This window comes from Mus musculus, chromosome 10, assembly GCF_000001635.26.
Source record: "Mus musculus strain C57BL/6J chromosome 10, GRCm38.p6 C57BL/6J".
NCBI lineage: Eukaryota > Metazoa > Chordata > Mammalia > Rodentia > Muridae > Mus > Mus musculus.
The window spans coordinates 81,888,811-81,960,899 of record NC_000076.6 but is presented as its reverse complement, the minus strand read 5'-3'; the positions used below and the strand labels follow the sequence as shown (position 1 = coordinate 81,960,899).

The following is a 72,089-nucleotide window of genomic DNA, read 5'->3' as shown; positions in this document are numbered from 1 at the left end:
GAAAAAGAAAGGAGATCCAGATTTAAATTCAGTGAGGAGTCTGACCCCTGAGGCTAGACAAGCCTTATCCATTGTAGAAAAGGAGCTGAGTAGAGCGCAATTAATGAGATGTAAGGAGGGAATGCCCATCAACCTTTTGATACTGCAAACAGAAATGCAGCCCACTGGTTTAGTTTGGCAGGAAGGACCTTTGCTCTGGATTCATCCAAGAATATCCATGGGTAAGACCGTGGAACATTATCCAACTGCAGTAGCAAATTTGGCATTGGTAGGAGTTCAACAATGTTTGCAGCATTTTGGATGTCAACCGAGTATACTGGTTACTCCCTATGATAGTCATCAGCAAAAGGTTTTGGTAGCCACAGTGGATGAATGGGCCATTCTGTTTTGCAGCTTTAATGGCATAATAGATAATCATTATCCAAAACATCCATTGGTTACCTTTTTTAAAGCTCATGCTGTTGTGTTTCCTAAGATAGTGCAGGAAAGGCCCATTTCAGGAGCGGTGAATGTGTTTACAGATGGGTCCAAAACTGGATGTGGAGCCTATCTTATTGAATCTCAACAACCGGTTCTTAGGCAATATCAACCTGGAGCACCCCAATTGGTGGAGTTACAAATTGTATTAGAAGTATTTAAAAATTGTCCTTTTTCCTTCAATTTAATTTCTGATTCTCAGTATGTGGTTAATATGGTTAAAGGATTAGAAGTTGCAGGACAAATTCGATCGCATAGTCCTATATTTGAATTGGCCGCTACATTGCAGCAGCTTATTTGGCAGCGCTCCACTCCAGTGTATATTAATCATATTCGCGCCCATACAGGGCTCCCAGGACCTTTGAGCAGAGGGAATGATGTTGTGGATGCCTGCACGCGAATGCAATTTGTGTTTCTATCCACCACCTTAGAATTGGCCAAAGCCTTTCATGATAAGTTTCATGTTAATTCTAGTACCTTGCAGAAAAGGTTTCATATCTCTAGGGCTGAAGCACGAGACATAGTTGTCTCCTGTGGGCATTGTGTTGTGTTCCAACATCCTCCTTCTTTTGGAGTGAATCTTCGGGGCCTATTGCCCCTTCAGGTGTGGCAAATGGACGTTACTCATGTTCCTGAGTTTGGAAAGCTTAAATATGTTCATGTCTCAGTGGATACCTGCTCAGGTATCGTACATGCCACACCTATGTCAGGGGAAAAAGCAATTTATGCTATCCAGCATTGTCTTGATGCCTGGGCTGCCTGGGGTAAACCCCAACAGCTTAAAACAGATAATGGACCTGCTTATACTGCAAAGACCTTTATGTCCTTTTGTCAACAAATGGAAGTGCAAGTGAAGCATGGCTTGCCCTATAATCCTCAAGGGCAGGGAATTATTGAAAGAACCCATAGAACCATCAAAGAGATGTTATACAAACAAAAGGGGGGAATAGGCTATAGCCGTACCCCTAAGATGAGACTTTCTTTAGTTCTTTATACTTTAAATTTTGTAAATTTGAATAAAGATGGCCATGCAGCAGCAGATAGACATGTTCAAGGAGTACCTGGCCTACAAGGATATGCCAGGTGGAAAGATGTGCTTACAGGCACATGGAAAGGACCAGATCCGGTGTTGACGTGGGCGAGAGGGTCTGTTTGTGTGTTCCCACAGGACCAGACGGAACCTCTTTGGGTGCCGGAGAGATTGGTGAGACGCTGCAAGAATGAGGCTCCTGATCCAGTTGCCCCTGTGGATGTGGTGGATGATCCCACAAGCACAAAGGATGGAGCCGAGATGAGAGATCCTTTCGGTATTCCAGAAGCCGATACCAGCTCGGCATGACGTTCAAATTTTTCTATGCCTTTTTGATCCCTGAATTCCCCTTAAAGAGATAGCCCCTCTGGCTATCTATCCCTTGCTTCAGGGAAGATGAGCGGGGATGAGAGCCCTGGGATGTATGCTTGTTATAGTGTGTGTGTGTTGTGTGTTTGGCACATGTGTTAGGTGCAGCGTGTGCAGGCCCGCACTTTCGCCATGGTAGCATAGGCTTTTGCTGCAGTGGAGGCGGGACAATCTCCTCAGATTCGGTTTGCCGCTCTAAAAGAAATTATGCTGCGTTATGCCATGGGTTGCGAGGCTAAGCACTGCACAGAGGATAGCGTGCTGTTGGCATCCTGTGGAAGGCACGTCTGATTGCATGAAGGTTCAGTGTCCTAGTTCCCTTCCCCCAGGAAAAACGACACGGGAGCTGGCCAAGACCTCTCTGGGTGATGAGCCTAAGGGATGGTTTTGTGTAGGGCCCCTATGCTTGCACACTGGGGATCAGACCTCTACCTTCACCCATGAGGCTTGCTTGCAGCAATTAAGATCTGGCCATAGATTAATCAACATCCTGGCCTTTTGATGCACATGCCGCAAGCAAAACACATTCTCCCCAGGAGTGGCTTGGCATAATAGAGAGGTAGTCAGTGATAAGACTCCCTGGGCATGTCACCAACCTAAGACAGGGATCAAACCAATGCTGTTTGTCACCCAAGGACAGGTAAGGGGCATGGCTGCGGGGGGCTATCTATAGACATTCTCTCTGCCAGAAAAGAAAAAAGGGGGAGATGTTAGGAGCAGGTGTGGCGGCAGTCCTAAAGGCGCCAGGGACTGTAGCTAAGTCGTATGACTTGCACCTGACTTCCTCATATAAGCCACAAACATCTTGAGAGCTGCGCAGGTGCACCAGGATACCGGTGAATCCAGTTTGATGGAGATATGCCCCTGCTGCCCTGATTAGCTGAAGCTGCGTGCCTGGTGAGGCGGCATGGCCTGCTGTGCGTGGATGAGAGTATAAAAGGAGTGAGAGGCCCAGGGTTCGGGGGAGATATAAACAAGAAGAATCAGGACTGAATAAACTGCTGTTAGAAGGACTGGTGGTCGTGTCGTTCTTGCTGGTCGAGAGCGGACGTGACAGTATATGATGCCCTCTTCTGGAGTATCTGAAGACAGCTACAGTGTACTTAGATATAAATCTTAAAAAAAAAAATACCCCCTTGGAGGCTGGAGAAATGGCTTTGTGGTTAAGAGCACTGACTGCTCTTCCAGGGGTCCTGAGTTCAAATCCCAGCAACCACATGGTTGCTCACAACCATCTGTAAGATCTGATGCTCTCTTCTGGTGCATCTGAAGACAGCTACAGTGCACTTACATATAATAAGTAAATAAATCTTTTTTAAAAAAAATAAGAATACCCCCTTGGGAACCTAGAGGAGATAGGGACTTGACAGAAAGACAAAGAGACTCAACTAACTCAGACCCTTGGGAGCTCCCAGAAATTGAACCACCAACCAAACAGCATTCATGGGCTTGAACTAGCCCCCCCCACACACACACACATGTAGCAGATATGTATGTTGGTGTTCATGTTCCTCTAACATCTGGAGTGAGGACTCTCATACTTGGCTGCCTGCCTATGGATCTGGTTGTGTGGCCTCAGTAGGAAAGAATGTACCCAGTCCTTAAGAGACTTGATGTACCAGGATGGGTTAATACCTGGTGGGAGGGTAAGAGTAAGAAACAAAGGATGTGGGCAGGTTTTAAACAGATGTTACAGTTCCATTGTAATGGGAGCATAACAGGAAGTGAAGATAAAATTAAAGCAGTGTCTATTGCTGCAAATAATCCTACATGTGCAGAATCTGAAATGATTTATAAGGGTTTATTAATTAGCAATAATAGAGGAATCAAATCAGCTAGATCCAATTGTTGGGCTGAGGAAAATGAAGTATTAATAGATTGATGGATAAAAAGTATCTGGAAGCTGAATCCCTCCTATACCATTTGATTAGCCATCCATGACTTTAATATCTGCCTGTGGAATGGGAGAAGTTTGGACAGCTTTTGTAATAACAAATTCAGTTCACATGAGGGAATCCCACATCTTGCCAACTGGACAGTGATTCCCTGTCTTTTTGTGGTAATCTACAAACAAAATTTGAAATTCCAGTCTGTTTAACACTCTTAAAAACTCATTGTTAGTTAGGGGTAACATACCACAGCAAGTATCACACCCATGTAATTGTTGCCTTCAGGTCATCCCATGATTTACTCATTGAGCAAGGAGGCTGAGGAGAGCAGTTCCTGTATTCTGACCCTTACATTGAAAATAAATCCATTTCAAAGCTTACCATTTGGTATTATAAAACCTGTAGGAAGCCAGGCAGTGGTGGCGCATGCCTTTAATCCTAGCACTTGGGAGGCAGAGGCAGGCAGATTTCTGAGTTCGAGGCCAGCCTGGTCTACAGAGTGAGTTCCAGGACAGCCAGGACAACATAACCCTGCCCGGGGGGGGGGGGGGGCTGTAGGAGACAATTTAGTGGGGAAAATAGATATTTTTTTTTGTTTTTAAAGATTTATTTTATGTATCTGAGTACACTGTAGCTGTATAGATGGTTGTGAGGCATCATGTAGTTGCTGCAAATTGAACTCAGGACCTCTGCTCACTCACTCACAGCCTTGCTCACACCGGCTCAAAGATTTATTTATTATTATATGTACGTACACTGTAGCTGTCTTCAGACACACCAAAAGAGGGCATCAGATCTCATTACAGATGGTTGTGAGCCACCATGTGGTTGCTGAGATTTGAACTCAGGACCTCCGGAAGAGGAGTCAGCACTCTTTTTAATAGCTGTGGCTCTTCCCTTGCCTCTTGAAATAATCTGAGAGCACTTTTCAATGTCATCCATCCTTCTAGAGTTTTGGTGGTTTTTGGTTTTTTTGTTTGTTTTAGTACAGAATAGAGTTTATTTAGGGGCATGGTAAGGGGAGTTAAGAGGGTAGCAGAAGCAGAGAGAGGCAGAGAGAAGGAGAGAGCAGAGATGTAGAGGCCAGCCATGGCCACGTGGAGAGAGGGGGAAGGGAATAGGAGAGAGGGGGCGCAAGGGAGAAGAGAGGCAAGAGAGCAAGAGCCCTTCCAGAGTTTTAAATAGACTGGTTAGTGTATAATTAGGTGTTGAATATTTTGATTTTGCTGAAATTTACTTGAAATACAAATTGTAGTTCATGATGCAGGAAAGAAGTTGATGAACAAATTCCTCTTTGCTGTGTGCCTAGCTTACCTTGGCTGTAAAGTAAGCTCTCCTAAGTCCTCATCAGGAAACGGTAGGAATTTGAGATTAGATTGGTTCTGTTCCTTACCCCATGCGTCAGGGTGGTTTTCAGGCAGGGGAAGATCCTTATCTAAAAGAAACTACAGCAACGGAGCTGAGGGGGCTGCCAGTTGCTGAGGCTGTGTTCACATTTTGCTTCAACAGGGAAATTTGCCTTTTACCAATTTTAAAGTGTGACTATCTAGTTTTGATTTATTCAGGAATTCACTATCTCTTACCCACGATGTTCATCTTCCTTTTGAATATTCTTTCAAACTGCCCCATACTTCTTTATCCAAACTCCTTATAGAAAACAGGAATTATAACCACAAAGAACTTAACAAGAACTTTAATAGGTGTGATCTTAATATTTATGGTTCTTCCTTTCAAAATGCACAAGCTCAACATAAGGCAAAGCCGTTGCTGGTTTCTTCCCATCGTTCTCACTCACGGCCTGAGAGGGCTCCCACTCTGATTTCATTGCTGATTTACACGTCCTTTCAACTTCTGTCACTGTTCCACAAGTAGGGGTTCCTGAGAGAGAGCCAATATAAGTGCTGGACTGATGTCTCATACAATAGCCAATGTTATACAGAGCCTGAGTCAATTTATACTCTGAGGGTTAAGAAATGCTACCTGAGTACAGCTCTCAGGAACTCAAGCCGTATACAATGACAAGAACAAGCACAAGTGTCACACACACACGCTTTCCAATGGAAGCATATATAGCATAGTTTAAACTTTAAGTTGAACAACAGCAACCAATGAGTATTCTCACTCGCTACTGTCTGCTATACCTGAGAGGTTCCAAAGACAAGTCTGTGATTTGAAGAAACTGAGGTCACAAGACTCTTCCTCCTGTTTTTCAGGAGTGTTCTCACAAGCACTCAAGACTTCTCACACAACTCGATTCCAGGACTCTATCACAACAATACACATGAACTAAATTATTTTTATTTAGAAAAAATAACATACACACGTGAAGAAAGCATGTTTTACAATATGTAGTCCCATGTATGTGTGTGGCGGTGAATGTGAGTGTGTCTTTCCTTTGTGTCTAAGGAAGCCAGAAGAGTGCATCAGACCTTCTGCACCTGGAATTGCAGTAGTTCTGAATCATCTGATGTGGGTGCCAGAAAACAGCTGGATACCCAACATGATCAGTACTATTGAGACACATTCTGGACCCTAAATATGCCATTATAAAGCAGAAATGAACAGGCCCCATTAGGCCTCTGCCTTCAATCACTTTCTGGTGCTGAAAAGTCCCTAGTACATGGTCATTTGAAGAATTGAATGCATTATCTATCTCTTTGCAAATGGGCTTTACAAATTGCTGCTCACTGGTATTTTTATCACAGTTCTTTTGATAAGAATGAGGACGACAAACTTGGTTGACTAGAGGTGAGTCTAGATGTAGCAGGTGTTTGCTACTTGGTGGGTTCTTTCTTTCACCCTCCTCCACCTCCCTTCTTTTACTCCTTCAAATATCTAATACTAAATAGGTGAGAAAAAAAGTATAGAGGAAAAAAGGCAGTGATGCTATCAATAAACTACATCCTGCTGATTCAGAATGTCAAGTTCCTTGAGGCAACTTTGATTTTCCTCATCAGGAGATCTAATTTCTTGTTTCTTTGTGCATGACTATGTAACAAACCATGGCCAATAGCATCCCACCACCAACCAGTAACCCACACCACCTGTCAGGGCCTTAGCATTAACATGCCCTCTGAACCGTCCTCAGAATTACAAGTGTCACACAATTGCACAAAGAATCTGCCTCTCGCAAAAATAACACCTCTGCTAGACCATAAGGCAAATTATAGTTACCTGCTGTGAATCAGCCCCATATCTTCAAACCTGGGATTAAACAAACAAACAAAATCCTATATTTCAGTTTATTAAAGATACCAATATTATAATATTCTCGCTACATCCAGATTATTAGAAAAAGATCCATAATGAGAAATATGGTTGTTTGGTTTAGGGGTGGGGAAAATGTTATTGATGTTTTGTTTGTTTTGGACTTTATGAGACAGGATATCTCTACCCAACTATGTCATCTTGTGATCCAAGCTGGCCTCAAACACAGAAATACGTCTGCGTGCCTCCCAAGGCTGATTACAGGCTTACAACTCAACACCGAGCAGAGTTGTTTTTTAAATGACCTATCATTGAATAAGGAATGAAAGGATATCGTAATATTTAAATAAGAACCCTTATTCTTTTGATGAACACTTCTTGGAATACAACGTATCAATGTGAGTGGTAAATCATTTCTTAGGTTCTCAATATTTTGCTTATTTTCTTTCCTTCATAATTTCATCTTTAATAATTTTTACCTGTGTAAAATGACCTTTTTAGGCTGGAGAGATGGCTCAGTGGTTAAGAGAACTGATTGTTCTTCCAGAGAGCAATTCCCAGTAACCATATGGTAGCTCACAACCATCTGTAATGGGATCTGATGCCCTCTTCTGGTGCCTCTGAAGATAGCAACAGTGTACACATATACATAAATAAATTTTAAAAAATACACCTGTGCTATGATGAGCATGTGCCAATCAGAAGACAACTTATAGGTGTTTAATTTCCTTCCTCCTCTGAGTTTGAGAGATCAAACCCAGACAGTCAAGTTACACAGCTGTGCCTTCAAGTAGTGAGTGAACTCAATGGTCCTTATTGAAGGTTCAAAACTATTTATGTATGTGCTGTTGTCTGGGTGTACACATGTCACAGCCCAAGTATTTAATAATCAGAAAAAACTTGCATGAGTACCATGGGTCTCCCAGAATAATCTCAGGTCATCATGTTTAACAGCAACTACCTTTACTCACTGGGAAACTTCTCTGACATTCGTGTTTCTAGGATGTGCTGGGAAGTAGTTACTCCTCAGAAAAAAAACATAGCCAACAAAAATAGATGGCAGTATATCATTTTCATTTGCAAATAGGTTTTATTATTCAAATATCGTGTGTTCCTCTATCCTTGAATGACAATTTGTATACAATTTGAAAACAAGACAATAATTTAATGATGAAACGGTTCTATTAATTGTACATGAGCACCAGTTAGATGTTTAGTGACAAAAAGAAAATATGCTTGGTGTGCAAGGGTTTACTGCACTTATTAGATTCATAGTGTTTCTCTCCAGTAGGGCTTCTTTCATGCCTTTGAAGAAGACTATAAGATGCAGAGGCATTATCCCACTGATTACATTCATAGGGTTTCTCTCCAGTATAAGTTCTTTAATGAGCTGATGTGCCAAAACTTCCTGCATCAATTACATTCGTAAGGATTCTCTCCAATATGACATTTTTTGTGATTATGAAGACTAGTATGATATGCAAAGGCTTTACCACATTCATTACATTCATACAGTTTCTCTCCAGTATGACTTCTTTCATGTCTATAAAGATTACTGCGATATGCAAAGGCTTTACCACAATGAGTACATTTATATGGTTTCTCTCCAGTATGAGTTTTTTTGTGTTTTTGAAGATATCTGAAAATTGCAAAGGATTTACCACATTGACTACAATCATAGAGTTTCTCAAGAGTGTGATGTTTTTCATGATTTCGAAGATAACGACGACTTACAAAGGCTTTACCACATTGATTACATACATACGGTTTCTCTCCAGTGTGAATTCTTTCATGAATTTGAAGATCACACTTTAATTCAAAAGCTTTATCACATTGGTTACAGCCATATGGTTTCTCTCCAGTATGATGTTTTTCATGATTTTGAAGACTAGTACGACTTGCAAAGGCTTTACCACACTGATTACATTCATAGGGTTTCTCTCCAGTGTGACTTCTTTCATGTATTTGAAGACTACTGCGACGTGCAAAAGCTTTACAGCACTGATTACATACATAAGGTTTCTCTCCAGTGTGAGTTCTTTCATGTATTTCAAGACTACTACGACGTGCAAAGGCTTTACCACATTGATTACATCCATAGAGTTTTTCTCCAGTATGATGTTTTTCATGATTTCGAAGACTACTACGACTTGCATAGACATTGCCACACTGATTACACTCATAGGGTTTCTCTCCAGTGTGTGTTTTCTCATGTGCTTCAAGATTGCTGCGATATGCAAAGGCTTTACCACACTGATTACATACATAGGGTTTCTCACCAGTATGAATTATTTCATGTATTTGAAGATGACTGCGAGTTGAAAAGGCCTTACCACATTCATTGCAATCATAGGGTTTCTCTCCGGTATGAGTTCTTTTGTGTATATCAAGATTACTGTGACGTGCAAATGCTTTACCACATTCACTGCAATCAAAGGGTTTCTCTCCAGTATGAGTTCTTTGGTGAATTTGAAGAGCACTGCGACTTGGAAAGGCTTTACCACAGTGATTACATTCATAGGGTTTTTCTCTAGTATGGTTTTTTTCATGTTTTTGAAGACTACGGAAATTTGCAAAGGCTTTACTGCACTGATTGCATTCATAGGGTTTCTCTTCAGAACAGATTCTTTCATATGTTTGAAGAAAACTCTTCTGTGCAAAGGTACATTGCTTCTTTCCATATCCCTTATGCTCACAAGGCTTGTATCCATAGATGTTATACCTATTAAAAGAGAAGTAACAAAAGGTTTCACACTACATACACATAGGTGAACTTTTTGTTCCACATAGATATGTGCTATAGGAATTAGGTTTCTCCACGACAACAACCTTCTTGCATCCCATAAACTGTTCTCACTAAACACTGGCAAGTCACTAGAAGTATATGAGTAAGACTGGCTTTACTATGGACTACTTGCTTATAAAGTCTTGGATGTACACTGATCCCCTAATCAATGTGCATGCTTTTTATGATACTTGAATTGGATGAAACTAAATGGACTGACAGTTCTATAACACAGTTCTCACAGGACTAAGACTAAAAGAGTGTCCTGTGTTAAGATATTGTTTCTTTGTCTTGTTCCTTAGAGGAACACCTTGCAAGCACAGGTCAGCTACCTGAAATTAAAAGACATGGTCTTATGAGAATTTAATATACTTAAATCTGTGCTCATTTACATTGTTGCTTTTTTAAAACTTCAGAGTACATTAAAATTTCTTCAGTAATGCATTTGTTATCAGCTAACATGTGACATTTACCTTCCACGTCCTCTAGAACTGGGACAGTGCTCTTCAATGTTGTCATCTTGCAATTTGTAGCCTAGAATATAGTACCAGAAAATTTATGATATATTATTGGATAGTATGCAGTTTTAAGTTAGTATCTTTGGTAAACCCGAGAATCATGTTTCATTAGTCACTACATTCTTCCTCTGTCACAAGAGAAATCACAGAAGTACACCAATAACCAAGAAACATTGTCCCCTTGTTTAGAAAGTGAAGGAAAACTCATATTCTTACCTATAGCAGTGAGGTTCCTGCATGTCTCCAGCATCACATCTTTGTAGAGACTCTTCTGGGAAGGATCCAGCAAAGCCCACTCTTCATGAGTGAATTTCACATACACATCCTCATAGGTCACCGCATCCTAAAATAGCCCATACATATACATAATAAAAATAGACTGACTGTACTGTAAATGTACATTTCATTGAAAATATATAATTCTAGGTGCTCCACACATTTATTCCATATCACAGACATTCAAATGAAGACTCCAAGTGTTTTTAGAAGGAAACAGAAAAGGAGGATCACATCTCTCATTTCTGGGCCCACTGAATTCCACACAGCATTGCAAGAGAGATGACTACTAACAGACAATACAGAGAGACACTCAAACAGATCAGTGCTACTGAGTATACAGTAGCATAATTGTATCAAAATCCCTAACTTCAAAATAGGATGGACATGATGAACGTCATAATGCACACCTTTAATCCCAGATTTCAGGAGGCAGAGACATGTGGATCTCTGTGATTTCCAGACCTACATAGGCTGCTAGCTTATGTAGTGATTTCCATGACAGGTAGGGGTAGTACACAGTCAGACCCTCTCTCAAAGAAACAAATTAAGGATAGAAAGCACTCAAGAGCTTACTTGAAATTCCTCCAAAGAGTTAAATATTCACTCTATTTCAATACTAGTTTATTAGAAAACTGGAGTGCCTCAGTTTACCAACAAAGGAATACATTTTAATATGTTACTGACTGACAGATCAAAGAGTTCTCAAAAATATTAGCAAGTAAATGTCTATCCAAAATCAAAACCAAAAAGCATAGAGAAAAGAGATGGTTCAGCAATCAGGAGCACATGTTTTTGCAGAGGGTCTAGATCAAATCCTAACACTCATTTGGAAGTTCTCAGCCATTCATAACTCCAGATCAAGAGAATCCAATGCTCTCCTCTCATGTCAGGGAACACCAGATGCATAAACATATTATGGATATGTTACACATCCATAAATATCTATATACATGGGTATATATATATATATACACATATATATGCAAAAGACTCATGCACATTTATTAAAAATAAAAAATATACACAATGGTAGTAAGAATGTTGAACTGCAATGCGATAAGTCTGAAGCCTCAGTATTAATGTCATGAATGGATGCCATTCCAGTGGAAAACAATACCCTTTGCCAAGGTTCCAAAGTCAAGCTGTGAGCAAAGCTCGGCACAGGAGGAACGGAGTAGGAGGAATTAGGAAAACCTAATTCCATCAGCCGAAAATATAAAAATAAAAAATATAAGGCCAGAAAAATCAGCTTATTAAGGAGAAGCAATTGCTTCTCATTTGTCTTATATAATAAATAATAAAATATATTTTTAGTTCAGACTTCTACCAGACTTCCAAAGAAGAGCTAATACCAATGCTCCTCAAACTATTCCACAAAATACAAACCGAAGAAACACTGCCAAACTCATTCTAATGAGACCATAGTCACCCTGATACCTAAACCACACAAAGACTCAACAAAGAAGGAGAACTTCAGACCAATTTCTCTTATGAACATTGATGCAAAAATAATCAAATACTAGCAAACCAAATCCAGAAACACATCAAAGATATCATCCACCAAGATCAATTAGGCTTCATTTCAGGAATGCAGGATGGTTCAATACAGGAAAATCCATCAATATAATCAACAGTATAACTTGAAAGAAAAAAATCACATGATTACTGCATTAGGGTGCTGAAAAGCCTTTGATAAAATCGAACACCCCTTCATCTTAAAGGTTTTAGAGAGATCAGGAATAAAAGGCACATACTTAAATATAATCAAAGTAACATAGAGCAATCCAATAGCCAACATCAAAGTAAATGGAGAGAAGCTTAAACCATTTCTACTAAAATCAGGGACAAGACATGGCTGTTAATTCCCTCCTTATTTATTCAACATAGTAGTTGGAGTCATAGTCAGAGCAATAAGCAACTGAAGGAGACCAAGGGGATATAAATTGTAAAGGAAGAAGTCTAAGTATTTGTACTATTGGATGATAGTATACATAAGTGACCCCAAAAATTCTATATAGTTTATAAACACCTTCAGTAAAGTGGCTGGATACAAAATTAACTCAAAGAAATCAGTAGCTTTCCTTTATACAAGTAATAAATGTGTCAAGAAAGAAATTAGGGAAATAACACCCTTTACAATAGCCATGAATAATGCAAACTATCTTGGTGTAACTCTAACCAAGCCAATCAAAGATCTATATGACAAGAACTTCAAGTCCCTGAAGAAAGAAATTGAAGACTTCCCAAGATGGAAACATCTCCCATGCTGATAGATAGGTAGGATTAACAGTGAAAATGGCCATCTTACCAAAAGCAGTTTACAGATTCAATGCAATCCCAATCACAACTCCAACACAATTTTTGTAGAGTTTGAATGAGTAATTCTCAAGTTCATATGGAAAAAAACTCAGGATAGTCAAAACAATCCAGAACAATAAAAAACTTTGGGAGGACCCAAAGTTCTGACCTCAAGCTGTACTGTAGAGCAATAATTATAAAAACTGCATAGTATTGGTACAGAAACAGACACATTAATTAATGGAATTGAATATAAGATTCAGAAATATACCCACACATCTGTTGGTAACTTTATTTTTTTAAAGCTTATTTTAAGTGATGGTTCTTTTTTTCCCATTTTTTATTAGGTATTTAGCTCATTTACATTTCCAATGCTATACCAAAAGTCCCCCATACCCACCCACCCCCACTCCCCTACCCACCCACTCCCCCTTTTTGGCCCTGGCATTCCCCTGTACTGGGGCATATAAAGTTTGCGTGTCCAATGGGCCTCTCTTTCCAGTGATGGCCGACTAGGCCATCTTTTGATACATATGCAGCTAGAGTCAAGAGCTCCGGGGTACTGGTTAGTTCATAATGTTGTTCCACCTATAGGGTTGCAGATCCCTTTAGCTCCTTGGCTACTTTCTCTAGCTCCTCCATTGGGAGCCCTGTGATCCATCCATTAGCTGACTGTGAGCATCCACTTCTGTGTTTGCTAGGCCCCGGCATAGTCTCACAAGAGACAGCTACATCTGGGTCCTTTCAATAAAATCTTGATAGTGTATGCAATGGTGTCAGCGTTTGGATGCTGATTATGGGGTGGATCCCTGGATATGGCAGTCTCTACATGGTCCATCCTTTCATCTCAGCTCCAAACTTTGTCTCTGTAACTCCTTCCATGGGTGATTTGTTCCCAATTCTAAGGAGGGGCATAGTGTCCACACTTCAGTCTTCATTCTTCTTGAGTTTCATGTGTTTAGCAAATTGTATCTTATATCTTGGGTATCCTAGGTTTGGGGCTAATATCCACATATCAGTGAGTACATATTGTGTGAGTTCCTTTGTGAAAGTGTTACCTCACTCAGGATGATGCCCTCCAGGTCCATCCATTTGGCTAGGAATTTCATAAATTCATTCTTTTAAATATCTGAGTAGTACTCCATTGTGTAGATGTACCACATTTTCTGTATCCATTCCTCTGTTGAGGGGCATCTGGGTTCTTTCCAGCTTCTGGCTATTATAAATAAGGATGCTATGAACATAGTGGAGCATGTGTCCTTCTTACCAGTTGGGGCATCTTCTGGATATATGCCCAGGAGAGGTATTGCTGGATCCTCCGGTAGTACTATGTCCAATTTTCTGAGGAACCGCCAGACTGATTTCCAGAGTGGTTGTACAAGCCTGCAATCCCACCAACAATGGAGGAGTGTTCCTCTTTCTCCACATCCACGCCAGCATCTGCTGTCACCTGAATTTTTGATCTTAGCCATTCTGACTGGTGTGAGGTGGAATCTCAGGGTTGTTTTGATTTGCATTTCCCTGATGATTAAGGATGTTGAACATTTTTTCAGGTGCTTCTCTGCCATTCGGTATTCCTCAGGTGAGAATTCTTTGTTCAGTTCTGTGCCCCATTTTTTAATGGGGTTATTTGATTTTCTGAAGTCCACCTTCTTGAGTTCTTTATATATGTTGGATGTTATTCCCCTATCTGATTTAGGATAGGTAAAGATCCTTTCCCAATCTGTTGGTGGTCTTTTCGTCTTATTGACGGTGTCTTTTGCCTTGCAGAAACTTTGGAGTTTCATTAGGTCCCATTTGTCAATTCTCGATCTTACAGCACAAGCCATTGCTGTTCTGTTCAGGAATTTTTCCCCTGTGCCCATATCTTCAAGGCTTTTCCCCAATTTCTCCTCTATAAGTTTCAGTGTCTCTGGTTTTATGTGAAGTTCCTTGATCCACTTAGATTTGACTTTAGTACAAGGAGATAAGTATGGATCGATTCGCATTCTTCTACACGATAACAACCAGTTGTGCCAGCACCAATTGTTGAAAATGCTGTCTTTCTTCCACTGGATGGTTTTAGCTCCCTTGTCGAAGATCAAGTGACCATAGGTGTGTGGGTTCATTTCTGGGTCTTCAATTCTATTCCATTGGTCTACTTGCCTGTCTCTATACCAGTACCATGAAGTTTTTATCACAATTGCTCTGTAGTAAAGCTTTAGGTCAGGCATGGTGATTCCACCAGAGGTTCTTTTATCCTTGAGAAGACTTTTTGCTATCCTAGGTTTTTTGTTATTCCAGATGAATTTGCAGATTGCTCTTTCTAATTCGTTGAAGAATTGAGTTGGAATTTTGATGGGGATTGCATTGAATCTGTAGATTGCTTTTGGCAAAATAGTCATTTTTACAATGTTGATCCTGCCAATCCATGAGCATGGGAGATCTTTCCATCTTCTGAGATCTTCTTTAATTTTTTCTTCAGAGATTTGAAGTTTTTATCATACAGATCTTTCACTTCCTTAGTTAGAGTCACGCCAAGATATTTTATATTATTTGTGACTATTGAGAAGGGTGTTGTTTCCCTAATTTCTTTCTCAGCCTGTTTATTCTTTGTATAGAGAAAGGCCATTGACTTGTTTGAGTTTATTTTATATCCAGCTACTTCACCGAAGCTGTTTATCAGGTTTAGGAGTTCTCTGGTAGAATTTTTAGGGTCACTTATATATACTATCATATCATCTGCAAAAAGTGATATTTTGACTTCCTCTTTTCCAATTTGTATCCCCTTGATCTCCTTTTGTTGTCGAATTGCTCTGGCTAATACTTCAAGTACTATGTTGAAAAGGTAGGGAGAAAGTGGGCAGCCTTGTTAGTCCCTGATTTTAGTGGGATTGCTTCCAGCTTCTCTCCATTTACTTTGATGTTGGCTACTGGTTTGCTGTAGATTGCTTTTATCATGTTTAGGTATGGGCCTTGAATTCCTGATCTTTCCAAAACTTTTATCATGAATGGGTGTTGGATCTTGTCAAATGCTTTTTCTGCATCTAACGAGATGATCATGTGGTTTTTGTCTTTGAGTTTGTTTATATAATGGATTACATTGATGGATTTTCGTATATTAAACCATCCCTGCATCCCTGGAATAAAACCTACTTGGTCAGGATGGATGATTGCTTTAATGTGTTCTTGGATTTGGTTAGTGAGCATTTTATTGAGTATTTTTGCATCGATATTCATAAGAGAAATTGGTCTGAAGTTCTTTATCTTTGTTGGGTCTTTCTGTGGTTTAGGTATCAGAGTAATAGTGGCTTCATAAAATGAGTTGGGTAGAGTACCTTCTACTTCTATTTTGTGAAATAGTTTGTGCAGAACTGGAACTAGATCTTCTTTGAAGGTCTGATAGAACTCTGCACTAAACCCATCTGGTCCTGGGCTTTTTTTGGCTGGGAGACTATTAATAACTGCTTCTATTTCTTTAGGTGATATGGGACTGTTTAGATGGTCAACTTGATCCTGATTCAACTTTGGTACCTGGTATCTGTCCAGAAATTTGTCCATTTCGTCCAGGTTTTCCAGTTTTGTTGAGTATATCCTTTTGTAGAAGGATCTGATGGTGCTTTGGATTTCTTCAGGATCTGTTGTTATGTCTCCCTTTTCATTTCTGATTTTGTTAATTAGGATTTTGTCCCTGTGCCCTTTAGTGAGTCTAGCTAAGGGTTTATCTATCTTGTTGATTTTTTCAAAGAACCAACTCCTCGTTTGGTTAATTCTTTGAATAGTTCTTCTTGTTTCCACTTGGTTGATTTCACCCCTGAGTTTGATTATTTCCTGCCGTCTACTCCTCTTGGGTGAATTTGCTTCCTTTTTTTCTAGAGCTTTTAGATGTGTTGTCAAGCTGCTAGTATGTGCTCTCTCCCGTTTCTTCTTGGAGGTACTCAGAGCTATGAGTTTCCCTCTTAGAAATGCTTTCATTGTGTCCCATAGGTTTGGGTACATTGTGGCTTCATTTTCATTAAACTCTAAAAAGTCTTTAATTTCTTTCTTTATTCCTTCCTTGACCAAGGTATAATTGAGAAGAGTGTTGTTCAGTTTCCACGTGAATGTTGGCTTTCCATTATTTATGTTGTTATTGAAGATCAGTCTTAGGCCATGGTGGTCTGATAGGATACATGGGACAATTTCAATATTTTTGTATCTGTTGAGGCCTGTTTTATGACCAATTATATGGTCATTTTTGAAGAAGGTCCTGTGAGGTGCTGAGAAGAAGGTATATCCTTTTGTTTTAGGATAAAATGTTCTGTAGATATCTGTCAGGTCCATTTGTTTCATAACTTCTGTTAGTTTCATTGTGTCCCTGTTTAGTTTCTGTTTCCACGATCTGTCCATTGATGAAAGTGGTGTGTTGAAGTCTCCCAGTATTATTGTGTGAGGTGCAACGTGTGCTTTGAGCTTTACTAAAGTGTCTTTAATGAATGTGGCTGCCCTTGCATTTGGAGTGTAGATATTCAGGATTGAGAGTTCCTCTTGGAGGATTTTACCTTTGATGAGTATGAAGTGCCCCTCCTTGTCTTTTTTGATGACCTTGGGTTGGAAGTTGATTTTATTAGATATTAAAATGGCTACTCCAGCTTGTTTCTTCAGACCATTTGCTTGGAAAATTGTTTTCCAGCCTTTCACTCTGAGGTAGTGTCTGTCTTTTTCCCTGAGATGGGTTTCCTGTAAGCAGCAGAATGTTGGGTCCTGTTTGTGTAGCCAGTCTGTTAGTCTATGTCTTTTTATTGGCGAGTTGAGACTATTGATATTAAGAGATATTAAGGAAAAGTAATTGTTGCTTCCTGTTATTTTTGTTGTTAAAGTTGGCATTCTGTTCTTGTGGCTGTGTTCTTTTAGTTTTGTTGAGGGATTATCTTCTTGTTTTTTCTAGGGCGTGGTTCCCGTCCTTGTATTGGTTTTTTTCTGTTATTATCCTTTGAAGGGCTGGATTCGTGGAGAGATAATGGGTGAATTTAGTTTTGTCGTGGAATACTTTGGTTTCTCCATCTATGGTAATTGAGAGTTTGGCTGGGTATAGTAGCCTGGGTTGGAATTTGTGTTCTCTTAGTGTCTGTATAACATCTGTCCAGGCTCTTCTGGCTTTCATAGTCTCTGGTGAAAAATCTGGTGTAATTCTGATAGGCTTGCCTTTATATATTACTTGACCTTTTTCCCTTACTGCTTTTAGTATTCTATCTTTATTTAGTGCATTTGATGTTCTGATTATTATGTGTCTGGAGGAATTTCTTTTCTGGTCCAGTCTATTTGGAGTTCTGTAGGCTTCTTGTATGTTCATGGGCATCTCTTTCTTTAGATTTGGGAAGTTTTCTTCAATAATTTTGTTGAAGATGTTTGCTGGTTCTTTGAGTTGAAAATCTTCATTCTCATCCACTCCTATTATCCGTAGGTTTGGTCTTCTCATTGTGTCCTGGATTTCCTGGATATTTTGAGTTAGGATCTTTTTGCATTTTCCATTTTCTTTGATTGTTGTGCCGATGTTCTCTATGGAATCTTCTGCACCTGAGATTCTCTCTTCCATCTCTTGTATTCTGTTGCTGATGCTGGCATCTATGGTTCCAGATTTCTTTCCTAGGGTTTCTATCTCCAGCGTTGCCTCACTTTGGGTTTTCTTTATTGTGTCTACTTCCCTTTTTAGGTCTAGTATGGTTTTGTTCATTTCTATCATCTGTTTGGATGTGTTTTCCTCTTTTTCTATAAGGACTTCTACCTGTTTGGTTGTGTTTTCCTGTTTTTCTTTAAGGACTTGTAACTCTTTAGCAGTGTTCTCCTGTATTTCTTTAAGTGAGTTATTAAATTCCTCCTTTATGTCCTCTACCATCATCATGAGATATGCTTTTAAATCCAGGTCTACCTTTTCAGGTGTGTTAGGATGCCCTGGACTGGGCGAAGTGGGCGGTTGTCTCTAAGTGATGGTTCTTAAATGCTTTAACCTCTCTTTTAGGCCATCACCCACCAGAGGTAGTAGAAAAGAAAGGATATGGAGGAAGTGGACCTGTTAAGAAATGGTTCTTTGGAGCATCTCTCTTCTGTGTTGTCTGGAAATTGGCAATTTAGTTCACAGGTCAGCATCAACAGCTCTACTCACAAACACTTTATGGATATAACAGCAGTCTAGTTTGGTAGAGTCAGGTTAGTCATAGCAGAGCAGCCAGTCTTTAGCTGTCAACAGGAGGGATCAGAGCCAACAGGAACATTGGGAAAGGTTTTGAGCTGTGTCTCTTTCTCTCAGTGAAGTGAAGCTCAGCAAAGCAAAGACCAGTGAAGACACCAGACCAACAAGTGTTTAAGCTATGTAAGCAAGCCAAGCTCAGCCTCTATCACTGTCTGTTGAGTCTTTTTATACTCCCTTTAAACATCATGTGTCCTCCATGGGTCTTGTCTTGGCACATGTCTTGCCTCAGCATGTTTCTGGCTATTATGGATAAAGTTGCTAGGAACAAGCTGCTAGACAGCAAGTGTCTTTGTGGGATGGTAGAGCATCTTTTGAGTATATGCCCAGTAGTGGAATAGATGGGTCTTGAGGTAGAACTAGTCTCAGTTTTCTGCAAAACCGCCAAAGTGGTTGTACAAATTTGCATTCCCACTAGCAATGAAGGAGCATACCCTTGCTCCATATCCCCATCAGCATGTGCTATCTCTTGAGTTTTTGATCTTTACCATTCTGATGGGTGTAAGAGGGAATCTCAGAGTTTTGATTTGCATTTCCCTGATGACTAAGGACTTTGATCATTTTTAAAAGTGCTTCTTGGCTATTTGAGATTTCTCTGTTGAGAATTCTGTTTAGCTCTGTGCCCCATTTTTTAAATTGGGTTATTTGGGTTGTCAGTGTTTACCTGCTTGTATTCTTTATACATTTTGGATATTATTCTTCTGTCAGATGTAGGGTTGGTGAAGATCTTTCTCAATCTGTGGGCTGCTGTTTTGTCCAGTAGACAGTATCCTTTGTCTTACAGATGCTTTGTAGTTTCATGAGGTCTCATTTATTAATTGTTGATCTTAGAGCTTGAGCCATTGGTGTTCTGTCCATGAAATTGTCTCAATATGTTCAAGGGTATTTCCCATTTTCTCTTCTATGAGATTTAGGCAACCCCTTTCGTATTGAGGTTCTTGATCCATTTGGACTTGATTTTTTTGTTCAGGGTGAGATATATATATATATATATGTGTGTGTGTGTGTGTGTGTGTGTGTGTGTGTGTGTGTGTGTGTGTATTTGCATTCTTCCACATGCACACACCCAGTTAGTCCAGCACCATTTGTTGAAAACTATTTCCTGGAATTCAATCTTGTGAGAGCATCAACTGTTCAGCAGTGGTAAATAAAGAGATAAATTTATGGGGAACATCTCTTCCCCATAAATTAACTGTCATCTCTGATATTAAGGTTTGAAGGAACCTGGCTGATCTGGGGAAAGAGTTGCAGGAAATAACTGAATTTTAAATCCCCTTCCAAAATCCAATAGAGAAGACTTGGGATATCTTTCTTAGGAGCTTCTGAGAGTATCATGCTGATCATATACCCTGAATTTCTGAGCATCCCTTCTGGGATTTCCAGTGGCTCCTCACAATATAAAAGAAAGTAGTCACCCGGGTGTTACTCTTTGAACACCTGGGAAAGGAACATATTGAAGAACATGACAGTCCATGGAATTCTTCTTTTTTGTGATTTTAAAAAGATTAGAAGCTGGGTGTGGTGGCGCACGCCTTTAATCCCAGCACTTGGGAGGCAGATGCAGGCAGACCTCTGAGTTTGAGGCTAGCCTGGTCTACAGAGTGAGTTCCAGGACAGCCAGGGCTACACAGAGAAATCCTGTCTCGAAAAAAAAAAACAAACAAACAAAGCAAACAAACAAATGATCAGAAAAATGGCTTTTGCTGCAGGATCTATGTTGAGTAAATGCTACCATGGAATTAATGGGACCTTTACAACTAGGCCTTCCAACAGCTAGCCTCTTATAAGTGTTAGATTTTATAGACTGTTTTTATAATACTTTCTACACTATACCTTTGCATTCTAAAGATTGTAAAGGATTTCCTTTCTTGTATGTAGGGCCAGGAAAACTGTGCTACTAGGAGAGCTGATTCAGAGCAACATTTCAGGGCAACATTTAGGTTGAGATGTGTCCAAACTCTGAAAATCTTGTCCTGAGACAAGAAGTAGATTAGAAGTAGGCTAGAAGTAGGACTTCTTTCTTCTTCCTTTGATTCTGTATGTCCCAATGCATGTATCAGTGCAACCCCCATCTTGAGGTAATCACGTAGCCTGGTGTCAGGTTGAACTTCATTTCTCCTTATAAGGACATGTCCAGGAAGTACCTGGAATTCCTCTTCATGCAAATGGCACATTCCCTTCACCTTGTCACTAGCCAATGGTGTACATTCATTCCAAAGGTCCCTGTCCATTCCCCAGTATTTATACAGTCCTTAGTTGCCCCCATAAATAGAGCTATTTCATTTAAAACCATCTCTAAGGAAAGCCATTTCTCTCACACTCGACAGTGACTAAGATCCTGCCTAACCTACTTACTCTCAGCTAACTTTATTCCATCCACTCCAGTGCCTAGTGCCATGGTACTTGAATACCCCAAAAGGAAAAGTCAACGTGGAGCAGCAGCTGGCACCCAAGATGGATATTATATGACTTTCAGTTTGAACAGGAAAGATGAGAGGCCCCAAGCCCAGCATTTGGTATTAACCCAAGACCCTAAGCCTCCCCCAACCTGAAAGCTATCAGTATATTTTTTCCTTTTTTTTTTTTTTTCATTTGCACCATCAGGTTGGGTTCAGACACTTTGAAAGGACAATTGAAACCTTCTGGTCAGCCACTCCTTGGTGTCTGTAGAAGGTCCTCACACCTCTGCCTACACCCTGACAGCCTCTCCCAGAATTAGAAATGCCCCCTCTATCTTTTTTCCTTAAAAAAAAAAAAAGAAAGGAAAAACCCATTATATATTGATCAGTAAGAACTGCTAGGGTGGTCACCAGAGCTTTTAAACCTGTGGACATGCTGATGTTTTGGGACAGGGCTCAATCTGCTGATAGAAGGCTGCAGAAAAGTTCTCTCTACCAGGCATTTCCGTTTCTTTCCCACCGCAGGGAATACCTCACTGCACTAGAAAAAAAATCCCTCAGATTAGATAAATATGAAAATCTCATGAAATAAGACTCACCAAATGGTAAGCCACCTCACCTCCATTTGGGAGGAGACATCTTCCATAAATGCCACCCATGGACACAGTTGATATTGAGAGGACTAAGTTAGCCTGAGCCAGGGTGACTTCATGACAGGCTGCAATCTGGCAGTTTGGGAGACTAGGCCCAAGTTTCTGTTTCTCGGAAATGAGAACCTGAATCCAGAAATCTTTGGTCAGCCAACCATAGCTGTGGGCAGCCAATTTGAGGATAGCTTGCCACTATGGAAGTTTCCTGAGCCCTAACCAATCACAAAGACATCCATACCCCTGGGGATAGAGCCAAAGCAATCAATGGAAAGAAAGGTAAAAGCCACCCACTCCTAACCTAACAGGCTTTAAATTGGCCTTGCAGAGCCCACTCCTGTGTCTCCATTCCCAACCCCAGCATGTAGCTAATTCTTCTTCTTTTTTTTTTTTTTTTTTTTTTTTTTTTTTTTTTTTTGGTTTTTTGAGACAGGGTTTCTCTATATAGCCCTGGCTGTCCTGGAACTCACTTTGTAGACCAGGCTGGCCGGGAACTCAGAAATCCGCCTGCTTCTGTCTTCCCGAGTGCTGGGATTAAAAGGCATGCACCACCACTGCCTAGCTGCATGCAGCTAATTCTGCTGAATAAATGCTCTTTGCTTTTGTGTACTATTTGAATCTTCCTTCAGTGATTCTTGAACCCTAACAATTGGTAGTTCATCCTGAATTCTTTGGAAACCCCTATTCAAATATCTGATTGTTTTAGGGCTTGGTCTGTACCTGTGCCTGTTTTTCTGTTGTCAATCTGGAGGCTGAGAGGGACAGAGCAGCTGTGTAGTCTATCACTAGCCTGAAGTTAAGGAGGACTCTCCTGAAACCCATCTGGGAGGACTTGCTAGTTCTCACCTGATTTTTTTTTTCCATTTTTTATTAGGTATTTAGCTCATTTACATTTCCAATGCTATACCAAAAGTCCCCCATACCTACCCCCCCCACTCCCCTGCCCACCCACTCTCCCTTTTTGGCCCTGGCGTTCCCCTGTACTGGGGCATATAAAGTTTGCAAGTCCAATGGGCCTCTCTTCCCAGTGATGGCCGACTAGGCCATCTTTTGAAACATATGCAGCTAGAGTCAAGAGCTCCGGGGTACTGGTTAGTTCATAATGTTGTTCCACCTATAGGGTTGCAGATCCCTTTAGCTCCTTGGGTACTTTCTCTAGCTCCCTCACCTGATTTCTGAATCTGCTGTGAGTCTGTGGGTCTTCAAGGCCCAGGAAGGAAGACTGTCTGAGACAGCCTTCTCTTTGTGGTTTTGCGTTCCTGGGAACACCTTTGTGTGTCCGCTTGTTTTATGTGCTTGTGGATTATTGGTTCCTCCCTCTTCCCTTGAAAGACACCACCAGCTGTTACACCAGCTCCTCTAGTCTGGTTACACTTTAAGGACTTAAGATGCCTGGCAGAGAATCTAAGCTTAACTTTAGAGCCAGAAAAACTAACCATCTTTTATATGAACAAATGGCCAGCTGGTCTACTGATTCTTGTTTTTGTTTTTGTTTTATCGTTAACTTATGCACTGTGGATTGTCTGGGTCCCTTAGGCAGGACATCTAGGTCTGGGGAAAATGGTGAAAATTTCATTTGTTGGCTATTCACCCCTGACTTAGTTTGAACTAATTTCAAAGAAAAGAGTGGCTAACAGAAAAGTGGTTTAAAATAACTCAGGATTAAAGCCATCCTGGGCAACAACACATAGCATGAGTCAACCAAGGTCTCTAAAGATACTTTTAAATTGGAATAACATTTTGTTCTAGAAACTAGACTTAAAGAGATAGCATTTAAAACACAGACCCAAAGGACATGCATGGTATACGCTCACTGATAAGTGGAGAATACCCAAAAAATATAGAATACCCATAATATACCTCACAGACCCTAAGAAATAGAATGAGAAGAAAGGCCCAAGTGAGGATATTAAATCCCACTTAAAAGGGGGAACAAAATAATCATGGGAGGCAGAGGGAGAGACGGTCCTAGGTGAGAGAGTGGAAGGAGAGGGGGAAAGGGGTCAGGATCAGGTATGGGAGGGAAACAAGAGAGAAGCCCAGAGGGCCAGGAGAATAAATGGAAACACACACCTGACAGGGTGTGGGTGTGGGGGGAATCTCTAGAAAGTCCTAGAGACTTGGGATGGGGAAGGCTCTCAGGACTCAATGTGGGTGACCTTAGCTCACATGCACAACAGTGAGGATATGGAACCTGAAGAGACCACCTCCAGTGGAGGGATGGGGGACATCAACCTACCTTCAAAAATTTCGACCCAAAATTGTCTGTGTCTAAAAGAAATACAGGGAAAAAAATGGAGCGGAGACTGAATAAATGTCCGACTAGTGACCAGCCCAACTTGGGATCCATCCCATGGACAGGCACCAAATCCTGACACTGTTACCGATGCTATTGGGCTTGCAGACAGGAGCCTAGCATGGCTGTCCCCTGAGAGGCTACACCGGCAGCTGACTGAGGCAGATGCAGATACAGCCAAGCACTAGACTGAGATCCAGGACCCCTGTGGAAGAATTGAAGGAACTGAATGGGATGACAGCTCTATAGGAAGCCCAACAGTGTCAACTAACCTGGACCCCTGGTTGCTCCCAGAGATTAAGCCACCAACCAAAGAATATACACAGACTGGTCTGAGGCCCTGGCACATATGTACCAGAAGGCTGCCTTGTCTAGCTTCAGTGGGAGAGGATGTCCCTAATGTTGTAGAGACTTGATGCCCCAGGGAGTGAGTATGTCTGGGGGCACATCCTCTCAAAGGTAAAGGGGAGAGAGATTGGGGGACCAGGAGTTGGGACAACATTTGGAATTTAAAGAAATACAATAATTATTATTAATAATAAATATGACAACAAAATGTTTCTTTAACAAGGCATTAAATCTGTACCTCCATACGTTTATATACAAGAACTTTTCTTGCTGACAGCCAAACTTTGTAACATGAAAATAATGCACTTTATATTGATTTAGAAACACTGGATTATTTATACTGTTAAAAAAATTGAAAATTGTTTTTGTCTTCTAAAAACTATAGTTATGCTCTATGACTGCCTTCTTTTAAAAAGCTACTTTGATATTGCAAAATCAATGCAGGATTGATCCTGCCTTGGGACCTGTGCCCCAATGAAGTCATCAATGTCACAGGAACCTAACGGGGTGGCCATCTGGTTAATGGGCGAATCTGTCATTTTAATTGGTAGTCATCTTATTACAACTTATCCTCCTTCAAGCTCTCATTGCATTGACAGCTTCTTGCATCTTAACAACAGTCAACTACCTCTTTATGTCAAGATAATCCACTACTATGTTAGGTCATTGGTTAATTATTAGTTAAAACTACTGGGTCTCTATTTTCAAAAAGCAGACAGGTTCGCCTTGCTAACAGGCTTCAAACTAAAATATAAACAGGTTTTAGATGTGGCTTTTTTCTGTTCCGTTAGTTAAACTTGCTTTGCATTAAACTGTTCTCAGTAATAACTATTCATGTCTCTGGTAAATGATTATATGGAAATAAAAAGGTTTAATGCAAGTACTGTGTGTTCTAAGGTATAAAATGGTCTGAGGATGTAACAGCTTAGGTATGTTCTGAGGGTTTGAAAATTATCTAAGGTGTGAAATGCAAGCTGTAGAGGTGGAAGAAGGTAATTTAAGGTATCTGAAAAAACGGAGAATGCTTCAGATTTCCTTTCTTCATTTGTGCTATTTTCAAATGTTCATAATTTTAATGCTCAATGGAGTTCTAATAAGCTAATGGAATACTGGGTGTTTACAATTCAGTCACAAACTCATAATTTTACATTCCCTTTGGTTGTTGTAATGGCTATTCCTGATTGCCAACATGGCTATATCTGGAATGAACTACAATCCAGAATTGGAGGACACACCTGTGATCCAGATCTTAAGGCTGGAAGACACAGGTTTCTGACCTAGATCTTGGTATGGAGATCTTAAGGCATAGTGGTCATGAAAAGCTTAGGCCCAGGCAAGGTAGTACACACCTTTAATCCCAGGAGACTGAGGCAAGCAGATATCCGAGTTCCAGCTCACCCTCTGTGATAGTTTGTATATGCTTGGCCCAGAGAGGGGCACTATTAGGAGGTGTGGCCCTGTTGGAGTAGGTGTGTCATTGTGGGTGTGGGCTATAAGACCCTCACCCTAGCTTCCTGGAAGTCAGTCTTTCACTAGGAGCCTTCAGATGAAGATGTAGAACTCTTAGCACCTTCTGCACCATGCCTTCCTAGATGCTGCCATGTTCCCACCTTGACATATATATTCTCAATGTTATGTACATTTGCAATACTGTCTACTTCACTGTTTTCATTATGTACATTAATAGGATAGTTTAGGCTGCAATGACCTATGAGGATGTGCTTGTTAGCGTCACCAAAGAAGAGTGGTCTTTACTGTATCCTTTCCAGAAGAGTCTGCAGGCAGATACATTGGGGAATGATTTCAATATGGTAAAAACAGTGTAATGGATCTGACTGTACTCTTACTTCACCACAACCCTTTGCTCATAAAAGTAAAGGAGAAATTTAATTGTCCAATTCCTGTGCCAGGCAGGCTGCTTAAAGGTGATCTCAGACAAGCCATGTGACCTGAGTTCAACTCTTGGAATCCATAGGGTACCAACTTCTGCACACATGGAATACAGAGCCACTTCCTACCCAGGAGCATGTGGCACACATATCTACCCATCCAGAAGGAATAAATACACAAGTGATTAAAAAAATGCAATAATATTAAGCTAACTTTCCTGCCAGTACTTCACACTCCAACGTCTAAGCACCAGGATTTAATGAATTCTGAGTTCATGGTTTAGAAAGGTTGGATTCTTTCCATTTTATCTGTTTGTTTATTAAGTTTTAGGGAGGATTTCACATAGTAGTGTGCACTGGTGGAAATTTGTAATAAACTTCTGACTGGAATGGAACTCGTGGAATCAGCCTGCCCCAGCTTTCTAAATGGTGAGATTTGAGGAGTGAGCCCAGGTACTCATTTTTCATATCCTTAGCCTGAGGGAGGACCACTTCTAGATGTTATAATTTATGTATTTGCATAACAGACCTGAGAATATTATTGACAAATTAGTTATGAACCCCTTCTTAGCCAAATGTGGTATAATAACATTGTGTGAGGAACGTGGGGGTTGTGCAGAGAAAGGCATCAAGTCTAAGCTATTATTTTCTCAGCCAGGGGTAAGATCAGTTTGTAGGCTGCTTGCTTGGGATGCCCAGAATCCTGGCTTTCATAATCAGCAAAGAAAAAAGCAGGTATCGGGAGCAAGTAAGCCGAACCTATAATCTTACTAAGATTATGTAGTTTTCTGCGTGTAGAGGGGGTGGGGGTTTCAGGCTTCCTGAGAAGACCAGAGAAGGAGAAGCCTTGTTGGTAAATGGAGTTCTACATTTTGTGCTGTCCAGACAATGGCAGACTCTAAATTTAATTGGCAAGGTTTCCCCACAATCAGCTACCTGACATTGAGATATGGTGGTATGAGAATTTAATAAGTAGCACAGCTGTGTTTATTTACACTGCAGCGTTTCCTTAAAATACAAGGATTTATTACAATTTCTTTAGACGTATACATGTATCAACTTGCACATGAGAATTGCCTTCCATGCCTTCCCAGCCTTTCACCATGTCCTTCAATGTCATGGGCTTCCGTTTTGTAGACTCAACTATAGTGCCAGAAAATGTACACGATAAAAATCATGTAAATTTTCTTATCTGTGTGCCAGCAACAAATATCCAGTTATCAAACAAAGTTCACAACCCACTGCACTGGTTAGATTTGACGACTCATGTGAATTTATATCAGCCTAGAGAACCAACATTGGGAAAGCACACATCCCAAAGGAACCAAAACAATAGACTGCGGGGTGCTAGATAAGCTGCTGCCACTGAGCATCTGTGAGAGCTCCATGAACCAGGTACAAATCAAGCTGGGTCTTTCTGCTTCACCGCAGGCCTCTGCCCCTCTACTGGTCTTCTTCTTTTTTTTTTTTTAAGATTTATTTATTTATTATATGTAAGTACACTGTAGCTGTCTTCAGACACACCAGAAGAGGGCGTCAGGTCTCATTACTAGATGGTTGTGAGCCATCATGTGGTTGCTGGGATTTGAACTCCGGACCTTTGGAAGAGCAGTCAGTGCTCTTAACCGCTGAGCCGTCTCTCCAGCCCTCTACTGATCATCTTTATCCCTGTTTTTCCCTAAGATGAAATATGAGCATTTAAAAGTAGGAAAAAGTAGTGGCTAAAAGATCTCTGGAAATACAGTTAACACACTTGCAGGCTATTCTAATGTCAGAAGGATTAAGAGGGAGAATATTTTCTTCTTTGCCCTCTCAGGTCAATGAGATCCCAGCAGTCTGTGGGCCATTGATCAGTATTCTGTACTTGTGAAAAGTCACTTGGTGTCTTGTTCATGGAGCCATGGTGATCCTATTCAGTTAATTCAAAACTTTGTCAGTGTACAATGAGGAGGCTCCATGCAGGCTTCAGAGGAAGCCAAACTTGGTCAAGTAAGGCCTTTGTCTTACCTTCCCAGTGATAGATAAGTGGTAGAAAAAGGCTAGAGGAGCCTGAGGGTCCTATCAAGCTCACACCACATCTGAGCACCAGTAGCACAAGTGGCCCAAAAAATTACTTTTGGGCACCTGCATGGTCTTCAGCACTAAGCAGGAAAGTTGAGCCAGTGACTAAAAGTATTCGTAACAACACAAGGGATCCTTCTCCACAGACAGCAGGTGTAAGTCTACGAGAAATGTTGCCTAGACAGCTGTATCTCACCAATATTTTTCTCTTGATAAAAAGATGTTGCTGGCTGGGTGTGGTGGCGCACACCTTTAATCCCAGCACTCGGGAGGCAGAGGCAGGTGGATTTCTGAGTTCGAGACCAGCCTGGTCTACAAAGTGAGTTCTGGGACAGCCAGGGCTATACAGAGAAACCCTGTCTCGAAAAAACAAACAAACAACAACAACAACAACAAAAAGATGTTGCCTAGATGTGAGATGTCAGAATTTGGCCCACTCTAGAACCTGCCTACAGCCAAGGGAGACCAATCAGTATTGTTTTAAATACTGATGCAAACATGAAATTGTGGCGAAATCTCTCTTCTCTCTCCATTTGGAAGTCACATGGAGAGGGCATCATGCTCACTCTGGAGACCATAATTATTGGTGGTATAGTCCTCACTCATTTAACCTTTTGATGCCCACCTCTGGGATGGTGGCATAGTAGGCCAGTGCCATGACAGAAGGCTGGGAAAGTGTTATTGCTTGGCTAAGAATGTACATCTGAGAGGTGTGAGGAAATCTTATTGAAATTGCTGATGCTGACTTAATTAATCTTAATTAATCTTAATTAACTTAATCTGTTGGCTTAATTTCAACCTGAATGTGTGGGGTATTATTTCAGCTGTGAGATAGGGGGATCACTTCAGTATACACTGAGCAACCATCTGTGTATGCTAGAGCCCTGTGAATCAAAAACTAAGAAATAAGAAAAGAAGAACATGACTGGTTCTGGGTTTTGGCCCCAGATGAATGAATAAAAGAAAAAAGTAAAGACCATGATTACTCCTAGATATTGTGAGGGAGAATTCTTGCAAATAAATGGGAGAATACAGCCAGAGGCAGAGATACGTACGAGAGTCCAGGATGAACGTGACCCTTAGGCATGTGAGAAGAGGAGGGAGGGGAGATGGAGGAGGCAGACCAAGAAGTCAGGCATGTAAAGGGTAGATGACAAAAAAACAAAAAACCAAACCAACCAAACAAAAAATCCTCCACCCCGCCTCTGCCCCAGGTACCTAGATAGACATATGATATACGTGGGGAGGACATATGGGGTAAGGGTAGCCAAGCTCCTAGTCTGGAGAAGTTCAGGGTAGGGGCCAGGCATGCAGGCCAACATTGTAACAGGTAGGGACTGAGATATGCAGAGGGAACCTGGCAGATAGCATTTTTGATAAATAGGCACCAAATTTATTTGTTTCTGGGTTTGAGACATGACACTCTCTGCCCAGGAGGAAGACGGGGAAGTGCTTACTGAGTGCAGGAAAAGTGCAGGGACCACTTTGCACTCCAGGAGCAAGTTCTACAGCAAAGCCTGCTTATGATCTAGGCCCGCTCTTGGCCTGTGGTGGAAGCCGGAGATGGGAAACACAATGTCTCTTAGGGACACTGCTCCTGTCACTTAGGCCTCAGTAGCCAATCAGAACTTCGAGACGAGCCTTCAGTCATAGTGGGCGGGCACTTCCTGTCCGCCATATTACCCGCTTTGTTGTGAATCTGAGGAAAGCAGTATAGACCATCTGCCGGGAGCTGAGCGGAGAGCGAGGCGAATTTGGAATCCGCGCCATGGTGAGCGAGGCCGCCGTCCCCACGCGGGGAGGATCCGCGGGGTCCCATGTGGGGTTGTCCTGGGGTGCGGGCACCGGCAGCGAGATGTGGCGACCTTCGTAATTGCGTTTGTCACCTGAGTTCCCTTATTCTCCGGTGTGGAAGCATCACCTCCCAATGAGACGGTTCCCCGGGCTGCGCCGGCGCACAGCATAGGAAGCTAGAGATGATGCTTGGACACGGGCATCCTTCAGCGGGCACGCATGCGCGGGTTTTGTTGTCAGTGGGAGAGATTTGCTGACTGGCAGAGCAAATTCTTTTCTTTAGTGTCTTTCTAAAGTTCTGTACCTGGCACTTGACATTCGGGTGTAGCATCCATCGCAGTTAACTCTGCACAGTGTAAAGCCTGTGTCATTAACACATTCTCATGTAGATGCCACGGTGGTCCAGTCACGTGTGTTAGTAAGGCCAGACTCACTGTGATTCCCTGCATAAGTTGTCCAAATCGACCTAGTATTAATTGTGTTTTTGTCCTAAGTGTTCTCTCATGATCTGTCGGTCTCAAACAGCACAGTCTTTATGGCAGGTGTAGGGTAATTTAGAAGTCAGACGGTGTCACCGTGCTGTTTATTCAGCCTTGTGTGCTCATGTTTTCATTCATGATGACCTTTTGTCATCGGCTTTCTGTCGCTCATTGCAGAAATCGTTAGACTCTTTAGTGGACGTTTGTTGAATCTATAGCTCAGATTCTGTACTGAAACAATACTGAGACTAATTGTCTAGAGTCATAAGATTTCTCTCCTTTGACCAAGTTCTTTGAGTCTTTTAATTACGAAATGATAATTTTGGCTACAGATACTTGTCATATTGTCATATATGTCTTATTGCTGTTTTATCCATGGTGACATATAAGAGATATGGAGATCTTTATTTTTAATTTACTAAATTTATTTCATGTGCATGAGTGTTTTGCTTCCGTGCATGTGTGTTCATCACTTGGGTGTTTGGAGTCCATAGAAGACCAAAGAAGCCATTAGATGTTCCCCACCAGGATCTAGTGATCATTTTGTGTCATCATGTTAGTGCTGGAAGCCAAACCCAGCTCTTCCACTAGAGCAGAAGTCTTAGTTGCTGAGCCATCTCTTGTGTCTTAAACTTGACAGACTTTCAAAATTTTACATGTGAGTGTGCCCATTTCACAGGCTGAAAACTGAGGGTTAAGGTGATTGAGGTTTGTTAAAAGTCTTGTGTTTGGGAGTTGGGAGATGTCTCAGAGGTACTGTTTGAGACTCGGTCTGTTTGACACAAGCTAGAGTTAGACTGTCCTGTGGGCAAATGTGTAGGGTATTCTCCTGATTAATGATTGATATAATAGTGCCCATCCCACTGTGTTTGGTGCCACTGAGGGCAGGTAGTTCTGAGTTGTATAAGAAAGCAGTCTTAGCAAGCCATAAGATCAGGGTAGTTTCTTAGTCAGAGTTCCATTGCTGTGGAAGAGGCACCAAGACCACAGATAGCATCACTTATAAAGAAAATCATTCAAATAGGGCTCTCTTCCGTTCCAGAAGTTTAACCCATTATTGCCACAGTGTGGATTATGGGTATACATAGCAGACATGGTGCTGGAGAGGTAGCTGCGACTTCTAAATTCAGATCAGCAGGCAGTCTGGGTTGAGCATTTTAAACTGCCAAGCCCACCTTTTCTGACCGACTTTTTCCAACAAGGCCACACCTACTCCAACAAGGCCAGAGATCCTAGTACTTATCAAGTAGTACTATTCCCTAATGGCCAGACACTGAAATCTATGAGCCTTTGGGTACCATTCTTACTCAACCGACCATAAGCAGTAAGCAGCATTTACCAAGTTTGCAGACTATGTGGGATGCAGAAGCCTACCCTTTACGGTTATATAATTTAGCAAAATCTTGTCGCTGCCTTGTGCTGGAGACTTCTTATCATATAGAGTCTTCTTCACTATTCTCTAAATGTGTGGTGTGATTTCACGTTGGGAAGGCACATTAATTCCAGAACAGCCTCACCTCCAGCTTTCAGGAAAATACTTTGGGTGTCCTATGTTGACTCTGGTTGTCTTCCTTCTACTGTGTAGCTGTACAGGCTTTCTGAGCCAACCTCCTCAATTCTTGGATTGAAGGTTTGTAGTACCACAGAGTTCTAAAAAGAATTCATTTGATTTACATGGTGGTATGTTCATGTCAGTAGCAGGAATAGAACTTGTGTGTGTGTGGAGCATGGCTTCTCTGTGGACACCGGAAAAGAAGGAAGGAAAAGCTTACTGTGTATACTGTAGGTCAAAACAGGCTAGGCAATATCTGAGTTACAGGCTTTTAATGTTTAATCAGTGAACTGTAAGGGTCTCCATTATCCTGATGTGGTAGGTGAGTTGATGTGTTCTTTCCCAGCATGCATTAATTCATACCTTATGAATTAAGGCAAACCAAATTGGTGGATGTGGAATTTGAGGAAGTTATCTTGGGCCAATGAAATTTCCAAGTGGCCAACTCTCTCATATGGATAAATGCAAACCTGGTTGTGTCATTTCAGTTTAGTGACTGAAGGCACCAGTATTGAGACACAGGGCATTTGGCTTTGGCTTGTATATCAGTATACAACACTCAGCAGTTCATACACTGTCTTCTTAATGGCATTTTCTCTACCAGAAAAGAACTTACATTGTTTTAAAGTTGGTATACCTAAATAGTTTTTTTTAAAGCTTTTTATATCTCTTTTAAAAGCCTCATTTTTTTTTTTTTACATGTGACATTGTGGTGGTTGAGTTTAGCCCCCAAAGACTCTTGTGTTTGAATGCCTGCCTCATAGAGAGTGGGCACTATTAGGAGGTGTGGCCTTGTTCAAGGAAGTGTATCACCGTGGAGGTAGGCTTTGAGGTCTCCTATATGCTCAACCATGGCCAGTGTAACACAGTCCCTTTCTTCTCCTTCCTGTGGATCAAGTTGTGGAACTCAGCTCTTTCTCCACCACCATGTCTACTTGGACACTGTTATACTGCCATGCCTCCTGTCTTGGAGGAAAGGTGAACTTCCATTCATCCCTTTAAACACTGCCTTGCCTCTCTGCTGCACATTTATACTCCATTGATCTCTGTTATATTCTTCTGTTTAAATACATTTTGAGCTTAAAAGAACTCAGGCTAAATTCCACATTAGAGATGTCTTTGTATAAATTGAACTATAGTTTTTCTCTGCTGTTTAACTTTAGAGAAAGATTTTTTTTCCTTTGGAATCTTTGGGTTGGACAAAGATTTGAAGACACCCAGTGTTAGCATCCAAAACTCCAAAACTACCCAACTGAGAGTTCTACACCTCATTCCAAAGGCAAACAGGAATACTGGCTGGTTTTGTGTGTCAACTTGACACAAGCTGGGGTTATCACATAGAAAGGAGCTTCAGTTGAGGAAATGTCTCCATGAGATCCAGCTGTAAGGCATTTTCTCTATCAGTGATCAAGGGTGGGAGTGCCATCTATGGGCTGGTAGTCTTGGGCTCTATAAGAAAGCAAGCTGAGCAAGCCAGGGGAAGCAAGCCAATAAGTAACATTCATCCAAGGCCTCTGCATCAGCTCCTGCTCCCTGGCCTGCTTGAGTTCCAGTCCTGACTTCCTTGGTGATGAACAGCAGTGTGGAAGTGTAAACTGAATAAACCCTTTCCTCCCCAACTTGCTTCTTGGTCATGATGTTTTGTGCAGGAATAGAAATCCTGACTAAGACAACTGGCTTCCAGACAGCTAGGACAAGGGTCTTAAAGCCATGTCCACGGTGACACACCTACTTTAATGAGGCCTTCCTTGGCCAGGCATATACAAACTATCACACAAGTGAAAATCTGCTAAGACAAATATAGACTAGGGACAGAAGTTAAAGCTTCCTGATAATTGAGGAAGGGGATTGTGATGGTTTGCATAGGTATAGCTCCTATTGACTCATGTTAGAATGCTTGGCACATGAGTAGTGACACTATTTGGAGGTGCGGCCTTTTTGGAATTCATGTGACTTTGTTGGAGGAAGTGTGTCACTATGCAGGCAAGCAGGCTCTGCTCCGTGTTGAATCAGTGTGTCTTCCTGCTGCCTGCAGAACACAGAGTCCTCCTTCCTGTCTGAGGATCGACCACCTATAGGATTCTCAGTTGCACCTCCAACAGCAAGCCTACATACACACTGCTATGCTTTCTACCATGATGATAATGGACAAAGCCTCTGAAACCATTATCAGCCCCAATAAAATGTTGTCCTTTATAAAAGTTGCCTTATTTATGGAGTCTCTTCAGATCAATAAAATCCTAAGAAGTTGGTACAAGGGACTGGGGTATTGTGATAGTCCTGACCATGTTTTTGTTTGAGGTGTGTGGATTTGGCTACTGTAATGGGTTGTATATGCTCAGCCCAGATAGTGGCACTATTAGGAGGTGTGCCCTTGTTGGAGTAGGTGTGTCACAGGGTGTGGGTTTTAAGACTCTCATCCTAGCAGCCTGGATGCAAGTCTTCCACTAGCAGCCTTCAGATGAAGATGTAGAATTCTCAGCTCTGCCTACACAGTTTCTGCCTAGATGCTGCTATGCTCCCATCTTGATGATAATGGACTGAATCTCTGAACCTGTAAGCCAGCCCCAATTAAATGTTGTCTTTATAAGAGTTTCATTGGTCATGGTGTCTGATCACAGCAGTAAAACCCTAACTAAGGGCCTTTGGATTAGGAGAGCAGTTGAATGCTTTAAGTTGTACTTAATTGGCCATAGTAGTAGAAGCATGGAAGACAGTGGTCCTGAGGGTGATTTGAACTCTGGGTGCCTGACTCAAGAAGTTTCAGAGAGGAAGAATTTTAGTATGATGCTTAGACATTGTTCTTGTGATATTTTGTTGAAGAATTTGGCTGCTTTTTGCCTATGTCTGAAGAGGCTGCTGAGGCTAAAGTGAAGAGATTAATTACTTTGGTAAAGGACATTTCAAAAAGCCTAGTGTAGACTCTGTCCTGTGGTTCACTCTCTTAGTAAGAGAACATTTTGCAAAGGAATAATATGAGCAAGGACAGATACAAAATATATGGTTTAAGGATTAAAGGGGTACCAGGAAGTGGAATGGAGGTAAATCCTGTGTTTAAGCAGATAAATAGATTGAATATATCAAATGGAATTATAGGAATGGTGATCTCAGGCAAGATCAAAACCAGCTAAGCTTATTGCATCTGTGCAATTGTATAAGGCATTGTTATACCAGGTTAGGCATTATGACCTAGTTATTGTTTTCATTTGACATATGAAATATGATCGTCCAGTTGATAAGGGTTAGGTTATGATGGCTATTTTCTGTTATCAACTTGACTATATCTGGATGACCACTCCCCCCAAGCCCCCTGAAATGGAGAGTGTACCAGTGATCCAGATCTTGAGGTATAAAGATTTAGATGCTTTGATATGGATCTTGAATCTGAAAGATTCAGGCTTTAGATCAGGATCTTGAGGTGGGATGACATTCTTGATCCACATTGACACAAGCCTTTACTTGTGCTACAGTGGCCATGATTATAAAGATCTGTTAAAAAAAAAAAAAAAGCTGAGGTTCAGGCATGGTGGTACAGGCCATTAATCCTAGCCCCCAGGAGACAGAGGACAGATTTCTGAGTCCAAGGTTAGCCTGGTCTTCAGAGCAAGTTCCAGGTAAAGAAAAGCTAAGGTCCAGGTGCAGTCGTACAATCGTACATGCATTTAATCCTAGCAATCAGGAGACAGAGGCATATAGATCTCTGGGTTCAAGGCCAGCATGGTCTACTGAGAAAGTTCCAAGACAGCTAAGGTTAGGCAGTGAAGAAAAGCATGGGAAACAGAAAGCTATTGAAAATAGAAAATAATTGAATGAGGTAGACATGTTCCAGTACTAGCAAGCAGCAGAACTTGGCCACTTAGGACAAAAAGCTCTCTTTTATGAAAAGGTTACTTCATAGGTAAAATGTTATACGAAAGAGGAGTTGCAGAAGGATGTTGATAGTATGTTCAAAGCATTGTTTCATTTTATAAGCTCATTATAAGTTCAAAGCAACAGTTTCACATGGCCTTGCTTTATCATACTGCAAACCTGTGGCTTCATCCTTGGACATGACCCAGAATGAATGCTTTTCCTTGATTACAAGTTTGTCTAAAACCTGTTTCTCTTCTTAGTGCAATTCATGTTGCTCAATGCAGTCCTTATTATGCAGCCTTTATATAGCTGTATAGCCCTGACTGTCCTGGAACTCACTTTGTAGACCAGGCTGGCCTTGAACTCAGAAATCTGCCTGCCTCTGCCTCCTCTGCCTCCTCTGCCTCTGCCTTCCGAGTTCTGGGATTAAAGGTGTGCGCCACCAAGCCTGGCACATTCTATTCTTGATTCTAACTTTATTACTTCTTTCTGGCAAAATGACTAAAACCCTTCAGCTTTCTTCCTGAAATTATTTGAATCAAGTTAGGAATTCTATCAAGTCATTAATTCATCTAAATAGCATTACTTCATGAAAGTTCATCTTCATGTTGATCTGTAGGAAATTTGGCTAATAGGGTGGATCCGAGTTCGAGTCTATCCTGGTCTACACACCAAGTTCCAGGACATCCAGGGCTAGACAGAGTCTGGTTGGAGAAACAGTGAAGATGCTCACAAGAGTGAGACTTACGAGTCCCGGCTTTATACAATAACAAGAACAAGCTGCAGGTGGCAAAAACTTGCTTTTCCATAGAGGTGTAGAAAAGATAGTTTAAACTTTTAATTGAATAACAGCAGCAAGAAATAATGAACAATCTACAGTAAACTCATTTCTATTTGCTATATATGAAAGGAGCATGAAAACACATTCCAAGCACAGTTCTCTTTTTGAAGAAACTAATGTCACAAGTACTTAGAATTCTCCTCTTGTGACTCCATTTCTGGATTGTGTTTGGACAATATACCCAAAATTGTAATTTAAAAAAATATATAAATGAGACCTTTTTTATAATATGGAGGAGTCAACACACACACACAAACACAGGACTTCATACTGTAAAATTTGTTTTCATCATGTATTTGTTATTTTATTTAGAAAATCACAATAACTTAATTCAGGTTTATATCATATATAAAAATATATAAAATGTGCATGTGCCCAAGGAAGCCAGGAAAGTCCATCATACCTTATGGACATGTAAATACAAATAGTTCTGAGCCATCTGAAGTGGGTGTTAAGAAACAAACTTGGGCATACAACAGCAGCAATGCTACTGAGTCTACACTCCAGCTACCAAGGGTGTCAATATAATGAAAAAATAAAGATGCCCTATTATTCATTCTGTCTTCTATCACTTGTGTGTGATGAAAGTCCCTGCATGGTCATTGAATGTATTTCTATCCCTCTGTGAATGGGCTCTATACTTTGCTTCTTATTGTTAATATTATTCTATTGATGTAAGTGAAGACAGTGAAATATTTTGTTGGGGAGAGATGAGTCCAGATTATATTGGAGTAACTATCATTACTGTTTTTGTTTTGTTTTGGAGACAGGTTCTCTATATAGCTGTGTTCATCCTGGAACTCAATGTGTGGACTAGTTTAGCCTCAAACTCAGAGAGATCCACCTGGCTCTGTCTCCAAAGTGCTGGGATTACAGGCATTTAACGCTACAGGCAGAGAATGAAAGGTTGATGTAGATTTAAAGCAGAAACATCGCTGTTTTTATAAACAGAAACAAGTCTTGGATTTCTACAATGTATTAATTTCAACTGGTCAGTTGTGTCCTATGTCCTCAGAATTTTTGTTATATGCTTGTTTAATTTTTTGTTTTTTTGTTTTGTTTTTGTTTTGTTTTGTTTACGAGACAGGGTTTCTCTGTGTAGCCCTGGCTGACCTGGAACTCTGTAGACCAGGCTGGCCTCGAACTCAGAAATCCATCTGCCTCTGCCTCCCAAGTGCTGGGATTAAAGGCATGTGCCACCACTGCCCAGCTTCTTGGTCTTCTCTTCTCTCCTCTCCTCTCCTCTCCTCTCCTCTCCTCTCCTCTCCTCTCCTCTCCTCTCCTCTCCTCTCCTCTCCTCTCCTCTCCTCTTCTCTTCTTTCTTTCTTTCTTTCTTGAGTTGTTTAATTTCATCTTTTTCAATAGTTTTAACCATATGCATACACTTATCATAGTATCCATATACCAATCAGGGGACAACTGACAGTTGTCTATTCTTTTTTTTTTTTTTTTTTTTTTTTAAAGATTTATTTATTATTATATCTAAGTACACTGTAGCTGTCTTCAGACACTCCAGAAGAGGGTGTCAGGTCTCGTTACAGAAGGTTGTGAGCCACCATGTGGTTGCTGGGATTTGAACTCAGGACCTTTGGAAGAGCAGTTGGTGCTCTCACCCGCTGAGCCATCTCACCAGCCCCTTTTTTTTTTTTTTAAGATTTACTTATTTATATGAGTACACGTAGCTGTCTTCAGCCACAATATAAGAGAGCATCAGATCCCATTATAGATGGTTGTGAGCCACCATGTGGTTGCTGGGAATTGAACTCAGGACCTCTAGAAGAGCAGTCACTGCTCTTAACCACTGAGCCATCTCTCTAGCCCCCAGCTGTGCTATTCTTTATTTCCTCTTCGTGAGTATTAGAGGTGAAATAGAGGCAGTCATGTTTGGCAACAAGAGCTCAAATGGCTTGAATCCATAGTGACAGATTATATACCTATTATATAGAAAAAATATTATGTAAAATTATATATAAAATTAAAATTATTACATATGTAAAATTATAGTATATATAAAATTATATAACACAAATATTATGTAAATAACACATAAAAGTTTTTCACATTGCATTCACACAGGTTAACTTTTTCCCTCATAGAGATGTAACATAGGAATTCAGTTTTTTTCTACCACAACTAACTTCTTTTTTTTTTTTGGTTTTTCGAGACAGGGTTTCTCTGTGTAGCCCTGGCTGTCCTGGAACTCACTCTGTAGACCAGGCTGGCCTCGAACTCAGAAATCCGCCTGCCTCTGCCTCCCAGTGCTGGGATTAAAAGCGTGTACCACCACGCCTGGCTCACAACTAACTTCTCGTCTCTCATATAGTACTCCTCTCAATAAACAAGAGTAAGTCACTAAAAGTATATGAGGGACATTAGCTTTCCTCTCAAAGATTAGCTTATAATGGGTCTGGGACACACATTGTGGTAGTTTGAGTATGCTTGGCCAATGGGAAGTAGCATGATTAGGAAGTGTGGCAGTGCTGGAGTAGGTGTGGCCTTGTTGGAAACTTCAAGTTCTATATTGAATGGATAGAGAGAGAGTGGGCAGCCTGTCTTGTCCCTGATTTTAGTGGAATTGCTTTAAGTTTCTCTCCATTTAATTTGATGTTAGGTATTGGCTTTCTGTAGACTGCTTTTAGTATGTTAGGTATGTGCTCTGATCTCGCCAAGACTTATAAAATGAAAGGGTACAGGATTTTATCAAAGGCTTTCTCAGCATCTGAAGAGATGATCAAATGATTTTTTTTCTTTCAGTTTGTTTATATGGTGGATTACAATGTTGGATTTAACATATAGCAAACCATTCCTTTATCTCTGGGATAACGCCTACTTGATAATGGTGGGTGGTATTTTTGATGTGTTCCTAGATTTGGTTTGCAAATATTTTACTATTTTTACATGAATATTCATAAGAGAAATTGGTCTGAATTATCTTTGTTGGTCTTTGTGTGGTTTAGGTATCAAGATGATCTAAAATTGGAAACAATTTTGTGGTATATAGGTTTTTGAAGTAAGACCTAATGGTTCTTTGATTTTCCTCATTGTCTTTTATTTCTCCTTTTTCATTTCTGATTTTGTTTATTTGGATACTGTCTCCCTATCTTTTGGTTAATTTGGCTAAAGGTTTGTCTATCTTTTTGATTTTTCTCAAAAAACTCACTCTCAGTTTCTTCCACTCTTTGTATTATTCTTTTCTTTGTTACTAATTGATTAATTCTAGTCCTGAATTTATTTCCTGCCTTCCACTTCTATCTGATGTGTATGTGTTTTCCTAGAGCTTTCAGGTATACTTTTAAATTGTTAGTGTGAGATCTTTTTAATTTCTTTATGGTGGCACTTAGTAAATTGAACTTTCTTCTAAGCTGCTTTTATTGTAACCCATAAATTTGGAAATGTTTCATTGAATTCTAGAAATTCTATAATTTCTTTATTTCTTCTCTTACCCAGAGTTCATTGAGTAGAGGTTGTTCAGTTGCCATGAGTGTATAGGCTTTCTGGTGTTTCTGTTGTTGTTGGAAGTCCAGCTTTAACCCATGTGTTGGGATCCAGGAATCACCTCACAAATCACATGGATCCCAATCTCAGTCTGACAGGGAGAGTTTATTGAGCATACGCCCCAGGGCTGTTTGACCAGGCCATGCTCCAGATTTGGGAACTGAACTATCACAGAGTTAAGATACTACAGGGATTTTAAGCATAAAATACACAAACGTCTGTGCCAAGATATTCTACCAATCAGGATTTAGGGATGGGGTTTTTTTTTTTTATTAATTAGGAATATGTCTTTGTGGTATGTTTATCCCTTTTCTATTGGTTGGGGCATTCAGCTGTGGCAGGGGACTTGTCCTGTTTAACATTTTTGTCTTAACGTTTCTTCTAGGATAGGACTTGTCTAACATTTATGTCTTGACTTGTCAATCAGGATATCAGTTGCCCACATACATGTCTCTTTCTGTCAAGTAGGATGTCAGTTTCAGGGAGGTCTTGGGAACTTAAACTTTACTTGACCACTACTCAAAATGGAAGTCTTATTCCAAATGGTTTCTTATATTGGTGCAGATGTATTTCTCTTTTATGAGGTTCCCAGGGAAGAGGCAATCCAGCACGAGGGACAGGTATTGCAGGAGCAACCACTGCAGGAGTGACCACTGGAAGGCAGAGTCCTCCTAGACCATGAGTAACTAGAAGAGTTTTCAGAGCTCTAATATGGGGTTCCTTGATGGAAGAGAACCCAGGACAAGCACAAAGGAAACAAACAATGAACAGATACGACAAATATGACTGAAGAGGTGACAAAAGTCATAGTGTACTAATCAGGAGACTCCCTCAGTTGTAGTTCAAAGGCCTTATGCTTGGATGGTTTACCCAGGATAGAGAAGGCATTTGGGAGCCGATCCCTGCTAACACTGCCTGGGAGACTAGCCCCTATGTCAGGTACTGGCATGAATCCAGGCCATAAGTGAAAATGAGTGGACAAAGACAAAGAAGACAGAAAAGATGGTTCACCACAGTATACTCACCCAGACAAAGACAAGGAAGAAAGAAAATATAGAGGCTGCATGCTCACCCTCAAATGGAAGTGCAAACGTCACTGAGATGAACAGAAAAGACAAAGAAGACAGAAATGAGATAAGCAGTCACATTTGAGGGACTCACAACATAAAATTCTAAGGGGACAACTCACCGAAGAAGCAACTGAAGTGGACACAACAGCAGCACCTTGAGGAGAAGAGCAGATCAGGTCGAACTGAGAGCACAGTCCTTGCAGCAACAGGCAAAAAATGAGCCCCCAGAAAAGGAGGTTCACAAGCAGCCACAAAAATGAGGAAGATGAAGTAGTCTATTGACCATATTGGGCGCCAGATGCTGGCAGGGGAATGTTTGCAGGGAGCTGTGATGTGTATGTTAAGCCTAAAACAGTGTGATTAGGAGCTCATCAGTGGTCCTAGAAAAAGGCAAGGCTGTAGAAGGAATTTTAGTCCTGGAAGACATCCTTTAAATGGGGAGTTACATGTGTTGTAGTAAGGAAAGCAGAGGGAAGAGTTGGGAATCTATCTGCTTTACGTAGCTGAAAAAGAAAATACCATATTAATTATGTATCTGGGATAGGCAGTGACAGTTTTATCTGTAAAAAGAAACTGGCTTAAGTAGATAGTATTATTTTATTAATTAAGGATGAAATAATAGTTATTAACACAGTTGGTTGACCTGTGGGAATAGATTAAATATGATTTTTGAAGCTTAAAAGAAATTTTAAGCAAATTAAGAAATTTTAGAACAATTTTAGGTCAAAAAGCATGAACATGGTTTCCTGTGTTCTGGTTAGGGAGAAAAAATTAAGCATTTAAACAGAAGTGTGAGAATTTTGGATTAAGGGTTTCAAGTGTGTTGTTTCAAGTTCTCAGCAGCAAGATCTCATCTATTATGCTTTTGTTTGGCAAGCTCTTTTTGCTTAGGTAGAGGGGGAGAAGCCTGCTCTGCTATTCTGTGGCTGCTGGCCCTTTGCTTTAGTGGGCAGTCCTTTTTTCCCTGTGTGGCTTTTCTTTACTGGTAGTGCTGTAAGGTGGGGGTGTGCTACTTTATGTAAACCCTGAAAGTAGAGTAGAAAGAGAAGCAGCATAGGGGCTTGGTGGCATCGTATTGGTGGCATCGTATTGGTGGGGTAGGGGTAGGAATTGGAGTCTGTGTTAATGGCCAAGTGGACTGTTGTTTGAGATGGGGTTTGGTGCAATAGCTCCGCCAGAAAACAAAAGTGGGAAGAAGACAACCTGTCTGTCGTCAGAGTGGGAAGGCCTGGGTCTTCTAGGCTATTGCTAAAAGCCAGGGGCTGCTCTTGGTCTTTGTTTAATCTGGAGTTCCAGTATAGGTCTGCATAAGCCGCTTGCTGTGGTGTGTGTCAGCTGGGTAGGTCCATGTTGTGGAGCCAGATGTGATTCTGCTTTTTGCTTCACCACTGGGGGTGGGGGTCAGATCACCACTGAGACTCTGCTTGGGGAGGCGGAACTTTCTCCCCATTGAGGACCTGGGCTTGTGGGATGCTGGCACACCACTCAGGGGAGGTGAAGCTCAGCTCAAGATAGGGATCACACCCCATGCTTTTCCAGGTGAGAAATGGTGCAGGGTGGAATGGAAGCTGTGGTTCTCAAACTTCCCCAATGCTACTGGGAAATGGGAAGAGTTGAGAATGGCCCCCTGGGCCCCCTGGGGTGATAGAAATCTGGCTTAGCTCAGAGTAAGTGCCAAGAGTGAGGAGAGGCCTTTTGCAGGAGACTTAGGCATGGCTCTGTGAGTCGAATGCTTCCCGGCACAGTGGTTGTTGGTGGGAGAGGCAGTCCTTATTTGTCCAAACTGTTTATTCATGGTAGAAAGGAATGCATACAACTTACTCAGGGTGAACCAGCGATTAAATATCTTTTGCAAGAAGGGATGCCCATAAAGGAAACTTATTGATAAAACCCTCAAGTCCTATGGAGATAACTCATTAGCATGGAGCACTCTAGGCTCTATGGTACATGACCAGTTGTCATGGTCCACTTAGTGGAGTGTCCTGGTCACCTGTGTTCCAGGATAGGAACCTGGTCTGGAGTACATTTAAATTATGAGAATTGCTGGTTCCTTAATCAGGTCCACCTTACTAGTTTTTCTGTCTTGTGAAACAGTCCACAGCCTTACGGGAGGAGGAACCTTTCTGGAGGAAATTAGTTTTTGATGATGGAATTTGAGTATTTATACCCTCACTGGACTTGCCTTTTTTCTGTGGTTGAAACAGAGCAGTCCTGTTCTCATATAGCTACACCATCACTGCCATTACTGATTGTGTTCCAAAATAATGTATGGTAAAACAGAGAGGCATTTGCTTTTCCTAGGGAAGCCATTTATATTACATATATATATATATATATATATATATATATATATATATATACATAGCCTGATATATTTATGTTCATGTTTTTGTCTTAGGAGTTAGGTTTATCTCCATGTCTAGCATTTACTGTGCAGAGCTTTACCCATATCTTGACTTTTGAACTTTGGCAGAGGGTATAATTTTTACACCAGGATGATGTGTGCATGCATGACAATACTGACCTAAACGACTGGACTGCAGGTGTGTACTATTCCCCTATATTTCTGTATATTATTATTTTCATTTCGAATTTTAATATATGTACAGGAGTCTTTTATAGATGTGAGGCTCCTGAAAGCTTGGTGTTCACTGAAGTTAAAAGAGAGCATTGGAGAACTCTCTTTGACTGGAGTTAGGAATGGTTGGATGGTGCCTCAGTCTCAGAGCTCCCAGGTGTCCAGGTTAGTTGACTCTGTTGGTTTTCCCTTTGAGTTGCTATCAACTTCATGGCCTTCAGTTCTTCCCCCAGTTCTTCCATATGAATCCTCAACATCTTTCCAGTGCTTGGCTATGGGTCTCTGCATCTGATTTAGTCAAATGCTGGGTGGACCCTTTCAAAGGACAGTTATATTAGGCTCCTGTCTGCCAGCATAACAGAGTATCACTAATAGTGTTGGGGGTTGGTTCTTGCCCCTGGGATGGGTGTCAAGTTGGTCCTGTTATTTGTTGATCATTCCCTCAGTCTCTGCTCCATCTTTGTCCCTGCCTTTCTTTTAGACAGGGCAAATTTTGAGTCAAAAGTTTTGTGGGTGGGTTGGTGTTCTTCTGTCTCCACTGGGAGGTTCTGCCCGACTACAGGAGGTGGCCTCTTCAAGTTCCATGTCTCCACTCAGGCATTACCACCAAGGTCACCTGCATTGACTCCTGGGAGCTTCCCCCACCCAGTCTGCAGATTTCCATTCACTCCTGACCCTCTGGCCCTGTTTCCTGTCTCTTCCTCGCCTGGTTCTGACCCACATTCCCCTATCCATCCTCTCTCCCACATAGTTCCCTCACTCCCTCTGGCTCCTATGACTATTTTATTCTGTATTCTAAGTGAGATTCAAACATCCTGGCTTGGGTCTTCCTTCTTGTTTAATCTTCTTGGGTCTGTGTGGTGTGTTATGGGTTTCCTGTACTTTATGACTGATATCTAAATATCAGTGAGTATATACCTGGCAAGTTCTTTTGGGTCTGAGTTACCTTACTCAGGATATTTTCTAGTTCCATCCATTTGCCTGTGCACTTCATGATGTTCTTGTTTTTAATAGCATCCTATTGTGTAGATATACTACTCTTTCTTTATCCATTCTCTCTTTTTGGATTCTCTCTTCCATATTTTATGTTCTGTTGGTGATGCTTGCGTCTGTGGTTCTTGTTTCTTCCTAGGTTTTCCATCTCCAGGATTCTCTCAGTTTGTGTGTGTGTTTTTAATTGCCTCTACTTCCATTTTCAGATCTTGAACATTTTTTTTTAATTTCCTTCATCTGTTTAATTGTATTTTCCTGTATTTCTTTAAGGGAGTTATTCATTTCCCTTTAAAGGCCTCTGTCATCTTTATAAGATTGGATTTGAGGTCATTTTCCTGTGCTTTGGTTGTGTTCAGGTATCCAGGTCTTGCTGTACTGGATAGCTGTGCTCCAAAGGTGTTATATTGTCCTGGCTTTTGTTGACTTTATTGTTTCATAGGCTTTTAGCCATCTGGATGTCCCTGTTATAGCACCTATTGGGAGGGAGGCTCACCTTGATGATGCTAGGCCTCTTGTGAGTATCCTTGAGCAGGACAATGGAACTATGATGGAGTTGTAAGTCTCCCATCAATTGAGTGTACCCCTGGGGATACTTGAGGGATGGGATTGTGTGGAGATAGGCAGTTAGAGTTGTGGTCAGACAAAGGAGGTCCACTGGGATGCTGACCACTCAAGGGCAGCTGGATATACCCCAGTGGATGTGGCAGACAGGAAAAATGGGTGCAGGAAGGGCATCTATGCTGTATTTTTTCTAACCCAGGCAGCCTGACTTATTAAACAGCCATCTAATACATGGAGGATTTAGTCTGAGGTTTTTTTTTTTCTTCTCTTCGAGACAGGGTCTCTCTGTGTAGCCCTGGCTGTCCTGGAACTCACTTTGTAGACCAGGCTGGCCTTGAACTCAGAAATCCGCCTCCCTCTGCCAGGATTGAAGGCGTGGGCCACCCATGCCCAGCTAGTCTGAGTTCTTTTATGTTCTCTTTTTATTTAGATCTATTACAGAGATTGATGGATTATAAAATTGGAAAAGAAAGTCAAGGAAATGTTTATTTCAATTGTTTTTTTTTTCCTTGTGGGGGGAGGGGAGGATTTTTGTCTAGTCCTGGGCTTCTTAGAACTCACTCTATGAACCGGGAGGTGTTGAACTCACAGAGACCTGCAGGCCTGTGCCTCAGTAGTGTTGAGATTAAAAGTGTTCCCCATCACTACCCAGAATCAAGGAAATGTCTAAAGTGAGTATTGGAAGTTTATTGCCCAAGGGAGCTCTGAGTTCTGGCTCAAGAGGTTTCAAAGAAGAATTTCAGTATGTTGCATGGACATTGTTTTGTGTGTGTGTGTCTTGGTAAAGATTGTGGCTGCTCTATGCCCTTTTCTGAAGAGTCTTCCTTAGGCTAAGGTGAAGAGATTTAGATCAATTGCATTAGCAAAGGAAATCTCACAACAGCCTAGTATATACTCTGTTCTGTGGTTCACTCTCATTAAGAAACCATTTTGCAAAGGAGCAAGATGAGTGAGGAAAAATACAAACATTATTGTTCAAGGATTAAAGAGGCACCACAAAGTGGAATGCAGCTAACTCCTGTGTTCAAGCAGATAAATAGATTAAATAGATATTAAATGGACTTAAGGGAAAGGTGACCTTAGGTAAGATCCTTCCCAACAAAGCTCACTGTTTATGAATTTGTGGTTGTATTAGGCATAGTTATTTCAGATTACACGTTATTATGACCTAGTTATTTTTTCATTTGGACATAATGAGATATGAATGTGTGCCAATTTGACAAATGATGGGATATGAAGTCTATTCTCCTTTCTCAACTTCACTGTATCTGGAATGAACTACAATCCATAAATGGAGGGCACATAAGTGATCCAGATATTGAGGCAAGAAGATAACATGTTTTGGTCATATCTTGAGTCTGAAAGATACAGAGTTTTGATCCGGATTTTGAGATGTGATGACACATTCTTTTGGTCCAGATCAAAACAAACCTTTAATACGGACCTTGAAGTATAGTGGTGATGCTTATCATGATCTAGGAAAGTAAAAATGAGGTTTAGGTCTCCTGATATAGGGCTTTAATCTCAATACTCAGGAGACAGGAAAGGAGATCTCTGAGTGCCAGGCCAGCCCGGTCTACAGAGCACTTTTCAGGTGAAGAAAAGCTTAGGTCTTCCTTATATGTAGTCAGAGGCATGCAGATATCCTGAGTTCGAGGCTAGCCTGGTCTACAGAGCATGTTCCAGGTAAAGAAAAGCTTAGGTCTAGTCATTATGTTTAAGTACATTTAATGGAAGCAATCAGGAGACAGAGGCATGCATCTCTTTTTTTTTTTTTTTTTTTTTTTTTTTTGGCATGCATCTCTTTGAGTTCAAGGATAGTTTGGATTCCAGAGCAGTGAAGGAAGTCATGGAAAACAGAAAACTGGTGAAGATGTTAATTGAACGAGGTGGCTATGTTCCAGCCTCAGCAAGCAGCAGCACTTGGCCACTTTGGCAACATGGCTTTGGCTTTAGAGCCAGGAATAGATGTGCTTACTGAATAACCCTTCCTGTCTAAAGAAAGCCCTGAGACCAGATATGTAGTATGGTTGTGTCTTAGTTAGGGTTTCTGTTGCTGTAAGAGACACCATAACCAAGGAAACTACTCCCACAGTTACACACTTCCGCCAACAAGGCCACACCTATGACAAGAAGGTACCATTCTGTGGGCCCAGCATATTCAAACCACTACATTCCACTGCATGGCCCCTATGGGCTTGTTTAAACATATGAGTTAATGGAGGCCATACCTAAACATAGCATGATGTAAAATACATTTAGTCGAACTTTAAAAATGCCCATAGTCTATAGCAGTCACAACAATGTTAAAGTGCAAACTTCAAAGTCTTTTCTGAGATTTAGTCACTTAACTGTAATCCTCTATAAAATCAAAAGGCAGATCACATACCTTAAACATCACAGGATATACAGTCCCCTTCCAAAATGTCATAGTGAATAAATACTGGAACAAACAAGATAAAAAACAAACTGGGCCAACTCAAAACTGCATCTTCATGTTCATTATCAAAGTGCTTTTAAGATCTTCAGCTCCGCCAGGCAGTGGTGGCGCACGCCTTTAATCCCAGCACTTGGGAGGCAGAGGCAGGCTGATTTCTGAGTTTGAGGCCAGCCTGGTCTACAGAGTGAGTTCCAGGACAGCCAGGGCTACACGGAAAAACCCTGTCTCGAAAAACCAAGGGAAAAAAAAAAATTAAGATCTTCAGCTCCATTCATCTTTGTTGACTGCAGCACAATTTTCTTTGTCTGATTCCATTCCCTGTTAGTAGCTTTCCTCAGTAGATATCCCATGGCTCTGATATCTTGAACATCTTGGGGACTCCAAGGCAACTTCAACATTACAGCTTCTTGTTCCAGTATTTGGGATCCACCCACCATCTTCTGGGCTCCTCCAAAGGACTTGGGTCACTTCTCCAGCTCTGCCTTCTGTAGCACACTACAGACTCTACTCCACTGCTGTTGGTGTTCTTGGTGATCATCCTATGATACTGGCATCTCCAATACACTCAGGTCTTCTCTGCAGCTAGGCTTCAGTAGCCTTTCATAGGCTCTCTTCATAGTGCCAAACCTCAACTTCTTTGCCTGACTCCTTCAATCCTGGACTATCAACTGCAACTGAGGCTACAACTTCACCAATGTCCTTCCCTGGCCTGTCATACTGCCAAGCCTAAGCTGCTCTCCATGACCCCTTCATACTTTTAAAACCAGTACTACCTGGGTGATTGTTACACATTTCCAAGTCCATCTGCAGCATGAGTACAATATTGGCTACCTATAGAACACAACTTCTTTTTTTTTTTTTTTTCCATTTTTTATTAGGTATTTAACTCATTTACATTTCCAATGCTATACCAAAAGTCCCCCATATCCACCCACCCCCACTCCCCTGCCCACCCACTCCCCCTTTTTGGCCCTGGTATTCCCCTGTACTGGGGCATATAAAGTTTGCAAGTCCAATGGGCCTCTCTTTCCAGTGATGGCCGACTAGGCCATCTTTTGATATATATGCAGCTAGAGTCAAGAGCTCCGGGGTACTGGTTAGCTCATAATGTTGTTCCACCTATAGGGTTGCAGATCCCTTTAGCTCCTTGGCTACTTTCTCTAGCTCCTCCATTGGGAGCCCTATGATCCATCCATTAGCTGACTGTGAGCATCCACTTCTGTGTTTGCTGGGCCCCGGCATAGTCTCACAAGAGACAGCTACATCTGCGTCCTTTCAATAAAATCTTGCTAGTGTATGCAATGGTGTCAGCGTTTGGATGCTGATTATGGGGTGGATCCCTGGCTATGGCAGTCTCTACATGGTCCATCCTTTCATCTCAGCTCCAAACTCCGTCTCTGTAACTCCTTCCATGGGTGTTTTGTTACCAAATCTAAGGAGGGGCATAGTGTCCACACTTCAGTCTTCATTCTCCTTGAGTTTCATGTGTTTAGCAAATTATATCTCATATCTTGGGTATCCTAGGTTTGGGGCTAATATCCACTTATCAGTGAATACATATGGAAATCAGTCTGGCGGTTCCTCAGAAAACTGGACATAGTACTACCGGAGGATCCAGCAATACCTCTCCTGGGCATATATCCAGAAGATGCCCCAACAGGTAAGAAGGACACATGCTCCACTATGTTCATAGCAGCCTTATTTATAATAGCCAGAAGCTGGAAAGAACCTAGATGCCCCTCAACAGAGGAATGGATACAGAAAATGTGGTACATCTACACAATGGAGTACTACTCAGCTATTAAAAAGAATGAATTTATGAAATTCCTAGCCAAATGGATGGACCTGGAGGGCATCATCCTGAGTGAGGTAACACATTCACAAAGAAACTCACACAATAGAACACAACTTCTTTGTGCTTTCAGAAAACACTTCCCAGACGATTTCACCTCAGTGATACAGGTCTCTTCTTAATTACTAATTTCTTAGCTCCAGCTCACCAGCATCAATTGTCCCAGTAGTCCCTTCTAGTTTTGACTCTAAAGCCAGAGCCACATGGCCAAAGCTGCTGAGTTCTGCTGCATGTTGGAACTGGAACCCCCTCCCCCCTGCCCACCCCTGATGCCCACCACCCCATGTTCTATTGCATTAGCACCAGCTTTCTGTTTTCCAACTCCTTCATTGCCTAAGCTTGGCTGTTCTGGAACTTGTTCTGTAGATTGACGCTGAACTCAGAGATCTGCATGGCTCTGTCTCCTGAATGCTGGGGACAAAGGCCTTTACTATCTCACCTGGACTTAAGCTTTTCTCCCCTTGGAACTTGCTTTATACCAGACTGGCAATGAACTTAGAAATCTTCTTGCCTTTCTTTCCTGGGATTAAAGGTGTGTGCCTAATCTTAGCTGAGTGGCCCTGAGGTCACTACTCCCATAATCTGTTTATCTCCTTAAACATAGGATTCAGCTTCATTTCACTTCCTGGTGCTCCTTCATTACCTGAACCATATATTTTATGTCTTTTCTTTCTCATCTTACTCCTTTTCATTAAAAGGCTTTTCATAAGCGTGAACTCTAATAACCACACAACAGAATTTATAACAGGGTGTTTTTATATGTCCTTTATCAATGCAATTAGTATAAATCTCTCTACCTTAGCTTCAGATAGTCTCTTCAGACAAGGGCAAAAAGCCACATTCTTCACCAAAATACCACAAAAACAGTCTCTAGGCCACACACTGAAGTTCTTCTCCAGTGAAACCTCTTGAGCTGGGTCTGCACTATGCAAATCACTCTCAGCAACAAAGTCTAACATGTCCCCGCTAGGATAGGCCTCTAAGCCCCAGCTAAAGGATTCCACTGCTTTCCAAAATCCACATTCTCCCAAAGAAAAGCATGGTCTGGGCTATCATAGCAAAATGCCAGTCCCTGTTATCAACTTCTATCTTAAAGAGTTCCCATTGCTGTGAAGAGGTACAGTGACCAAGGCTACTCTTACAAAGGACAACATTTAATTGGGGCTGGCTTACAGGTTTGGAGGTTCAGACCATTATCACCAAGGTGGGAGCATGGGAGCATCCAGGCAGACATAAAGCTGGAGGAGCTCTGAGTTCTATCTGCGCCTTGTTCAGAAAGCTAACAGAATAGTGGTTGTGTTTTATAAAAAGACCAGGATATGTTTTGTAGAGCTTGGTATGGCGAAGTGGGAGGGGTGCCTCAGCAGGACTATGGTGAAGCATCCCTTTCCCCTGAGGCCATATGACAGGTATAGTGTAGAATAGAGTTTATTTAGGGATTGAGAAGGGAGTAGAGACAGAGAGGGGGTAGAGGAGATGCCTGCCAGGAACACATTTGGGGGGGGGGAGAGGAAAAGGAGAGAGAAAAAAATAGGGGTGATGGAAAAAAGAGAGGCAGAGAGACACAGAGAGGTAGGAGGGGCCAAACAGCCTCTTTTAAGCAAACCAGGCCTACCTGCCTATTGTCAGGTAACTGTTGGGCAGAGTGTAGAGGGAATGCCAATATTACTCTGTTTTGGTTTTATTGAAAAAGGAGGAACTAGAAAGAGGTGATATAGAAGCAGGAATAGGGTCATGGTCATCTTTAGCTGCTTTCTGCTGACTTTGATGTGATGTGTCTCTGGGAAACACATCTGGGTGGTGGATTACCTTGGGGTAAGGAGCTAGAGGTCTGTTTTCTAGCTGTCAATCTGTAGTACCCTCGCTGTCAATGTAATCAGAAATCTGGGAAGAATAAATTATAATCTAGAAGACATATTAATTAAAATGACAGAGATTGGTCTATAGTCTACCACTAAACAGTTTCTTGGTCCCTTTGGTCTCCCTAACAACTCTGGCAGAGTCAGTCTGGCCGTCAGGCTCAGAATGGGAAGCTTTTTCTTGTGGGGGAAATGACTCACCTTGTCTTAGGCAACATTAATTCTCTGGCTTTCTTCTGTTTGTCCACAGTTTATGTCGAGCCCTGGCAGCGGGCAAGCTAATGAAGCAGTGTTTCTCAGTGTTTCTCATACCCCAATCTAGGCAGTCATATGGCTGTGTTCTTATCTTCTAGGAGACCTTGGGGGAGGTTACTGTCATAATTTCAGAGTCTCTGTCATAATAAGCTTAAATATTATATTTAATAAATATTATATTATATTAACATTATATTTAGCAGATTTCTGACAAGATTGAGAGCCAGTATCTATTAAGTATATCTGAGTTAGGCAATCTGTGCTTGTTTAATTGTTTGTCCTAGAATGTATGTATTAAATAAAGAGAATATATTATAGCTTAAGAGCTATAATGTCAGTAGCAAAAACAAGACTAAAAATTAATATTAAAATTATTTATCAAGGCAGGATAGAAATCACAAGGAAACCATATCTTAATTTTAACTTGTATTTGGAGACCCTAAGTCAGGCTATTCCTCTAAACCCAGTAGTGAAGTATGACTTGCCCATAATAAAGATGGAGAATAGTCATGAGAATGACTTTAACTAAGATGGCTCTGAAGCTACAGTCAGCCATATGACTGCCATTAGCTAAGATGGCACAGAAGCTATAGCTCCACCTGTGGAGGAAGGTCACGTGTTAAACCATAGACTGGAACTGCAGAGGTGTGCCAAGTGTATCTTAGAATGGAATGGTAGAAGCAAGGCATCGACAACAAATAGACACATTTTGTCTGATGGACAGGAATCTTCTCCCTGTCACCGCAGGCAGCCTCTATTGCCGTGAGGGTCCCAGCAGTTGGTCTGAGTGGTGTGGTCTAAGCAGCTTGGTGTGAGGAGTGCACTTCACGGCTTGACTGCTCTCATGGAACAAATAGACATTTAAGCTGGAGCAAGCAGCAGAGAGGGGGCAAGTGAGCAGGTAACCGCAGCTGCAGGGCAAGAGAGCTAGTGTACCCATTTGCTTCCTGGCAACACTACAGCTTCCACAAAGAGATTTTTTTTTCTTACGGGGAAAAGTTGTAAGGACAGATGACAGAAATGAAGGGGTGGGCAGATGAGTGGGATTTGGGTGCATGCTGTGAAATTCACAAAGAATAAATTGTGTCCTTGGGGTATTTTCTTTGTTATTGATTGAGGGGGGTGTCCATTCCAATGGGGGTTGTGCCCCCCCGCCCCACCCAGGCTGATGGTCCTGGGTTGCATAAGAAAGCAAATTGAGCAAGCCATGGGCAACAAGCCAGGAAGAAGCACCCCTCCATGGTCTCTGCATCAGCTTCTTGTGTCTCTATGTTTCTGCTTAAGCTTCTGCTCTCACTGTTTTTGATGATGAACTGTTGTGGGGAACTGTGACTGAAACAAAACCTTTTTTACTCACTTTGTCAAATATGCAATGTTGGATTAAATATTTGCTCAGAGTTTAAAGAGTATGTGATCCTCAATACAGAAAACATCTAAAATAGTTGAGAAGGAAACAATGTTAGAATGCTCTTTTTCCATAGCTTATGGATGTCAAAACAACTCAAAAATGAAAATAACAGTGCAGGTTCTTAGGTATGGTTGGTCAGACACAGGAATGGACATCACAGGTGAAACAGAGGAATCACAATGGTCTTCCGGAAAATCAGGCAGGGAGATTTCCAGTTGGGGCACAGGCATGATATGAGGCATTAACACCCAGCTTCACTTGTATCTTCAGCCTTCTGCTGTCACTAACGGCACCAGAAGTCTATTTGTTGATCTGTTTGAGTGTCTCTCTGTATCGTCTGTTAGTAGTCATTTCTCTTGCAATGCCCTATGGAATTCAGTGGGCCCAGAAATGAGAGATGTGATCCTCCTTTTCTGTTTCCTTCTAAAAACACTTGGAGACTTCATTTGAATGGCTGTGATATGGAGTAAATGTATGAAGCACTCAGCATTCTGGAAAAATATTCTCAATGTAATGTTCATTTACCATACAGTAAAGTCTCACCATTTTTTTTTAAATGTACGTGTATGGGCTATTTTAGGATGCAGTGACCTATGAGGATGTGCATGTGAACTTCACCAAAGAAGAGTGGACTTTGCTGCATCCTTCTCAGAAGAGTCTCTACAGAGATGTGATGCTGGAAACGTGCAGGAACCTCACTGCTATAGGTAAGAATGTGAGTTTTCCTTCACGTTCTAAACAAACCAAGAACAAGCCTTTCTTGGTTATTGGTATACTTCTGTAATTTCTGTTGTCAAAGAGGAAGGATGTAGTAAATAATCAGACTTAATATTCAGATTCACTAGAGATGTTAAAATTTGTACAGTATCAAATAATATATCATACATTTTCTGGTACTATATTTTAGGCTACAAATGGGAAGACCACAATATTGAAGAAAGTTGTCAAAGTTCTAGAAGATATAAAAGGTAATTTTCATGTGGAAGCTGCTACAAATGCATTGCTGAAGAAAATATAATGTGGTCTGAAGTTTTAATGGAAAGCAACAGTGTGATTAAGCCCAGGTTTAAGTACAATGGTGATTACTTAATTCTCAGAAGACCATGGCCTTTAGAGTCAGGTAGTTGACCTGTTTGTAAGGGATTCCTCTAAGAAAAAAAGACAAACAATACCTTAACACATCACACTCTTTTAGTCAATAGCCCTGTGAGAGCCATGTTGTAGAAATGTCAATCTTTTTAGTTTCATCCCATTCAAATATCCTTAAAAGTATATCCAGTGAATGTCCAATCCCTTTTATAAGCAAATAATCTATAGTAAAGCTAGGTTTACTCGTATACTGACAGTGACTTTCCAGAGTTTAGAGAGAGGAAGAGTTTATGGGAAACAAGAAGATTGATGTTGTGGAGAAACTTTAATCCCTATAGCACACGTGTATGGGGCAACAAAAATTTCACAGATGTGACTGCAATGTACAAACCTTTTAATTATTATTTCTCCTTTAATAGGAATAATATCTGTCACTCTGGACCCCAGCCTTGTGAGTATCAGGGATATGGAAAGAAGCAATGTACTGTTACAAGTAACAGTGTTCTTCAAACTTACGGAAGAGTCCATACTGACGAGAAATCCTGTAAACGTAATCAGTGCAGTAAACCCATTGCAAATTCTAATAGTCTTCGACAGCATGAAAGAAGTCATAGTAGAAGAAAACTCTATGAATGTAATTACTGTGGTAAAGCTTTTCCAAGTCGAAGTTCTCTTCAAGTACATGAAAGAACTCATACAGGAGAGAAGCCCTATGGGTGCAATGAATGTGGGAAAGCCTTTTCAACTCGCAGTCATCTTCAAATTCACCAAAGAACTCACACTGGAGAGAAACCCTACGGGTGCAGTGAGTGTGGGAAAGCCTTTGCAAGTAAAGGTAATCTTCAAACGCACCAAAGAACTCACACAGGAGAGAAACCTTATTGCTGCCATGAATGTGGGAAAGCCTTTGCTACTCACAATAATCTTCAAATACATGAAATCATTCATACTGGAGAAAAACCCTATGAATGTAATGAATGTGGTAGAGCATTTGCATACAGCAGAGCTCTAGAAGCACATGAGAAAACTCACACTGGAGAGAAACCCTATGAATGTAACCAATGCAGCAAAGCCTTTGCAAGCCATGCTAGTCTTAGAAATCATCTAAAACATCATACTGGAGAGAAATTCTTTGTATGTACACAATGTGGTAAAGCCTTTACAAGTCAGAGTATTCTTCACAGGCATGGAAGAACTCACACTGGTGAGAAACCTTATGAATGTAATCAATGTGGTAAAGCCTTTGCACTTCAAAGTTATCTTCAAATACACAAAAGAACTCACACTGGAGAGAAACCATATGAATGTAATCATTGTGGTAAAGCCTTTACAAGTCATGCTAATCTTCAAAATCATGAAAAACATCATACTGGAGAGAAACCCTATGGATGTAATCAATGTGGTAAAGCCTTTGTATGTAGTAGCAGTCTTCAAATACATGAAAGAAGTCATACTGGAAATAAACCTTATGAGTGTAATCAGTGTGGTAAAGCCTTTACAAGTTGCAGTTATATTCAAATACATGAAAGAATTCATACTGGGGAGAAACCCTATGGATGCAAGCAATGTGGTAAAGCCTTTGCATATAGCAGTAGTCTTCAAATACATGAGAGAAGTCACACTGGAGAGAAACTTTTTGAATGTACTCATTGTAGTAAAGCTTTTACAAGTCCTAGTTATCTTCGAATACACAAAAGAGTTCATACTGGAGAGAAACCCTATGAATGTAATCATTGTGGTGAAGCCTTTGCTAGTCGTGGTAGTCTTCAGAATCATGAAAAACATCATACTGGAGAGAAACCTTATGGATGTAACCAATGTGGTAAGGTCTTTGCACGTCGCAGTAATCTTCAAATACATGAAAGAATTCATACTGGAGAAAAACCCTATGGATGTAAGCAATGTGGTAAAGCCTTTGTATTAAAGCGTGATCTTCAAATACATGAAAGGATTCATACCGGAGAAAAACCCTATGGATGTAAGCAATGTGGTAAAGCCTTTGTATGTAGTAGCAGTCTTAAAATACATGAAAGAAGTCACACTGGAGAGAAACCTTGTGAATGTAATCAGTGTGGTAAAGCCTTTGCAAGTCGAAGTTATCTCCAAATACACAAAAGAGTTCATACTGGAGAGAAACCATATGAATGTAATCTTTGTGGTAAAGCCTTTGTAAGTCATAGTTATCTTCAAGTACACAAAAGGACTCATACTGGACAGAACCCAAATGAATGTAATCAGTGTGGTAAAGCTTTTGTAAGTCACAGTTACCTTCAAATACACAAAAGACTTCATACTGGAGAAAAACCCTATGGATGTAATCAGTGTGGTAAAGCCTTTACATATAACCGAGATCTTCATAGGCATGAAATAATTCACACTGGAGAGAAACCCTATGAATGTAATCAGCGTGGTAAAGCCTTTGCAAGTCAAAGTTATCTTCAAATACACAACCGAGTTCATACTAGAGTGGAACCATAAGAATGTACTCACTGTGGTAAAGCCTTTGCATATCACACTAGTCTTTGTAATCACAAAAAATTTTGTACTGGATAGGATTATGGATGTAATTGATGTAATAAAAGTTTGATCATCAGTATAATGTTGAAACACATCCCAGAGAAAAGTCAATGTCATAGTGCCTCTGCATGTCATAGTCTTCTCCAAAATCATGAAAGCATTCCTACTGGAAATCATCACTATGAATCTAATAGATGCACTAAAGCCTTGCACACCAAGCACATATTTCCCACTGAGCCATCTTCTGGTGCTTATAGAAGATTAGCGGAACTATTTCATCCTTCAAAAAATTGTCTTGTTTTCTTATTATATACAAATTGTCACCCAAGAATAGAACACCACAGTAATTTGAAAAATAAAAACCTACTTACAAATGATAATTATATACTGCCATCCATTTCTATGGGTTAGTTTATTCTGAGGAATAAATACTTGTTCTTAACACTTTCTAAGAAACACAAATGAACGGCCGAGAATTATCACTGTGGGTAAAGGAGGTTGCTGCTAAGCCTGGTGACCTGAGTTTATTCCGTGGGAGACAAACATGCAGGGTTTTCTCTGATCACTACACACGTGCTATGACATATGCATATCCACACAGCAACACATACATAAATAGTTCTGAAATTTAAGCACCAGTGAGTTCACTCACCAGTTGAAGATTCTTGCTGCAAAACTTGACTATGTGGGTCAAACTTACCCTGAGGAAATATGAATAGACACGTGTAAGTTGGCTTCCGACTGACAGGTGCACACCCTAGCACAGGTGTATGCATCCAGGTAAAAATTATTGAACATGAAATTAAGAAAACAAAATAGCCACAATGTTGAGAACATAAATGATTTACCACTTGTAATTAATCTATTGTTGTATTCCAGGAGGTGCTTTTTTTGTTCATCAAAGAATGATGGTTTGTGCATAAATCTTACATAATTCTTTCATTCTCTGATTCAAAGATAGGCCATTGTAAAAACACCTCAGTTAGATGGAAAGGTACTTGCCTATAATCACAGCACTTGTAAGAAAGTGAGTTCCAGGATGACATGGTTATGTATAGAGACCCTGTCTCCACCTAACCCCCCGCCCCCCAAATCCAAAAGCCAACCATCCTACCACTACCACCACCACCAACAAAAATCCCAAGACATCAAGAACAAAATACCCCTAAAACAAACAACCATATCTCCGTTTTTGGATCTTTTCCTAGTATAATCTGAACTCATCTCTACTCAACTAAATTTTCTTCACTCTCATAGAACTTCTAAAAATGACAGTGAAAAGCAATAGCAGAGTCCATTCATAATAGGATAGATATCCATTCAGTTCTTCAATGATCATTTATCAGGGACCCTATAAGTGATAGAAGACCAAGGGAATAATGGGGCCTCTTCATTTTCTGCATTATAGTTGCATATTTGTGGTCTGGAATGTTGACATAGTAGTACTTCTCTTCCTAGCAGTTACAACAGATGGGTCAGAAGTACCTCTAATTCCTGATACAGAAGTTCAGATACATTCTTCTGGCTTCCTTGGACATCTGGTATGCAAAGATTGTAAAGGCACACACATACACAAAAGGACTCCATATTTTAAATATGTATATGTAAATGTAAAAATCATGTTATATTTTTAGAAAATAAAAATAATTTACGTGTATTTTTAACAGTCCTGGAGTGGAGTTACATGAGAATTCTGAATGCTTGTGAAAACACACCTAAAAAAACATGAGAAGATTCTTATGACCTTAGATTCTTCAAATCACAGTCTTGTTCTTGGAATGTGTTTTCATGCTCTGAAATGTAGGAGCTAGGAGTGAGATTACTCTTTGTTGCTTTTAGTTGCTCATTTAAAAGTTTATAGTATGCTTTAAATGCTTCTGTAGGAAAAAATGTTTGTCATGTGTGTTTGTTCTCTTGTACACAGCTTTATTCATGAGAACTTAGGTGACATTTCTTAATCTTCAGAGTTTAAATTGCCTCTGGCTGTGTAAAGTTGACTATTGCATGAGACTTCAGTCCAGCTCTCCTATTGGCTCAGTTCTCCCAGGTCCCCCAGCTCTAAGCCAGTGAGAAGAACTAAACAGGGACCAAATGTCAACCATGAGTGAGGTGAGTGAGAATGATGGGTAGGAAAGGCTTTGCCTTTTTTCAAGCTTATGCATCATTTTTGAGAAAGGAGAATGTGTATTAAGATGACAACTGTTAGAGTTCTTTTTTTTCTTAATTTTTAATAAATGCATTTTATACATCAAACAATAATATTGAATATTTTGAGAATCAAGAAACAAAAATTTTGTTAATTTTATATTCATACCCTTTCTTTTTTATAAAAAGATCTATTTTTTTTTATGTATATGAGTACACTGCAGATGTACATATGGTTGTGAGCCATCATGTGGTTGCTGCAAATTGAAATTCAGGACCTCTCCTTGCTTTGGCCCCACTAGCTCTGGTCTGTTCTCGTTCTGGTTGGCCGCACTTGCTTTTGCTTGCATTTATTATTATATCTAAGTACACTGTAGCTGTCCTCAGACAACCCAGAAGAGGGCGCCAGATCTTAATACAGATGGTTGTGAGCCACAATGTGGTTGCTAGGATTTGAACTTGGGACCTTTGGAAGAGCAGTCAGTACTCTTAACTGCTGAGCCATCTCTCCAGCCCTCATATCCCTTCATACCTTAAAAATATCAATAATGAACTGCCATAGACTAGACTCAATCGGTCCCTCAACCTGCGGGGAAATCAGGGTTTTGGTACTCAGGTGGGCAAGGAGTAGGTGAAAAATGACATAGTGACACAGAAAGAGTGCTGTATATGAATGTAATTTCTCAAAGCGAGCATCAGACTTACATTACAGAAGAAAACAAAGAAGTTAGGTGACACATCAGCCAAGGTACATTGAAGTTATACATAATGACATAAAGCAGAAATGCATACATAAGACTAGGCAGTGGTTACAACTGAGATAAAAGGCAAGCCTTTATAAAGTCAGCCATACTAGGAGCCAGGTGAGGATTTCACACCCTAATCACAATTTATGCTATTCCTCTGAACCTTGAGAAAGCTTGCACCAGGGGGTTCTGCTCTTGCTAACATTTTCATGAATAATGCAAACCTCTAGTTCCTTCTTAAACCACAATCCTACTTCTTCCTAGACCATTGTAAATTCCTGCATATGGCTGTTATTCAAAGTTTACTTTGTTGAACTAGCCCTGAGATTTTTAGCTCATATCCAATAAAATACTGCAAGAAAGCATGCAAGACCCTCCACAATATTGCAGGGACAAATCTGGTTATGGGACACCAGAGACTCTCCAGGAGACAGTTTCCATGAAACTTTTTGCCTCAGGACTGGCCAAGCTTTTGGACTCACCACGCAGACTTCACTGGAGTAGGTTTGGCAATGAACATTTAATACTATCCATAACTATATCAAATGTTGAATATTAAATTGTTTCCAAACATACAAAATCTTCTTTGGGAATTAAGCATAGTAAAAGAAAATAAAATATTAAAAATGAATCATTAAGAAATACATTCAACAGCCGGGCAGTGGTAGCACACGCCTTTAATTCCAGCACTTGAGAGGCAGAGGCAGAGGCAGGCGGATTTCTGAGTTCAAGGCCAGCCTGGTCTACAAAGTGAGTTCCAGGACAGCCAGGGCTATACAGAGAAACCCTGTTTTGAAAAAAACAAACAAGAAACAAACAAACAAAAAAATATATATATATATTCAAAAGCCCTTATATGATTCCACCTGATATAGTGAGACAGTATTTAAAACACATTATACATCTGTGTATATTGTCTAACTATAAGATTATCAGTGTTTCTAGTAGAGAAATTATTTTATCAGTAATTATATTTTAAAAATTTCAGAATAATGAAAACTCTTTGAAGTTAAGTATTAAGAAAATGCTCATTTCAAGCACAGTGAGAAAATGTGTCAATAGTATTTCCATGGTGTTTGTAGAACATGATTTTAATATTTTCAACTGTTAATATTCAACAAACAATAATTATTTTAAGATATATTTTGTGGTTATGTCTCCCTTTTCGTTTCTGATTTATTAATTTGGAAACTGTTTCTGTGCCCTCTGGTTAGTCTGGCTAAGGGTTTATCTATCTTTCTGGGTTTCTCAAAGAACCAGCTTCTGGTTTTGTTGATTCTTTGTATAGTTCTTTTTGTTTCTACTTGATTGATTACAGCCCTGAGTTTAATTATCTCCTGCCTTCTCTACTTGGGTGTATTTGCTTCTTTTTGTTCTAGAGCTTTCAGGTATGCTGTCAAGCTGCTAGTGTAAACTCTCTCCAGTTTCTTTTTTGGAGGCGTTTAGAACTATGAGTTTTACTCTTAGCAATGTTGTCATTGTGTCCCATAGGTTTTGGTATAATGTTTCTTCATTTTCCTTAAATTCTAAAAAGCCTTTAATTTCTTTATTTCTTCCTTGACCAAGTTATCATTGGGTAGAGCTTTGTTCAGTATCCATGTATATGTGTGCTTTCCATTGTTTTTGTTGTTATTTAAGATCAGCCTTAGTCCATGGCGATTTGATAGGGTGCATTGGATATTTCAGTCTTCTTCTATCTGTTGAGGCCTGTTTTATGACTGATTATTGGTCAATTTTGGAGATGTCACCGTGAGGTGCTGAGAAGAAGGTACATTTTTTTGCTTGAGGATGAAATGTTCTATAAATATCTGTTAGAACCATTTTGTTGAAAAATTCTGTTAGTTTCACTGTGTCTCTGTGTAGTTCCTGTTTCTGTGATCTGTCCTTGCTGAGAATGGGGTGTTGAAGTCTCCCACTATTATTGTATGGTATCCAATATGTGCTTTGAGCTTTAGTAAAGTTTTGTGGTTTTTGTTTTGTTTTTATTTTTTTTAATTATTTATGAATGTGGTTGGTCTTTCATTTGTAGGTGTTCAGAATTGAGAGTGCATCTTGGTACATTTTTCCTTTGACCAATATGATGTGTCCTTCTTTATCTTTTTTTTTTTTTGATAACTTTCGGTTAGTTGATTTTATTAAATATTGGAATGGCTACTCCAGGTTGTTTCTTGGGACTATTTGCTTGGAAAATTGTTTTCCATCCTTTTACTCTGCGGTAGTGTCTGTCTTTGTCACTGAGGTGTGTTTCCTGTATGCAGCAAAATGCTGGGTCCTGTTTACATATCAATTCTTTCAGTCTATGTCTTTTTATTGGGGAATTGAGTCCATTGATGTTAAGAGATAGTAAGGAAAAGTGATTGTTACATCTTGGTTTGTTGTTGTTGTTAGAGGTGGAATTATGTTTGTGTGGCTATCTTTTTGGGGGTTTGTTGAAAGATTACTTTCTTGATTTTTTTCTAGGGTGTAGTTTCCCTTGTTGTGTTGGTGTTTTCTATCTCTTGTCCTTTGTAGGGCTGGATTTATGTAAAAATTGTGTAAATTTGGTTTTGTCATGGAATATCTTATTTTCTCCGTCTATGGTAATTGAGAGTTTTGTTGGGTATAGAAGCCTAGGTTGGCATTTTTGTTCTCTTAGGATCTGTATGACATCTGCCCAGGATCTTCTAGTTTTCATAGTCTCTCGTGAGAAGTCTGGTGTAATTCTGATAAGTCTACCTTTATATGTTACTTGACCTTTTTCCCTTACTGCTTTTATTATTAACTCAGACGGATCAAAGACACCACAAGAAGATCCACAGAGTCAAGTAATCTGGTACCTTGGGAGCTCACAGAGCCTGAAACACCATCCAGGGATCATGTAGGAACTGGAGCTAGATTCCCCAACCATTTGTAGCAAATGTACTGCTTGGTCTTCATGTGGATCCCCTAGCAAGTGAAACAAAGGCTATCTCAGTCTCTGTTCCCTGATATTGGATCCCCTCTCCCCAAACACTTGTTGTTCTCTTTCCTGTTAACACAAATACAGAGCCTCTCTCCCAAAATAGCATGTCCTTGATCCAGCAACCCAAAGTCATCAAAAGTATATAGATTGATTTAATTTAGCAGCCTGTTTTTTATTTAGGTCTGCTCTACTTTGTCTTCTCAGATAGAGGATGTGTAATACCATTATAACCACCAAACTTACAATTACCTTAATTTTGATAATTAAAATAACTGAAAACAATTATTATTATTTATTGAGATAGGGTTTCTCTGGGTAGCCCAAGTTAACCTGGATTTGTTTATAGATTAGATTGACTTCAAACTCATAAGAAATCATGCCTTTGTCTTCTAAGCATTGAGATGAAAAGTCTGGGTTTATTTCTTTACCTATATATCCTTAAAAACATTTAAAGCAATTTCCATTTATTTCTGTCTTCTATCCTTAAAAACAAAGTAATTTTTATTTATTTCTCCCTTTTATAGAGATAAATGTCTCTGTAAATAAACATACTTACATCCTCTTTCTCTTTATATAAATGAATTAATATCCTTTTCTATAGTATTATATTATTTAAATTCCTATCTATTTACTATATGAGCCTACTTTCAGGGCACCATAAGTGTCATATGCTAGGCTAAGCAGTCCCAGCATTCCCGTGGAGCCCACATTGAAAGAACCTGGTTGCTTATGATAGTACTGACATCTTTATGAAGGTGAGCATCAATACCTCCACATGGAGTTACTTCAATTATGACAGGCTAGCCACTGGGTGAGAAATGCCCTGATTTCATCTGAGGACAGAATGCTGTCCAAGAAGGACAAACACAAGATAAACAACTACAAAGCTCTGCCAAAATAGGATAAGCTAATTCTTCATAATTCCTACTTCACTTAAGGTCTGTCAAATGTTCTGAGCCAAGAGACTAAAATTAGATACTCCTATATTATAAAAATATTGGGGGCCTTCCTGTCCACTCGAGCACCAGGGTGCCTTGCCAACGGAGTCTCCCGACACCCACAAGGGCCCACACAGGATTCCCCACGGGATCCTAAGACCTCTGGTGAGTGGAACACAGTGTCTGCCCCAATCGAACCGCGCGGAACCTGAGACGGCATTAACTAGGGAAGCAGACGACCAGGGCCTGACCTGGGGCACAAGTCCCTTCCGGTCCACTCGAGCACCAGGGTGCCTTGCCAGGGGAGTCTCCCGACACCCGCAAGGGCCCACACAGGATTCCCCACGGGATCCTAAGACCTCTGGTGAGTGGAACACAACTTCTGCCAGGAGGCAGGTTCGAACACCAGATATCTGGGCACCTTCCCTGCAAGAAGAGAGCTTGCCTGCAGAGAATACTCTGACCACTGAAACTAAGGAGAGATCTAGCCTCCCAGGTCTGCTTATAGAGGCTAACAGAGTCACCTGAGGAAAAAGCTCTAACCAGAGACAACTATAACAGCTAGCTTCAGAGATTACCAGATGGCAAAAGGCAAACGTAAGAATCCTACTAACAGAAATCAAGACCACTCACCATCATCAGAACGCAGCACTCCCACCCCACCTAGTCCTGGGCACCCCAACACAACCGAAAATCTAGACCCAGATTTAAAAACATTTCTCATGATGATGGTAGAGGACATCAAGAAGGACTTTCATAACTCACTTAAAGAAATACAGGAGAGCACTGCTAAAGAGTTACAGGTCCTTGAAGAAAAACAGGAAAACACAACCAAACAGGTAGAAGTCCTTAAAGAAAAACAGGAAAACACATCCAAATAGGTGATGGAATTGAACAAAACCATACTAGAACTAAAAAGGGAAGTAGACACAATAAATAAAACCCAAAGCAAGGCAACGCTGGAGATAGAAACCCTAGGAAAGAGATCGGGAACCATGGATGCGAGCATCAGCAACAGAATACAAGAAATGGAAGAGAGAATCTCAGGTGCAGAAGATTCCATAGAGAACATCGGCACAACAATCAAAAAAAAATACAAAATGCAAAAGGATCCTAACTCAAAACATCCAGGATATCCAGGACACAATGAGAAGACCAAACCTACGGATAATAGGAGTTGATGACAATGAAGATTTTCAATTTAAAGGGCCAGCAAATATCTTCAACAAAATAATAGAAGAAAACTTCCCAAACATAAAGAAAGAGATGCCCATGATCATACAAGAAGCCTACAGAACTCCAAATAGACTGGACCAGAAAAGAAATTCCTCCAGACACATAATAATCAGAACAACAAATGCACTAAATAAAGATAGAATATTAAAAGCAGTAAGGGAGAAAGGTCAAGTAACATATAAAGGAAGGCCTATCAGAATTACACCAGACTTTTCACCAGAGACTATGAAAGACAGAAGAGCCTGGACAGATATTATACAGACACTAAGAGAACACAAATGCCAGCCCAGGCTACTATACCCGGCCAAACTCTCAATTACCATAGATGGAGAAAGCAAAGTATTCCATGACAAAACCAAATTCACACATTATCTTTCCAAGAATCCAGCCCTTCAAAGGATAATAACAGAAAAAAAAAAACAATACAAGGACAGAAATCACGCCCTAGAAAAAGCAAGAAAGTAATCCCTCAACGAACCAAAAAGAAGACTGCCACAAGAAAAGAATGCCAACTCTAACAACAAAAATAAAAGGAAGCAACAATTACTTTTCCTTAATATCTCTTAATATCAACGGACTCAATTCCCCAATAAAAAGACATAGACTAACAGAATGGCTACACAAACAGGACCCAACATTCTGCTGCTTACAGGAAACCCATCTAAGGGAAAAAGACAGACACTACCTCAGAGTGAAAGGCTGGAAAACAATTTTTCTAGCAAATGGTCTGAAGAAACAAGGTGGAGTAGCCATTTTGATATCGAATAAAATCGACTTCCAAACCAAAGTTATCAAAAAAGACAAGGAGGGACACTTCATACTCATCAAAGGTAAAATCCTCCAAGAGGAACTCTCAATCCTGTATATCTATGCCCCAAATGCAAGGGCAGCCACATTTATTAAAGACACCTTAGTAAAGCTCAAAGCACACATTGCACCTCACACAATAATTATGGGAGACTTCAACACACCACTTTCATCAATAGACAGATCGTGGAAACAGAAACTAAACAGGGACACAGTGAAACTAACAGAAGTCATGAAACAAATGGACTTAACAGATATCTACACAACATTTTATCCTAAAACAAAAGGATATACCTTCTTCTCAGCACCTCACGGGACCTTCTCCAAAATTGACCATATAATTGGTCATAAAACAGGCCTCAACAGATACAAAAATATTGAAATTGTCCCATGCATCCTATCAGACCACCATAGACTAAGGCTGATCTTTAATAACAACATAAATAATGGAAAGCCAAGTTTCACGCGGAAACTGAATAACACTCTTCTCAATGATACCTTGGTCAAAGATGGAATAAAGAAAGGAATTAAAGACTTTTTAGAGTTTAATGAAAATGAAGCCACAACATACCCAAACCTATGGGACACAATGAAAGCATTTCTAAGAGGGAAACTCATAGCTCTGAGTGCCTCCAAGAAGAAACTGGAGAGAACACACACTAGCAGCTTGACAACACATCTAAAAGATCTAGAAAAAAAGAAAAAATTCACCCAAGAGGAGTAGAAGGCAGGAAATAATCAAGCTCAGGGGTGAAATCAACCAAGTGGAAACAAGAAGAACTATTCAAAGAATTAACCAAACGAGGAGTTGGTTCTTTGAGAAAATCAACAAGATAGATAAACCCTTAGCTAGACTCACTAGAGGGCACAGGGACAAAATCCTAATTAACAAAATCAGAAATGAAAAGGGAAACATAACAACAGATCCTGAAGAAATCCAAAACACCATCAGATCCTTCTACAAAAGGCTATACTCAACAAAACTGGAAAACCTGGACGAAATGGACAAATTTCTGGACAGAAACCAGGTACCAAAGTTAAATCAGGATCAAGTTAACCATCTAAACAGTCCCATATCACCTAAAGAAATAGAAGCAGTTATTAATAGTCTCCCAGCCAAAAAGAGGCCAGGACCAGACGAGTTTAGTGCAGAGTTCTATCAGACCTTCAAAGAAGATCGAATTCCAGTTCTGCACAAACTATTTCACAAAATAGAAGTAGAAGGTACTCTACCCAACTCCTTTTATGAAGCCACTATTACTCTGATACCTAAACCACAGAAAGATCCAACGAAGATAGAGAACTTCAGACCAATTTCTCTTATGAATATCGATGCAAAAATACTCAATAAAATTCTCGCTAACCAAATCCAAGAACACATTAAAGCAATCATCCATCCTGACCAAGTAGGTTTTATTCCAGGGATGCAGGGATGGTTTAATATACGAAAATCCATCAATGTAATCCATTATATAAACAAACTCAAAGACAAAAACCACATGATCATCTCGTTAGATGCAGAAAAAGCATTTGACAAGATCCAACACCCATTCATGATAAAAGTTTTGGAAAGATCAGGAATTCAAGGCCCATACCTAAACATGATAAAAGCAATCTACAGCAAACCAGTAGCCAACATCAAAGTAAATGGAGAGAAACTGGAAGCAATCCCACTAAAATCAGGGACTAGACAAGGCTGCCCACTTTCTCCCTACCTTTTCAACATAGTACTTGAAGTATTAGCCAGAGCAATTCGACAACAAAAGGAGAACAAGGGTTACAAATTGGAAAAGAGGAAGTCAAAATATCACTTTTTGCAGATGATATGATAGTATATATAAGTGACCCTAAAAATTCCACCAGAGAACTCCTAAACCTGATAAACAGCTTCGGTGAAGTAGCTGGATATAAAATTAACTCAAACAAGTCAATGGCCTTTCTCTACACAAAGAATAAACAGGCTGAGAAAGAAATTAGGGAAACAACACCCTTCTCAATAGTCACAAATAATATAAAATATCTCGGTGTGACTCTAACTAAGGAAGTGAAAGATCTGTATGATAAAAATTTCAAGTCTCTGAAGAAAGAAATTAAAGAAGATCTCAGAAGATGGAAAGATCTCCCATGCTAATGGATTGGCAGGATCAACATTGTAAAAATGGCTATCTTGCCAAAAGCAATCTACAGATTCAATGCAATCCCCATCAAAATTCCAACTCAATTCTTCAACGAATTAGAAAGAGCAATCTGCAAATTCATCTGGAATAACAAAAAACCTAGGATAGCAAAAACTCTTCTCAAGGATAAAAGAACCTCTGGTGGAATCACCATGCCTGACCTAAAGCTTTACTACAGAGCAATTGTGATAAAAACTTCATGGTACTGGTATACTGACAGACAAGTAGACCAATGGAATAGAATTGAAGACCCAGAAATGAACCCACACACCTATGGTCACTTGATCTTTGACAAGGGAGCTAAAATCATCCAGTGGAAGAAAGACAGCATTTTCAACAAATGGTGCTGGCACAACTGGTTGTTATCATGTAGAAGAATTCGAATCGATCCATACCTCTCTCCTTGTACTAAGGTCAAATCTAAGTGGATCAAGGAACTTCACATAAAACCAGAGACACTGAAACTTATAGAGGAGAAAATGGGGAAAAGCCTCGAAGATATGGGTACAGGGGGAAAATTCCTGAATAGAACAGCAATGGCTTGTGCTGTAAGATCGAGAATTGACAAATGGGACCTCATGAAACTCCAAAGCTTCTGCAAGGCAAAAGACACCGTCAATAAGACAAAAAGACCACCAACAGATTGGGAAAGGATCTTTACCTATCCTAAATCAGATAGGGGAATAATATCCAACATATATAAAGAACTCAAGAAGGTGGACTTCAGAAAATCAAATAACCCCATTAAAAAATGGGGCTCAGAGCTGAACAAAGAATTCTCACCTAAGGAATACCGAATGGCAGAGAAGCACCTGAAAAAATGTTCAACATCCTTAATCATCAGGGAAATGCAAATCAAAACAACCCTGAGATTCCACCTCACACCAGTCAGAATGGCTAAGATCAAAAATTCAGGTGACAGCAGATGCTGGTGAGGATATGGAGAAAGACGAACACTCCTCCATTGTTGGTGGGATTGCAGGCTTGTACAACCACTCTGGAAATCAGTCTGGCGGTTCCTCAGAAGATTGGACATAGTACTACCGGAGGATCCCTCAATACCTCTCCTGGGCATATATCCAGAAGATGTCCCAACCGGTTAGAAGGACACATGCTCCACTATGTTCATAGCATCCTTATTTATAATAGCCAGAAGCTGGAAAGAACCCAGATGCCCCTCAACAGAGGAATGGATACAGAAAATGTGGTACATTTACACAATGGAGTACTACTCAGCTATTAAAAAGAATGAATTTATGAAATTCCTAGCCAAATGGATGGACCTGGAGGGCATCATCCTGAGTGAGGTAACACATTCACAAAGGAACTCACACAATATGTACTCACTGATAAGTGGATATTAGCCCAAAACCTAGGATACCCAAGATATAAGATACAATTTGCTAAACACATGAAACTCAAGAAGAATGAAGACTGAAGTGTGGACACTATGCCCCTCCTTAGAATTGGGAACAAAACACCCATGGAAGGAGTTACAGAGACAAAGTTTGGAGCTGAGACGAAAGGATGGACCATCTAGAAACTGCCATATCCAGGGATCTACCCCATAATCAGCTGACACCATTGCATACACTAGCAAGATTTTATCGAAAGGACCCAGATGTCCTTGTGTAGCTGTCTCTTGTGAGACTATGCCGGGGCCTAGCAAACACAGAAGTGGATGCTCACAGTTAGCTATTGGATGGATCACAGGGCTCCCAATGGAGGAGCTAGAGAAAGTACCCAAGGAGCTAAAGGTATCTGCAACCCTATAGGTGGAACAACATTATGAACTAACCAGTACCCCGGAGCTCTTGACTCTAGCTGCATATGTATCAAAAGATGGCCTAGTCGGCCATCACTGGAAAGAGAGGCCCATTGGACACGCAAACTGTATATGCCCCAGTACAGGGGAACACCAGGGCCAAAAAAATGGGAATGGGTGGGTAGGGAAGTGGGGGGGAGGGTATGGGGGACTTTTGGGATAGCATTGGAAATGTAATTGAGAAAATATGTAATAAAAAATATTTAAAAAAATATTGGGGACTGTCCAGACAGTCAACTGTCTCTGCCAATTATTTAAATTTTAAAAACTATGTTGTTATACTTCTTACATAATCAGATATTTATTCCTTCTCAAATCTTGATGAGATTAAAAACTAAATATAATCTCATAATTAAAAAATTATTTAACATTAAAAAATTCTAGATTTAAAAAGAATTTTCAGGTGATAATATAAGTTAAAATCAAAATAATTAAGATATAAAATTATAAACACATTAAGATAGATAATAAAATACTTTATCTAAATTGCCAAATATAATATACTAGACATTATAAATATATACCTTATAATTTACATAATTATTATAATTACATTCAATTTATAATGAAGAAAAAAAAGCCTTTTACAACCCAGACACAGGGTTTCTACCCGGCATTTGACCATTTCATTCCCAGGAAACAGACACCACCTCTATATTTACAATAAGCCTTAAACAGCACAAGGTTTGGGAAGACACTTGCCTTCTGTTATTAGAGTCTACTTTTTACTGATAACACTGAGTCATTACTTACTACTTGCTATGTTCTATCTAGGCTGTTCTTAACTCCAATTGGCCAGCCCTCAGGGCCACTGTTGTATGGCTCACCTAACCCATGGTGGCTTCTCTTTCTTCCTCTTGCACCTTCTTCTCTTCATGGTTCTCTGACCACAGGCCCAGGGACATTCTAACCCCACCTATGTCCCTTTGGCCAGGCTATTGGCTGTTGGCACCTTTATTTACCAATCAGAAATAACTTGGGGACAGGGTCACTGGGGCTATATGTAGACTCTAGGTCTTGGAGGCCCACACTTGACATTACAATAAACAGCAAGACCAGACCTCAACAGATTAAAGAGTTATAGAATTACAACACATAGGTTCAGAAGGCATAGTTGTGTTTCTTCTGGGATGGGAGGGTTATCCTGGAACTTGGAAGCCCAGGAACCATATAGCTCTGAAGGAAAAAGTATCTCAGTAGAAGGCCATCCTGAGACATGGGAGCTCAGAAATCACACAGCTCTGAAGGAAGTCTCAGTAGAAGCATTGCAGATCCCAAGGGAGGGCCTCAGCCATGCTCCTTCTTCACTTGTACTCTTCATTGCTTCTTTGTTTTCTCAGCACCTTCTGACAACAGAGTAACACCAGGCAGAAAATCTCATGAAAGAGATTTATGGGAGGCTCTAGGATGTGGAGGATGTGGATGGTGATGACTCCAGGGGTAACTGCCCTGTGATTCCAGGAGTAGGAACCAGGGAACTGGACAAAGGGCAGGGCTTTTCAGTGCAGGGATTTCCGGATTGAATATTGGGGGAAATTCAAGTCCTGAGCTTGGGGAGTTCAGGGGTTGGTGGGGTTTTGTGAAAAGCTCGGGCATTGGTAGGTTTTCATGATCAGGGATTTGTGGGATTATTTCGTCCCTTTTCCTAGCAACTGCCCATGGGTTAGGGTGGGAAACCCTTCCTGGATATAGCTGGCTTTTGTTGAGGCACCATCTCTGTGGAACTGCTGGGGAGCATGGAGGGGGAGGCTGGAGAGGAGGTGCTGCCACTGTGGACAGTTCCTGTGGGACAGCTCTTACAGTGGTGTTTCATGAAGGCAGTAGGCTGAGGCAGAAAAGGTGTCACCACCGTGGACAGCTCTTGAGGGGCAGCTTCTGCTGAAGCTGGAAAAATGATGAAACCCCATGGACAACTCCTGTGACACCACCACCCCACCACCAA

General features: G+C 40.6%; 2 protein-coding genes across 4 annotated transcripts; one reads left to right on the top strand and one right to left on the bottom strand.

Annotated features, from left to right (window-relative positions):
* Nucleotides 1-8,259: 8,259 nt before the first annotated feature.
* On the bottom strand, nucleotides 8,260-9,486 carry Gm51777 (predicted gene, 51777; the record flags this gene model as incomplete). The annotated part of the gene is made up of 1 exon (XM_030245416.1): nucleotides 8,260-9,486. A coding segment is annotated over one exon (1,101 nt), but the record flags the coding sequence as incomplete, so codon positions are not given.
* Nucleotides 9,487-30,387: 20,901 nt separating this feature from the next.
* Nucleotides 30,388-58,989, top strand: Zfp781 (zinc finger protein 781). 3 transcript variants are annotated; one of them, NM_001368187.1, is made up of 5 exons: nucleotides 30,388-30,468; nucleotides 49,877-50,012; nucleotides 54,307-54,433; nucleotides 54,634-54,694; nucleotides 55,235-58,989. In NM_001368187.1, the coding sequence occupies exons 2-5, from the start codon at nucleotides 50,001-50,003 to the stop codon at nucleotides 57,291-57,293; spliced, it is 2,259 nt and encodes a 752-aa protein (NP_001355116.1). In that variant the 5' UTR covers nucleotides 30,388-30,468; nucleotides 49,877-50,000; the 3' UTR covers nucleotides 57,294-58,989. The 3 variants fall into 3 exon arrangements, with proteins under 3 accessions (NP_001355116.1, NP_001371116.1, NP_951017.1); NM_001384187.1 differs by lacking the exon at nucleotides 49,877-50,012; NM_199062.2 differs by lacking the exon at nucleotides 54,634-54,694.
* Nucleotides 58,990-72,089: the final 13,100 nt, after the last annotated feature.

Excerpts from the sequence above, each read along its gene's own strand:
- Zfp781 (NM_001368187.1), top strand. Across the intron at positions 54,434-54,633 it reads CAGGAACCTCACTGCTATAG|GCTACAAATGGGAAGACCAC; the intron begins GTAAGAATGTGA and ends ACTATATTTTAG. Across the intron at positions 54,695-55,234 it reads AGTTCTAGAAGATATAAAAG|GAATAATATCTGTCACTCTG; the intron begins GTAATTTTCATG and ends CTCCTTTAATAG.